Source organism: Malus domestica, chromosome 11 (genome assembly GCF_042453785.1).
Source record: "Malus domestica chromosome 11, GDT2T_hap1".
In the NCBI taxonomy this organism is placed as follows: Eukaryota; Viridiplantae; Streptophyta; class Magnoliopsida; order Rosales; family Rosaceae; genus Malus; species Malus domestica.
Window position 1 is genome coordinate 11,403,319 of NC_091671.1, and position 72,089 is coordinate 11,475,407.

A 72,089-nucleotide genomic window follows, 5' to 3' on the forward strand; every position below is an offset into this window, starting at 1 on the left:
AATTTACTAAATGTTTTATGGTACAATAACTTTTGGTTTATATTGATGAATGTACTATATATATGTACACAATATGTTTTACAATATGTGTGTACATACTTTTTATGGCAAAACATGATTTTCTACATCGGCAGCATTGTCTCATCATCCTATCTTGAGACGTTTGGTTCTTTTTACTTTTAGTTTCTTGTCAAGTTTTTGGACAATGTTAAAAAAGATTTGCATGGCCACGTTGTGAATGTAACGTAATCCCTACAAATATTAACTGTTCCAGTTTATGTGATCCTGCAGATACAGCTCCACAAGCATGGCCGAAAAAAATTAAACTAAAATAAAAAATAAATCGTCGCCTGAGAGGTTCGAACTCTCGCGGGGGATCCCCATGCACTTAGCAAGCACACGCCTTAACCACTCGGCCAAAGCGACTGTTGATGACGTAGGAGGCTACTCATCATTTTTAATTAACTATTTACTTACTATTTCATTTCAACTTCATATACCCATTAGTTAATTTGTTAATTGGACCGTTAAGCGATGATGTGTCAACTATGGATCCCACCTTTTTGCTGATATGACAGTCAAATTTTTCCGCATTGATTAAAAAATAAATTATAAATAAAAAATTGGGCCACCCCTTAAATCTTAGTCGGTAGCTATTCCAGAATGCAGCTGATTCTCGCAAGAAAACATTGACCACGGCTGTTGCCATTACCACGACGTCGAGTCCAGTCGATTTTCTATTTTTTAATCTCTTAAAAATACCCATTTGTATAATTTTTCAATTATACCAATTGTTGTATGTAAAATGTACCAATTTCTTTTAATGTAAAAGATACCCTTTTTTTTTATGTAAAATCAGTTCACTTTTTTTTAATCTATTTTTTAAAACTTATATGGGTACATTTTTCTCGTTGATTTGAAAATGTATTCACGTCAAGTTATTCGAAGAAATTTATTAATGTTATTAAACCTAGTATTCATTATTATTATTTTTCATGGATTTGAAGAATGTACCCATGTTTTCGGTTTGAAGAATTTACCAAATGTTTTATGGTACAATAACTTTTGGTTTATATTGATGAATGTACTATATATATGTACACAATATGTTTTACAATATGTGTGTACATACTTTTTATGGCAAAACATGATTTTCAACACCTGGCAGAAATGACTTATTTCATCTATAATATTATATTCAAAATTAGGCCTTGTAAAATTCTGTAAATAGAAGGCAATTTCATTCATTTAGGGGAACCAAAAACCACATATTCAAAATCCTTGAAGCTTTGAAACTCTAAAGCTCTCAAGCAAATCCCGAAGAATCAAGAAAGCCCTCTTCGTTCTTCGTCAAATCCTCATCCAAGATCAAGCCCCGACGGCCCTTGGATCAACAATCCACCAATTCAAGATCAAGCCCCGACGACCCTTGAAGAAATTGTTCATCGTTCGTCATTCATTCATCCTAAGATCAAGCCCCAACGGCCCTTTGGATCAACAAATGTCGACAAAGCCATACATCCAACCGTTCTTCAAGATCAAGCCCAAAAGCTCTTGAAGATCCGTTCATCACCGTTCTTCAAGATCAAGCCTCAACGGCCCTTGAAGAAACACTCATCCTCAAGATCAAGCCTCAACGACCCTTGAAGAAACAATCATCCTCAAGATCAAGCCCCAACCGCTCTTTGAAGATCCGCTCAAATCCACTTTCAAAGATCAAGCCCACGGCCCTTGAAGAAACTTTCAACCGTTCATCCAAGATCAAGCCTCAACGGCCCTTGGATCAATCGCACATCCACATTCAACACCTTACGGAGATCGAATCAGAGGATCCTAAAATTCACAAATACATTTCTCTACTCCCAAAATGGAAGAGAATACTCCCCACATATCCAAAATCCTTGAAGCTTTGAAACTCTAAAGCTTTCAAGCAAATCCCGAAGAATCAAGAAAGCCCTCTTCGTTCTTCGTCAAATCCTCATCCAAGATCAAGCCCCGACGGTCCTTGAAGAAATTGTTCATCATTCATCATTCATTCATCCTAAGATTAAGCCCCAACGGCCCTTTGGATCAACAAACGTCGACAAAGCCATACATCCAACCGTTCTTCAAGATCAAGCCCAAAAGCCCTTGAAGATCCATTCATCACCGTTCTTCAAGATCAAGCCTCAACGACCCTTGAAGAAACACTCATCCTCAAGATCAAGCCCTAACGGCTCCTTGAAGATCCGCTCAAATCCACCTTCAAAGATCAAGCCCATGGCCTTTGAAGAAACTTTCAACCGTTCATCCAAGATCAAGCCTCAATGGCCCTTGGATCAATTGCACATCCACATTCAACACCTTACGGAGATCGAATCAGAGGATCAAATTTGAGAGAGATTGTAAACCCAAAATCATCAAATACAAATATTATTTTGTGCACGTGTTCTTGTTTCTTTCATTTAAGGAAAAATTCGTGTTCACAAATTTGGCACGCACGGTGGGACTATCTCTACCTCTCATCTCTTTCTCCGTTCAAGAAATTCAAGCACACTTCCAAAATCAATGGCATCAAGCAAAGGATAAGCCGTTATCATAAAGGGAAGAAGCCTGATCACTTCCGCCATGAACGGAGCATCCATTGACGCCACAATCGCTCCTCAACATGCCACTTCAAAGTTGGTGCCACTAAAGGATCAAGGGGAGCATCAAAGACGCAAGTCCGTTATCAACCTGACCTCGTTGGGGGCACCGAAGCATGATGCTGAGGCACATAAGATGACATCCCAAAGCAGCCAACGACGTTCTTCGTCAGCATCCTGGATGTCTAAAGGAAAGTCACATCTATTGGTTGCACAAGTCATGACTATCGGCATTACCTCAATCGAAGAACAACTGGCTCAAATGAATGAAGCGATTGCAAGGCTAACACAGATTGTGGAAGAAAAAGACTTGCAAATCGATGCACTCGTCAACCGACTGGAGCCACAGGACGGCGAGAACCCTAACCCAGAAGATGATCCACTAAAAAAAGGAGCTGGCGAAGAAGATGAGCCTTTGGTGGAGAGAATCGATGTGAAGCCGAAGCCAGACCAAGCAGCGGCACTCATGGGATCTCTTTCTATCCAGCAGCTGCAGGAGATGATCACTAACACCATCAAGGCACAGTACGAAGGGAGCTCAAATACCTCCGGGTTGTACTCGAAGCCTTATTCAAAGAAGATTGACGCCTTAAGGATGCCGAAGGGTTATCAACTGCCAAAGTTCATGCAATTTGATGGAAAGGAAACCCGAAACAGCACGTTGCCCACTTTGTTGAAACTTGCAACAACGCAGGGACCGAAGGGGACTACCTCGCCAAGCAGTTTATGCGTTCGCTGAAAGGAAACGCCTTTGAGTGGTACACAGACCTAGAGCCTGAGTCCATCAACAGCTGGGAGCAAATGGAGCAAGAATTCCTCAACCGCTTCTACAGCACCCGCCGCACTGTGAGCATGCTAGAGCTAACGAGCACAAAGCAGTGGAAAGACGAGCTAGTCATTGACTACATCAACAGATGGCGCACTCTAAGCCTCGATTGTAAAAATAGGCTCTCGGAAACCTCTTCAATCAAGATGTGCATCCAAGGCATGCAATGGGGTTTGCAATACATCCTTCAAGGCATTAAACCACGGACCTTTGAGGAATTGGCCACTCGCACCCATGACATGGAGTTAAGCATCGCTCATCATGGGAAGAAAGAACCAATCGCCGACTACAAGAATGACAAAGTTGTTGGGCCAAAGGTGGAGAAGACTGCATAGAAACCCACCAAGGAAGCAATGACGATCAACACAGCTCCCGTCAAAATCCCTACACGAGGCAAGGCGATTCAAGCCGAAGCTTTTCCTGATCAAGAGATGCGTAGACGCACTTTAAAGGAGCTTGATGAGAAGACTTATCCATTCCCTGACTCTGATGTGGTTGCCATGCTGGATGACCTATTGGACAAGAAAGTGATCGGTAAATTCCACCGCTTCATCAGTCATCCGACAGAAAAGTGCTTCGTGCTGAAAGATCTCATCATGAAGCTGGCTCAGAAAGGAATCATTAAGCTAGATCTTGACGATGTGGTGAAGTCAAACTATACCACCATCACTTCTGGCTCTTTCGACTCAAAGTTTTTACCTCAACTGTCGGGGGCATTCTCCAAGACAAGCAAAGTTGAAGGATGGACTCAAGTCACTCCTAAGAAATTGCACAAGAAGCATACGTCTCCTCCACAAGTCCGCCAATCAGAAAGGGGGCAAAGCAGCTCTTGTCAACCTTCAAAGCAACGTGAACGTGTTGAAGATGATGAAATTTTGACACACAGATCGTCCATCCCCATCACGATGCACGATTTCTTTCCTGAAGACTTCTTCAATCACTCGGTCAAGACTCCTTATTATGAAAATTGCAAGGAATGCCTCTCCAGGATCGTTTAACAAGTTCACAAAGCTCCTTGTCCACAAGAACCTAAACTGCAGAACACCAACGCTCCTGGTCTGCACGAGCATAAAAGGCAACACCAACGCTCCTGGTCTGCACGAGCATAAAAGGCAACACCAACGCTCTTAGTCCGCACGAGCCTAAAAGGCGACAAAACAAACGCTCCTTGCTTGCACGAGCCTAAACTGCATGGCACAACACTCCTGGTCTGCACGAGCATAAAAGGCAACACCAACGCTCCTGGTCTCCATGAGCATAAAAGGCAACATCGATGCTCCTGGTCTGTACGAGCATAAAAGGCGACACCAATAGCTCATTGCTTGCACGAGTTGAAATTGCAAAACGGAACCAAAAGAAAATACCAAATATATATATATATATATGTATTTGAACTACGTTACGACTTGATCTCTTCTTTTGAGGGGTACGTAGGCAGCTCGAATATTCAAAATTTGAGTTAAGTCAAACCAAAATAAGGAATAAAGATTTTATTAAAAGTTTGATGCTATTACAATTTCTTTGTACAAAAAAAAAAAAGAAGAAGAAAAAAAAAAAAAAAAAAGATACATGTTTTATGTATTTACAAAAAAAGAAAAAAAAAGAAAAAATACATATGTTTTATGTATTAATATATATATATATATATATATATATATATATATATATATATATTTATATAAGTGGCCACAAGAAGCAACCCCTTTAGCCAAAATTCTACAAGCGGCTCCTAGAGCCCAATCTGTCAGCAAGTCAAAGACTACTTCTCCAAGGTTCAGGACACGGCCCACACTAGTTTTGGCCCAATCAAAGGTCAGAGTGAGGTGGGCATCTTAAATCCTCCAGAATCCAAGGGTGCAGAGCAATAAGAGAAAGAGGCCCTTGTTTGCCCTCTCGATGTTCCTCCAAAAATCCTTGTAAGTGCAGTAACAGATCTCGCTTCATTTTCTGCACCTCCGTCGCGGCAATAAGAAAGATCCTTCACATCCAGGAAGACTAATGCGGCAATCAGATCAGCTCCAAGTTCTGAGAGGTCATCTGTGACGAGCCCAACGTTGACCCCACTGGAAGGTACCGCGGAGACATCGACTCCGATCTCCAGCTCGAGAGGAATACCATGATTGATCAGGTCTCAACGCTCGAGCTCATCAGATACCACATTTTCGGCGAGTTCTCACCAGTGAAGAGCTGCGCCACAAGGTCCAGTTCATCAGTATCATCCGCATGAGGAAGCATAATCTCGACGCCAGCCTTGAGCCTCGCTCCTAGCCGTGCGTTCTTGCGGTTTCAAAACCTCGTCCCCATCAACGCCGTCACTTCTGAAGATTCTGACGGTGATGGTGCCACCAAAGGCTCTGTCTCTTTCACTGCAGCTGCAACTTCACTTGACGATGAAGAAGATGCAACTTTGGGAGTTAGATACTGCGTAAAGCTCCCATCCTCGCCCAGCGTTGCTCCTCGTCTTCCGCTGCAACTCCTTCACTCCAAGCTCATCTGCATGGCGCATCACGATCTCGTCCGTCTTTTCCTCTGCAAGGCAGCAAAAAATGCAGTGGTTGTGCAATGGCGACGGTGCAAGGCAACAAGAATGCAGTGGCAATGTAATGGTTGTACAGTGGCGGTGCAAGGCAGCAAAAAATGCAGTGGCTATGTAATGGTGGCGGTGCAAGGCAGCAAAAAATGCAGTGGCAAGCAGCAACGACAATGCATTCTGGCCACCATGATCAAAATCGACAAAGAACTTCAAATAACCGCCGTCAAACGACTAGCCGATCATGAAGCTCGACGTCTTACATTTTGCCTTAAGCTCTAGCAACTCCGCCATCTCTGCAGCTCTCCCCTTCTGCCCATCAACTCCAAGCAGCAACGGCAAGCGACAAGGTCAATGTGCATGGCAAAGGCACCACCGAGGGAAAACTGTGATCAAAGGTACTACACAGCAAATCCCCACTGCAGTCTTTATCACAGCACCACACGGTAAAGGCACCACCGAGAGAAAACTGTGATCAAAAGCACTACACAGCATCGCTGCAGTCTTTTGCACAACCCCATACGGTAAAAGTGACGCACTATGACAAGCTCTAAGCACCAAGACTCACAGCAACGTCACCACCAAGGAAAGTTGTGACCAAAAGGCACTACACAACATAAACTCGCTGCAGTCTTTTGCACAACCCCACAAGGTAAAAGTGACGCACTGTAACAAGCTCCAAGCGGTAACAGACAGTGCAGCGACTGCAATGCAGCAAGGATGGCAACGGACAGTGCAGCAAAGATGGCAGATAGTGCAGCGACGGTAGTGCAGCAAGGACAGCAGAACCTGAGCAACCTGGTTCAATGCATCTTCTTCTTCCTCTCTACTGTCGGTTTGGTTAAAAGTTATGGCTCCGCTGCAATGCGATGAAATAGGAGAAGGCAGTAAACCTTTTATAAAGCCACAAAAGGCAAGCATTCATGCTCCTGAGTTCGCAGGAATAAAAAAAAGAATAAAAAAAGAATAAAAAAAATTATAAAAGTATAATAGTGCACGGCACCATAGAAAAAAAATATGTATGAGGTCTTTGGTGCATAGCACCATCTTAAAATAATAATAATAAAAAAAAAGTGAAAGGTCTTTTGGTGCTTCACGCACCATAAGGATAAAAAATAATAATAAAAAAATATATAAGGGCAAATAGAATGGTGCATCAGGCACCATATATATATATATATATATATATATATATATATATATATATATATATATATATATAAGGCCAATTGGAATGGTGCATCAGGCACCACTCGGCGGAGCTCCAGGAAGAAGAGGCGCCGGAGGTTGACTATTTGAAGCCACACCACTCGGCGGAACTCCAGGAAGAAGAGGAGCCGGAGGTTGATCATGTGGAGCTTCATTACGCGATACAGCCTCAGAAGACGAAGGCAAATGCTGTTGGAACATACCCACAAACCTCTGATGATCAAGTAAAATCTGACCATCAGATTCCTGCATCTGGTCAATCTTCCTCTTCATGTTTGTAGCATAGTTATGTGCGAGCTTGTGCAACTGTTTATTCTCATGCTTGAGCCCTCTAATCTCTTGTTTGAGACTCATCACTTCAGCCGCCAATGATTCAACTTGACGGGTTCGAGCAAATAGGCGTTGGGCCATATTAGACACAGAACCTGCACACTGCACACTAAGAGCCAGAGAATCCTTAACAGCCAACTCATCAGACCGTTTGGAAAGTAGTCTGTTATCTCTGGGAGTGACAAGGTTCCAGGCCACCACCGCAACGGTCATATCATTCTTCATCATCGAATCCCCAACGGTAAGAGGACCAGTAGGGGATATGAAAAATAGACGCCATATGTTGTTTGGAGAAGGCATGGCTGCCTCTTCACCAAGGTTCAAGTCAAAATGACGGTCGGAGGGGCCAAACATTTTCAGATATGTTAAAGAAAGAAGAGGTCGGACAAGTCAAGATCGTAGAAATGCAAGAAGGGAGTTTCTACAAGCAGAAATTCAAGTGTGCTTTGAACGTACTGCGTGCCTCTATAAAAATCAGCACTCGACGGGATTTCAGAGATCGAAGAGGTGATCTCAGAATTCGAAAAGGCCAATTAAAAAATTGAAGAGGCAAGCTCAGAAATCAGAAAGGCATCTTGCTTTTCCAGACGCGTCAGCACCCGTCACACGCAAACTCAGCTTTGCGAAAATCACGGGCAATTTGTCGAAGCGCCGATCCCAGATATCGAAGAGGCGCCAGTCTTTTTCAGCCTCGTCAACACCTGTCAGATGCACATTCAGCTTGGCGGAAATTACGGACAATTTGTCGAAGATTTCTGATGAAGAAGAAAACACGTGAAGCCATACTGATCAACCACTCAATGGTTGCCGACACGAGTGAAAGAATAGTACCTCTACAGGTATTAAAGAACTTCCTATAACTGTCCACCTTCACCCTCCATAGCAAGGTAGACATACGGAACCTTTCTTCATCTCCGAGAATGCCTTCCCAACGAAGCCTTTCTAGTCATTCAGTGTTCCTTATTCCTTGGGGTACCTCTGCAAACAAATGACACCAAAGCAAAAGTATCTCATATCACCAGGGTAGAAAGCAAGAGTATCTCATATCATGCGTTCTCCCTGTCCTTTCCTTTGTCATTGTTCTTACCTGCAAACACAAGGATAAAGAAAGCAATATGCCGGAACCTCCACTCAAACTCGGGTAAGGAACCGACTGCTTGAAACCCTTCCCTGATTGCCTACCTAACACTGCTCTCGAGTACTCGTCTTCCACTGTTGCTGTACTTCCAAAGAAGCTGCCATATCTTCCTGGAGAACAGATAAAGCAAGTGGAAATGATACATTGCAGCATGTGGAGACAACATGCAAAAGAAACAAGCAGAGAAGAATGCAGCCTGCACAGCCAACTCAGCAGAAGGAGTCCGAGCTGAGGAACTCAAGAAGTTGCCACATCTGCCTGGAGAACAAATAAGGAAATGCGGCATGCATAATAAACTCAGCAGAAGGAGTCCGAGTTGAAGAATTAGTAAGAAGAAGGGGTCTGAGTTGAATCCAAGAGCTCGAGAAGCTTCAACAACATATCGACGGCACCATCACCGAAGAGCAAAGCCTCGATATGCAACGCTGTCAAATCGCCACCACTTATTCGAAAGTAAGAGTATTTCATATCATGCTTTCTCCCTGTCATTTTCTTTGTCCTTGTTCTTACCTGCGGGACAAGGAGGAAAAAAGCAATCAGCCAGCACTTGGTGTCAAACTCCCAGTCAGGAACCGACTGCTTAGAACCCTTCCCTGATTGCTTACCTAGCACTACTCTCGAAGTACCCATTATCTCAACATCTTATGTTTCCAGAGAAGATACCACATCTGCTTGAAAAAACAAGCAGAGAAGAATGCAGCCTGCACAGTCAATTCAGCAGAAGGAGTCTGAGCTGAGGAACTCGAAAAGATGCCACATTCTGCCAGAAGAATAGATAAGGCAAAGGAAAATGATACATTGAAGCATGTGGAGACAAGCACAACAAAGCATGTGCTGATTCACCCGCAACTTCTTCAAAAGCAAAAGTACCTCATATCATCAGAGTCGAAAGCAAAGATATCTCATGGCATGCTTTTCCTTTACCCTTGCTCTTGCCTGCAGGACAAGTAGAAAGAAAGCAATCGGTCGGCACTCGGAAAGATTGAAGAAAGAAACAGACCAACACCTTCACCTCGTGCCTGCTTACCATGTGTTCGAGTCAACCTTCAAGAATCAAGCCTCAACGGCCCTTGAAGAAGCTTCCAGCCAAATTCAAGATCAAGCCTCGAAGGCCCTTGAGGAAATCACAAGTCCGATTCAAGATCAAGTGTCCACCACCATTGAATCAAACCTAGTTCAAGATCAAAGCTGTGGTAAGTCAACAAGCGCAAAAACAAATACGTGCCAATTCATCCACTACCAAAGCCAAAGATCGTCTACCACATGAAGCTCCTTGTGGTCCAATTTCAACCTTCAAGATCAAGCCTCAACGGCCCTTGAAGAAATCTCAAGCCCAATTCAAGATCAAGCCTCGACGACCCTTGAAGAAATTTTCAGCCCAATTCAAGATCAAGCCTCAACGGCCCTTGAAGAAATCTCAAGCCCAATTCAAGATAAAGCCTCAACGGCCCTTGAAGAAATCTCCAGCCCAATTCAAGATCAAGCCTCGACGGCCCTTGGATCGACATCTACATTAAGGGACTTCAAAACGCATCTCCTACACGCGACAAGCACATGTATATGACGTGCCTTGAAGTGGGGGCATTTGTAGACATCGAAATTTCGGTAAATAAATGTTGATCGATAAATCAAAGTTTCAACGTTCATGTATTACATAAATTTTACACGTAGCGTGTGTCTAAACAAAAATTTGAAATAAGTTGGAAAAGTCATCAAACAGGACACGTGTCAACACCTGGCAGAAATGACTTATTTCATCTGGAATATTATATTCAAAATTAGGCCTTGGAAAATTCTATAAATAGAAGCCAATTTCATTCATTTAGGGGAACCAAAAACCACATATCCAAAATCCTTGAAGCTTTGAAACTCTAAAGCTCTCAAGCAAATCCCGAAGAATCAAGAAAGCCCTCTTCGTTCTTCGTCAAATCCTCATCCAAGATCAAGCCCCGACGGCCCTTGGATCAACAATCCACCAATTCAAGATCAAGCCCCGACGGCCCTTGAAGAAATTGTTCATCGTTCATCATTCATTCATCCTAAGATCAAGCCCCAACGGCCCTTTGGATCAACAAACGTCGACAAAGCCATACATCCAACCGTTCTTCAAGATCAAGCCCAAAAACCCTTGAAGATCCGTTCATCACCGTTCTTTAAGATCAAGCCTCAACGACCCTTGAAGAAACATTCATCCTCAAGATCAAGCCTCAACGGCCCTCGAAGAAACACTCATCCTCAAGATCAAGCCCCAACAGCTCCTTGAAGATCCGCTCAAATCCACCTTCAAAGATCAAGCCCACGACCCTTGAAGAAACTTTCAACCGTTCATCCAAGATCAAGCCTCAACAGCCCTTGGATCAATCGCACATCCACATTCAACACCTTACGGAGATCGAATAAGAGGATCCTAAAATTCACAAATACATTTCTCTACTCCCAAAATGGAAGAGAATACTCCCCACATATCCAAAATCCTTGAAGCTTTGAAACTCTAAAGCTCTCAAGCAAATCCCGAAGAATCAAGAAAGCCCTCTTCGTTCTTCGTCAAATCCTCATCCAAGATCAAGCCCCGACGGTCCTTGGATCAACAATCCACCAATTCAAGATCAAGCCCCGACGGCCCTTGAAGAAATTATTCATCGTTCATCATTCATTCATCCTAAGATCAAGCCCCAACGGCGCTTTGGATCAACAAACGTCGACAAAGCCATACATACAACCGTTCTTCAAGATCAAGCCTCAACGGCCCTTGAAGAAACACTCATCCTCAAGATCAAGCCCTAACGGCTCCTTGAAGATCCGCTCAAATCCACCTTAAAAGATCAAGCCCACGGCCCTTGAAGAAACTTTCAACCGTTCATCCAAGATCAAGCCTCAACGGCCTTTGGATCAATCACACATCCACATTCAACACCTTACGGAGATCGAATCAGTGGATCAAATTTGAGAGAGATTGTAAACCCAAAATCATCAAATACAAATATAATTTTGTGCATGTGTTCTTGTCTCTTTCGTTTAAGGAAAAATTCGTGTTCACAATATGATAGTCAAATTTTTCCGCATTGATTAAAAAGTAAATTATAAATAAAAAATTGGGCCAACCCTTAAATCTTAGTCCGCAGCTATTCCAAAATCCAGCTGATTCTCGCCAGAAAACACTGACCATGGCTATTGCCATTACCACGACGTCGAGTCCAGTCGATTTTCCATTTTTTAATCTCTTAAAAATACCCATTTGTATAATTTTTCAATTTTTAAAATATACCAATTGCTATATGTAAAATGTACCAATTTCTTTTAATGTAAAACATACCTTTTTTTTTATATAAAATCAGTTCACCTTTTTTTTAATCTATTTTTTAAAACTTATATGGTCACATTTTTCTCGTTCATTTGAAAATGTATTCACGTCAAGTTATTCGAAGAAATTTATTAATGTTATTAAACCTAGTATTCATTATTGTTATTTTTCATGGATTTGAAGAATGTACCTATGTTTTCGATTTGAAGAATTTACCAAATGTTTTATGGTACCATAACTTTTGGTTAATATTGATGAATGTGCTATATATATGTACACAATATGTTTTACAATATGCGTGTACATACTTTTTATGGCAAAACATGATTTTCTACATCGGCAGCATTGTCTCATCATCCTATCATGAGACGTTTGGTTCTTTTCACTTTTAGTTTCTTGTCAAGTTTTTGGACAATGTTAAAAAAGCTTTGCATGGCCACGTTGTGAATGTAACGTAATCCCTACAAATATTGACTGTTCCAGTTTATGTGATCCTGCAGATGCAACTCCACAAGCATGGCCGAAAAAAAAATAAAAAAAAAAATAAATAAATCGTCGCCTGAGAGGTTCGAACTCTCGCGGGGGATCCCCATGCACTTAGCAAGCACACGCCTTAACCACTCGGCCAAAGCGACTGTTGATGACGTAGGTGGGTACTCATCATTTTTAATTAACTATTTAATTACACAAAAATTAAAAATAAATCGGTGCCTAACATATGAGGTTGACGTTTTATGGGTTTCTCTTGTTAATTTTTCGAGTAAATTACATTTTATTCCCTCAGTTTTGTGGTCAATTGCAACCGCACACAATATTTTTGAAACATTTTAATCAGATACTTTTACTTACTATTTCATTTCAACTTCATATATCCATTAGTTAATTTGTTAATTTGACCGTTAGGCGATGATGTGTCAACTATGGATCCCACCTTTCTGCTAATATGACAGTCAAAATTTTCTGCATTGATTAAAAAATATTTTATAAATAAAAAATTGGGCCAACCCTTAAATCTTAGTCCGCAGCTATTCCAAAATCCAGCTGATTCTCGCCAGAAAACACTGACCATGGCTATTGCCATTACCACGACGTCGAGTCCAGTCGATTTTCTATTTTTTAATCTCTTAAAAATACCCATTTGTATAATTTTTCAATTTTTTAAATATACCAATTGCTATATGTAAAATGTACTTATTTCTTTTAATGTAAAACATACCTTTTTTTTTATATAAAATCAGTTCACCTTTTTTTTAATCTATTTTTTAAAACTTATATGGTTACATTTTTCTCATTCATTTGAAAATGTATTCACGTCAAGTTATTCGAAGAAATTTATTAATGTTATTAAACCTAGTATTCATTATTGTTATTTTTCATGGATTTGAAGAATGTACCTATGTTTTCGGTTTGAAGAATTTATCAAATGTTTTATGGTACCATAACTTTTGGTTAATATTGATGAATGTGCTATATATATGTACACAATATGTTTTACAATATGTGTGTACATACATTTTATGGCAAAACATGATTTTCTACATCGGCAGCATTGTCTCATCATCCTATCATGAGACGTTTGGTTCTTTTCACTTTTAGTTTCTTGTCAAGTTTTTGGACAATGTTAAAAAAGCTTTGCATGGCCACGTTGTGAATGTAACGTAATCCATACAAATATTGACTGTTCCAGTTTATGTGATCCTGCAGATGCAGCTCCACAAGCATGGCCGAAAAAAAATTAAAAAAAAAAAAAAAAAAATCGTCGCCTGAGAGGTTCGAACTCTCGCGGGGGATCCCCATGCACTTAGCAAGCACACGCCTTAACCACTCGGCCAAAGCGACTATTGATGACGTAGGTGGGTACTCATCATTTTTAATTAACTATTTAATTACACAAAAATTAAAAATAAATCGGTGCCTAACATATGAGGTTGACGTTTTATGGGTTTCTCTTGTTAATTTTTCGAGTAAATTACATTTTATTCCCTCAGTTTTGTGGTCAATTGCAACCGCACACAATATTTTTGAAACATTTTAATCAGATACTTTTACTTACTATTTCACTTCAACTTTATATATCCATTAGTTACTTTGTTAATTTGACCGTTAGGCGATGATGTGTCAACTATGGATCCCACCTTTTTGCTGATATGACAGTCAAAATTTTCTGCATTGATTAAAAAATAAATTATAAATAAAAAATTGGGCCACCCCTTAAATCTTAGTCCGCAGCTATTCCAGAAGCCAGTTGATTCTCACCAGAAAACACTGACCATGGCTGTTGCCATTACCACGACGTCGAGTCCAGTCGATTTTCTATTTTTCAATCCCTTAAAAATATCCATCTGTATAATTTTTCAATTTTTTAAATATACCAATTGTTATATGTAAAAATGTACCAATTTCTTTTAATGTAAAACATACCTTTTTTTTTTTAATGTAAAATCAGTTCACCATTTTTTTAATCTATTTTTTAAAACTTATATGGGTAAATTTTTCTCGTTGATTTGAAAATGTATTCACGTCAAGTTATTCGAAGAAATTTATTAATGTCATCAAACCTAGTATTCATTATTATTATTTTTCAGTGATTTGAAGAATGTACCCATGTTTTCGGTGTGAAGAATTTACCAAATGTTTTATGGTACCATAACTTTTGGTTAATAATGATGAATGTGCTATATATATGTACACAATATGTTTTACAATATGTGTGTACATACTTTTTATGGCAAAACATGATTTTCTACATCGGCGGCATTGTGTCATCATCCACTTTTGGTTAATATTGATGAATGTGCTATATATATGTACACAATATGTTTTACAATATGTGTTTACATACTTTTTATGGAAAAACATGATTTTCTACATCGGCAGCATTGTATCATCATTCTATCATGAGTCGTTTGGTTCTTTTTACATTTAGTTTCTTGTTAAGTTTTTGGACAATGTTAAAAAAGCTTTGCATCGTCACGTTGTGAATGTAACGTAATCCATACAAATATTGACTGTTCTAGTTTACGTGATACTGCAGATAGAGCACCACAAGCATGGCCGAAAAAAAATAAAAATAAAAAATAAATATATCATGTCCTGAGAGGTTCGAACTCTCGCGGGGGATCCCCATGCACGTAGTAAGCACACGCTTTAACCACTCGGCCAAAGCGACTGTTGATGACGTAGGTGGCTACTCATCGTTTTTAATTAACTATTTAATTAAACAAAAATTGAAAAATAAATCGATGCCTAAGATATGAGGTTGACGTTTTATGGGTTTCTCTTGTTAATTTTTCGAGTAAATTACATTTTATTCCCTCAGTTTTGTGGTCAATTGCAACCGCATACAATATTTTTGAAACATTTTAATCATATACCTTTACTTACTATTTCATTTCAACTTCATATACCCATGAGTTAATTTGTTAATTTGACCGTTAAGCGATGATGTGTCAATTATGGATCCCACCTTTTTGCTGATATGACAGTCAAATTTTTCCGCATTGATTAAAAAATAAATTATAAATAAAAAATTGGTCCACCCTTAAATATTAGTCCGCAGCTATTCCAGAATCCAGCTGATTCTCACCGGAAAACACTGACCATGGCTGTTGCCATTACCACGACGTCGAGTTCAGTCGATTTTCTATTTTTTAATCTCTTAAAAATACCCATTTGTATAATTTTTCAATTTTTTCAATATACCAATTGTTATATCTAAAATGTACCATTTTCTTTTAATGTACAACATACCTTTTTTTTTTTATGTAAAATCAGTTGACCTTTTTTTTAATCTATTTTTTAAAACTTATATGGGTACATTTTTCTCGTTCATTTGAAAATGTATTCACGTCAAGTTATTCGAAGAAATTTATTAATGTTATTAAACCTAGTATTCATTATTATTATTTTTCATGGATTTGAAGAATGTACCCATGTTTTCGGTTTGAAGAATTTACGAAATGTTTTATGGTACCATAACTTTTGGTTAATATTGATGAATGTGCTATATATATGTACACAATATGTGTGTACGTACTTTTTATGGAAAAACATGATTTTCTACATCAGCAGCATTGTGTCATCATCCTATCATTAGACGTTTGGTTCTTTTTACTTTTAGTTTCTTGTTAATTTTTTGGACAATGTTAAAAAAGCTTTGCATGGCCACGTTGTGAATGTAACGTAATCCCTACAAATATTGACTATTCCAGTTTACGTGATCCTGCAGATAGAGCACCACAAGCATGGCCGAAAAAAACTAAAAAAAAATAAAAAATAAATCGTCGCCTGAGAGGTTCGAACTCTCACAGGGGATCCTCATGCACTTAGCAAGCACACGCCTTAACCACTCGGCCAAAGCGACTGTTGATGACGTAGGAGGCTACTCGTCGTTTTTTAATAACTATTTAATTAAACAAAAATTAAAAATAAATCGCCGCCTGAGATATGAGGTTGACGTTTTATGGGTTTTTCTTATTAATTTTTCGAGGAAATTACATTTTATTCCCTCAGTTTGTGGTCAATTTCAACCACATACAATATTTTTGAAACATTTTAATCAGATACCTTTACTTACTATTTCATTTCAACTTCATATATCCATTAGTTAATTTGTTAATTTGACCGTTAAGCGATGATGTGTCAACTATGGATCCCACCTTTTTGCTGATATGACAGTCAAATTTTTCCGCATTGATTAAAAAATAAATTATGAATTAAAAATTGGGCCACCCCTTAAATCTTAGTCAGCAGCTATTCCAGAATCCAGCTGATTCTCGCCATAAAACATTGACCATGGTTGTTGCCATTACCACGACGTCGAGTCCCGTCGATTTTCTATTTTTTAATCTCTTAAAAATACCCATTTGTGTAATTTTTTAATTTTTTCAATATTCCAATTGTTATATGTAAAATGTACCAATTTCTTTTAATGTAAAACATACAAATTTTTTTATTTTATGTAAAATCAGTTCACTTTTTTTTAATCTATTTTTTAAAACTTATATGGGTACATTTTTCTCGTTCATTTGAAAATGTATTCACGTCAAGTTATTCGAAGAAATTTATTAATGTTATTAAACCTAGTATTCATTATTATTATTTTTCATGGATTTGAAGAATGTACCCATGTTTTCGGTTTGAAGAATTTACGAAATGTTTTATGGTACCAAAACTTTTGGTTAATATTGATGAATGTGCTATATATATGTACACAATATGTTTTACAATATGTGTGTACATACTTTTTATGGCAAAACATGATTTTCGACATCGGCAGCATTGTGTCATCATCCTATCATGAGACGTTTGGTTCTTTTTACTTTTAGTTTCTTGTTAATTTTTTGGACAATGTTAAAAAAGCTTTGCATGGCCACGTTGTGAATGTAACGTAATCCCTACAAATATTGACTGTTCCAGTTTACGTGATTTTGCAGATAGAGCACCACAAGCATGGCCGAAAAAAATTAAAAAAAAATAAAAAATAAACCGTCGCCTGAGAGGTTCGAACTCTCACAGGGGATCCTCATGCACTTAGCAAGCACACGCCTTAACCACTCGGCCAAAGCGACTGTTGATGACGTAGGAGGCTACTCGTCGTTTTTAAATAACTATTTAATTAAACAAAAATTAAAAATAAATCGCCGCCTGAGATATGAGGTTGACGTTTTATGGGTTTTTCTTATTAATTTTTCGAGTAAATTACATTTTATTCCCTCAGGTTTGTGGTCAATTTCAACCGCATACAATATTTTTGAAACATTTTAATCAGATACCTTTACTTACTATTTCATTTCAACTTCATATATCCATTAGTTAATTTGTTAATTTGACCGTTAAGCGATGATGTGTCAACTATGGATCCCACCTTTTTGCTGATATGACAGTCAAATTTTTCCGCATTGATTAAAAAATAAATTATGAATTAAAAATTGGGCCACGCCTTAAATCTTAGTCAGCAGCTATTCCAGAATCCAGCTGATTCTCGCCATAAAACATTGACCATGGTTGTTGCCATTACCACGACGTCGAGTCCAGTCGATTTTCTATTTTTTAATCTCTTAAAAATACCCATTTGTGTAATTTTTTAATTGTTTAAATATACAAATTGTTATATGTAAAATGTACCAATTTCTTTTAATGTAAAACATACCCATTTTTTTATTTTATGTAAAATCAGTTCACTTTTTTTTTAATCTATTTTTTAAAACTTATATGGGTACATTTTTCTCGTTCATTTGAAAATGTATTCACGTCAAGTTATTCGAAGAAATTTATTAATGTTATTAAACCTAGTATTCATTATTATTATTTTTCATGGATTTGAAGAATGTACCCATGTTTTCGGTTTGAAGAATTTACGAAATGTTTTATGGTACCATAACTTCTGGTTAATATTGATGAATGTGCTATATATATGTACACAATATGTTTTACAATATGTGTGTACATACTTTTTATGGCAAAACATGATTTTCTACATCGGCAGCATTGTGTCATCATCCTATCATGAGACGTTTGGTTCTTTTTACTTTTAGTTTCTTGTTAATTTTTTGGACAATGTTAAAAAGCTTTGCATGGCCACGTTGTGAATGTAACGTAATCCCTACAAATATTGACTGTTCCAGTTTTCGTGATCCTGCAGATAGAGCACCACAAGCATGGCCGAAAAAAATTAAAAAAAAATAAAATATAAACCGTCGCCTGAGAGGTTCGAACTCTCGTGGGGGATCCCCATGCACTTAGCAAGCACACGCCTTAACCACTCGGCCAAAGCGACTGTTGATGACGTAAGAGGCTACTCATCGTTTTTAAATAACTATTTAATTAAACAAAAATTAAAAATAAATCGCCGCCTGAGATATGAGGTTGACGTTTTATGGGTTTTTCTTATTAATTTTTCTAGTAAATTACATTTTATTCCCTCAGGTTTGTGGTCAATTTCAACCGCATACAATATTTTTGAAACATTTTAATCAGATACCTTTACTTACTATTTCATTTCAACTTCATATATCCATTAGTTAATTTGTTAATTTGACCGTTAAGCGATGATGTGTCAACTATGGATCCCACCTTTTTGCTGATATGACAGTCAAATTTTTCCGCATTGATTAAAAAATAAATTATGAATTAAAAATTGGGCCACCCCTTAAATCTTAGTCAGCAGCTATTTCAGAATCCAGCTGATTCTCGCCATAAAACATTGACCATGGTTGTTGCCATTACCACGACGTCGAGTCTAGTCGATTTTCTATTTTATAATCTCTTAAAAATACCCATTTGTGTAATTTTTTAATTTTTTAAATATACCAATTGTTATATGTAAAATGTACCAATTTCTTTTAATGTAAAACATACCCATTTTTTTATTTTATGTAAAATCAGTTCACTTTTTTTTAATCTATTTTTTAAAACTTATATGGGTACATTTTTCTCGTTCATTTGAAAATGTATTCACGTCAAGTTATTCGAAGAAATTTATCAATGTTATTAAACCTAGTATTCATTATTATTATTTTTCATGGATTTGAAGAATGTACCCATGTTTTCGGTTTGAAGAATTTACGAAATGTTTTATGGTACCACAACTTCTGGTTAATATTGATGAATGTGCTATATATATGTACACAATATGTTTTACAATATGTGTGTACATACTTTTTATGGCAAAACATGATTTTCTACATCGGCAGCATTGTGTCATCATCCTATCATGAGACGTTTGGTTCTTTTTACTTTTAGTTTCTTGTTAATTTTTTGGACAATGTTAAAAAAGCTTTGCATGGCCACGTTGTGAATGTAACGTAATCCCTACAAATATTGACTGTTCCAGTTTACATGATCCTGCAGATAGAGCACCATAAGCATGGCCGAAAAAAATTAAAAATAAATAAAAAATAAATCGTCGCCTGAGAGGTTCGAACTCTCGCGGGGGATCCCAATGCACTTAGCAAGCACACGCCTTAACCACTCGGCCAAAGCGACTGTTGATGACGTAGGAAGCTACTAATCGTTTTTAATTAATTATTTAATTAATCAAAGTCTTTGTTTGTAAATGAGGATCCTCTCCAGATCCTCAGGATCTTGGAAATCCTCCAATCACATCTGTTTATCGTACACCGTGTGACTATTTTTCTTCAGGTATAGTTTATATTCAACTTTAAATATAAAAAAAATACAATGATTTATGATCGGATAATGTACGATGAACGGACGTGATTGGAAGGGCCGGGGATCATTACAAAGAGGATTCAGAGAGGATCCTCGTTCCCTAATTTCCTTTCGTGAACTTACTCATGCAAGCTCATGAGTAGCACCAGTAGTAGTACTAGAAGCAAACAATAGAAATTGGTGGCGGTGACGAATAATGGAGGAGGAGCAGACGACACAGCTGCCCGAGATCTTCCGATCGTTTGACAGTAACAAGGACGGCAGCTTGACCGAGCCGAGCCGGAGTTGTAAAATAATTGACCAAAAGATCAATGTAAAATAATTGCAATAAGGTGATTTAGCAAATTAATGGAGTTTTCTCTCGCGTTAGGGTGAGAGTTTCTCTCAACACTAGAAGAAAAATGCTCATCCATTACGGTAAATACCTGTGATAGATTGCAATCCACTACAAACATTGTGCTCGTTAGTAATTTGGATGTGGTAAAAAGTCTCAATTTCTACCACAAGCTATGCCCATTGTCAAATGTAATGTAACCACAAACAGTGCCCGTTGTAGATTAGAATTTACCACAGGTTATTTACCACGAGTAATGCCCCTTATAAAAAAATTATAATATATAACCCACAAAATTGGAAATTTACTATGAATACAATTTTTTTTTAAAATAATCACATATTAAAAAAGAATTACAAATTGTACAAAGCTAACAACACCACCATTGATTTATACTAGGAAATATCAAACTACACATGAAGCATCAACTAGGCCTCAAATAACAAGGAAATTGTCAGTTGAAAGACTTCACTTTTTCTTGAACACCTCCAAACGCCTTTGAAAGTTAATACTATGAACTGTTGTTAACCTATGAACAACTGAAATTATAAACAATGTAAATCACAAACATTCAGTAGTATTGAAAATCAATAAGCATCGACAACAACAAACAGACTCAAAACTAACGAAGGCATTACTTGAATTCTCCCATCGGTCAATACATATGCAATAATTGTACTAAATAAACAATTACTTGAAGTTGGGAATTACCATTTCAACCAAGTTTCTTGAAGTTATTTAGTGAGCCACTGAAGAGAAGGATCTTGGAGTCCTTGACCTCGAGGTAGAATTACAACTTGAAGTAGAAGCTTGAACAAGGGAAATTTCCATTACTGCAGAAAAGATTCAAATAAAGCAATAAAGCATAGTGTGCGAAAAGACTCGAGTGCACATCAAAATACATATAAAGGAAGAAAACAAAAAATATATATAATGAATAGGCAAAGAACATGGATAAGGCAAATACATTTTCTGAGAAGCCATGAACACGAGTCGCCCCATTTGTAGCCGCCATCTGCGTCTCCAATCATTAAACACCCACAACCAAAATGTATAAGAAAACAACTTGAAATTAGGATTGCCATTTATTTACATCAAAGTAATTGGATGCACTTATATATAGAGTGGGCGAGATTCAGAGAGACCTTCGTATAAACTGTTCTTTATTACACTGGAGCTTTTCCCTTAACATCTCAATCAGAACAAGACATACTCATGCACGTACCTAAGAAGCAAAGTGGATCATCCCACTGATTTTTTATTATTTTATTTTTTTCACAATGGACATGTTTCAAATATATGGGTTACCAAGATTTATTCAAGCTTAAGTTATTTAATGAAATATTGAGGGAAACATCTTCAATTTACTAACCATATGATGGCCCCTGAACTAGTTAAGTAGAGGAAATGGAAGCTGCGATCAAACCAACAAAACAACTACAACAGTATTAGAACAAATACAATACAAAATTAAAATACAAGAGCAAAGTTCCGAAATTTGAGTGAGAATATAGAGAATCAAATTCAAAACCATAACCTTAAAATCCGTCCAAATATTTGCATACCAATTTCTAAGCCATAAAGTGAGAAAGGCTGGCAAATGCAAACTGCCCTACAACCCAATCGTCATCCACCATCATTCATAAGAGAGAATAAGCACATGGGTAGTTTTTGAACAAGAAAAACATTACTGCGACAAATTATTATCAAAGACTCATTAATAAAGGAATATAAAAAAAAAATGATACAAATGAAAATCAAACTTACCCAACCAAAAAAAAAAAAAAGGAATATTCATCCAAATGTAAACTCTTCCTATTGGCTGGCAAAGCGATGAGATTCAACGAAGTGACGGACGAATCGATGGAGTGACAGCGGAGCAATGGACAGACGGATCAGTGGAGTGAGCGGTGGAGGTGAGAAAGAGGGCGAAACCAAGGCCGAATTTATAAGGTTTTCAATGAAATTGGGGAAAATTGCTTCAGAAACAAAGCTTTTGATGGCAGTTTTGAAGAGATTCTGGTGCGTAGAGTCCCATCTCCACTGAGTTGGCTCGGAGGAGGAAGAAGGGTTCTTCTTGCATCAGTAAAGGGACGAATCGGGATATGCGAAGAAGGTTTGAGAGGAAGTATGAACAGGGGTGCTTGTGGAGACATAGGATTGGAGTAGATATGGAAGCCACTATGAGAGAGAGAAAAGGAGAGTAAAAAAATTAACGAACTAAAAATAGAAGATAAAATGGAAGAGATGGGGGCATGAGGAAGGCAGAGAGAGCGCAAAGTGAACTTATCAAATTTCAAATATGTTTAAAATTTTCCAAAATTTGGTGTCCCACCTTTTCTATTTTTTTTAATTATGAATAACTGTACCACACGTTATGCTTGTGATAGATAATAAAATGGTGCTGTGAATATATATATATATATATATATATATATATATATATATATATATATATATATATATATATATATATATATATTTTTTTTTTTTTTTTTTTTTTTTAAGGAAAGACGATATCATTAACTTGAAAAGTTGCATTGTTTATTGGATAAGAAGATCTAGAATAAAACTCAGAGGCTCCTCAATCCAAACTAAATGTGTCCCACTTGACACTACTACCTTTGCCAAACAATGGGCAATACCATTATTATTCCTAGAAATAGAAATAAACTTCGAGGCAATAAACGAAGCTACACTATGTAAATCATCCCCCACTAACAAATCCACAACTGAAGCACGATCCACACAAGTATTGATAATGGAAATTGCTTGGGAGGAGTCACTTTCGACTTGAACCTTTTGATAGCCAAGTTGTTGAGCCAACTCCACTCCATGCTTAATTGCTAGCAACTCAGCTTGGAGAGCCGAGGAAACAAAGGGAAGAAAGCATGTCGTTGTTGCCACAAAAGCTCCATGTGCGTCACGGTTTACCACACCAGCCCCACCCCCCTTAACCTGCAATTTAGTAGCTCCGTCCACATTCACTCTCACCCAATCCTCCCGCACCACCCTAGGCATCAAACCACTTCCTCCCTCTACTGAGTATGAGGCGTCTGTTATTGAGCAGTAAGTACAAGATTTGCTGCAGCCTAGAATTCCTGTAGCCATGCCACAACGCGTTGCACCACAACCCTTGGGGCCTCTTGCTTCCACTCCAAATTCAATCATTCCTCACCTGCCAAAGATGCCAAACCACCATACAAATGAAATCGAAAGCAGAATGATTAGTTTGTAACAACAATAAAAACCACTCATTGACTAATCCGTAAAGGACGGAATCAACCAGAAAGCTGCATAGGGCCGCAAACCATGTAGCTATAGCAAAATGACACTCCTTGAGAACATGCACCACCATCTCCAGTGCTCCATATCTGAAAATGCATGTCAAATCCAATGTACTCCTTTCTTAGACAAATTCTCTTTTGTCAGGAGAATATTATGACAAGTCCTCTACACCATATTCTGCACTTTTGGTGGGACTTTGGCATTCCATATTGCTTTCCATAAAGGAGTAAACGGATTACCTCCAGAAGCTGAAGAAGACACACTTAGTGACGATGGTTTAATAGAATCCCATGCAACCCAATAAGCACTATTGACTGTGAAAATACCCCGGTCATTATAATGCCAAATTAATTTATTAGACGGAAGCCGATAACTAATGGGCAAAGCACGAATATGCTCCATGTCTTCTTCCTAAAAAAACTCAGTCAACTTAGCGTCATACCACACTTTCCTTTCCACATCAATAAGCTCATGAACCCTCATTTCCTCCCGAGATGGAAGCGGCATCGTTATGGGATGAAAGGTCAAGGGTCATGGCACCCACCTATCCCTCCATACCCGCATTGAAGCCCCATCCCCAATCAGCCATCTTGAGCCATTCTCCAACATCATTCTAGCTTTGAGTATGCTAGACCAACAATATGAAGAAGATGAGGGAACAAAGGGTGTCCCAAAAGGAAGTATTGGGGAAATACCTGGCCTTAAATAGCCTTGTTGTTAAGGACTTTGGGTTTTCGACAATTCACCAACCTTGTTTTGCCAATACCTCCAAGTTAAAAGCATAAAGATTATGGAACCCCATACCACCTTCCGGTTTAGCAATGCACAACTTATCCCATGATTTCCAATGAATCTTCCTCGAGTCCGGATAACTGCCCCACCAAAACCAAGCCATTAACTGATGTAACTCATCACAAAAAGTCTTTGGAAGCATAAAACAATTCATAGCATATGTAGGCAGTGCCTAAGCCACCACTTTCACGAGCAATTCACGTCCCACTTCACTTAAGTATTTCCCTTTCCACCCATTTAACCTCTTGTGGACTTGTTCTTTGATATAAGCATAAGTTTGGCGTTTATTCTTACCCACGAACGTAGGGTGGCCCAAATAATGCACATGTCATTCCACCAATTGGACCCCCAAAAAATTGGCAAGCCCTTGCTACTCTCGGCCATGCACGTTAGCACTGAACATAATATTACTCTTCCCTAAGTTTATTTCCTGCCCTGACACTTGGGAGAAAACATCAAAAATATGTTGGACCTCAGCGCATTCATCCAGATTGGCTTTACCAAACAAGAAACTGTCGTCAACAAACAATAAGTGATGGATACTAGGCGCATCATCACAAATCCGAATCCCGATAAGAACTCCCATTTACTCAATATGCGCAATAAGTGCCGACAAACCCTCAATGCAAAGGAGGAATAAATAGGGAGATAACGGACCACCCTGACATAGACCATGAGAAGGCTCCACATACCCATATGTTTCCCCATTGACCAAAAAGGAGTACGACACAGATTTCACACACATCATCACCACCGACACCCATAGACTATTAAACCTCAACTTCAACGTCACAGCTTCCAAAAAGTTCGACTCCACCCTATCATAGGCCTTACTAAGATCCACTTTAATAGCAAAATAACCTTCATAACCTGACCGTTTATTATGAAGATAATGACCTACTTCCAACGCTACCAAAGTATTATCAGAAATCAACCTCCTTGGGACAAAAGCACTCTAATACGGAGAAATTATTATATTAAAAAATTTTGTCAAACGATTTGCAGTCACCTTTTCCCCGATCTTATATATGACATTACATAACTAATCGGTCGCAACTGTGACATCTCCTACGACTGATTCACCTTAGGAATCAAGACTACATAAGTGAAACAAACCTCCCGTAGCAATCTTCCAAATGTGAGAAAAGAGCGAACAACATTCACCACATCATGCTTTACAACATGCCAGAACTTCTAAAAAAAATAGGGGTGACATACCGTCCGGTCCCGGAGCTTTAGACGGGTGCATTTAGAAGAGTGCAAACTGGATCTTCTCCTTCGAGTAAAGTCTCAACATCTCCTTATTCATTTCAGAAGTAACAAGTCGTGAACATGCCCCTATAACCTCTTACACCGCACGGTCTAGGACGCCCCGAGAATGAAAAATATTCTGAAAATACCCCACTACCGTGCCTTTAATGCCAACCCTCGAATCCTACCATACCCCATTCACATCCCTCAACCCTTTTATATTATTTTTTCGTTTACGGTTTAACGCCTGCAAATGAAACAACTTTATATTCCTGTCCCCCTCCTGTAACCACTGGACACGCGACCGTTGTCTCCAATACGTCTCCTCCCTTCCTAAAAGTGAGTTAAGTTAACCCATCAATTCACCCCTTGCTTCATAGACTTCGGCCGAAGGTGGGTGTTCAAACAACACCCCTAACTTATCCTGAACCTTTGCAATCTCAACCTTCATGGATCCAAAAACCTTCTTCTGCCATGTGAGCAAAGCACAACGGGTAAACTGTATCTTTTCACACACTTGGAAAAGAGGAAGTCCCACCACCAGTTTACTCCATGCCGAGATAATAATCCCTTCACAACTATCCTCTCGAAGCCACATCTCCTCAAAGTGAAACCTTTTACTCTTCCTCCTACTAGATTACTCAACCGAACTCCGAATCTCTACCAGAATAGGGAGAAGATCCGACTTGGAAGGGTTGAGGTGGCAAACCCTTGTCACAGGAAACAAGTTAAGCCACGGTTGAGAAGCGAAAGCCCGGTCAAGTCTATATCTAACCTTATCCTCCCTATTATCCGTCCATGTATACGAGCTCCCCATAAACCCCAAGTCAATCAACTAACAAGCATGAACCACCTCCCTAAACCTATCCATTTGACTTTCCCGATGTTGATTGCCACCCAACTACTCCTCAGCACTATGAAATTCATTGAAATCCCTCATACAAATCCACGACAAAGCATTTCGTTGACCCAAATTAGCAAGTAAGGACCATGATAAATGCATTATTCGTCATGACCGGATTTCCATAGAAACCCGTTAACCTCCACCTCTACTTCGACCCTTCTAACCTACATTCCATATCAATATGGTTCACTGAAGAAGATAAAATCCCAATCTCAACCTCGTCCAACCATAACACCGCCAACCCCCCAACCTCCCATTACTTGATACTGCAAAGGATTTGTCAAAACCTTAACTACGCTGCTTCTGTATAATCACAGTCTCACTACATTTTGTCTCACATAAGAAGACAACCAGGGGACGATGATGTTGTATGAGCCTCAACAGGGCCTGAATTGCACGAGAATCTCCCAATCTTTGGCATTTCCAACATTGTGAACGACGGGTGTGCTTACTAGCACACTCCACGGTGGGTGTGCTCGCTGTGGATATTAATCATATTAACCACGAGTATCACACGTGGTGACTTAGTATATTTACAACATGCAACTTTGCATGTGTTTATTAATTACTATTTTACCACGGACTAAAATTTGCATGTGATAAAAAATTGTTATTCACCACGTGCTCACTATGCCCGTGGTAAATTTGTATTTTTTACAATGGACTCTTAATGCCCGTGATCAAATTTTCGTGGTAGATGAGATGTTGTCTTGTAATGCCGGTGTGTGAGAGTTCAACCTTCTAATTTCAGTTCATTCAAGATGGTTTCTTCAGTTTTTCCACACCCTAGCTGCCGCCGATCCTAGTTGTGGCTGCCATCTTCCACCGCAACATCTTCGATGGGATTGGTTTCCTCAGCATTTGAATTTTGATCTGGAAGCTCCTCGGGTTAATCGATATAGTTTATGAATTTATCGAGCTTAAGATGTCCATCTATAATCGACTTAACTCATTTGTGCTTATTAGTCTATTTTAATGTTGGATCAAATGGGACAATTTATAATAAAAAATGCTAGAGGAATCAATGTATAAATTATTTTTGTAAACCACATACGGTTGATAATTATGCACTTTTTTTTAATAGAAAAAATTGTAGTAACGCTCTTTCAATTTTAACTCAATTGGAACAATAGTTCATCAACTAAAAATCAAGGTTCTAAAAAACGTTAGGTGCTAGTCGGGCGGCAGGCTGGCGCCTAGGCGGGGTCTAGGCGGCCTAAGCGGATTTTAGGTAAATTTCTTGTATATCTTGTAAATAAGTGCATATTGACACTTACAAAAAATTATACTTGTATGAAATCCATGGATAAGATAATAAAAGAATGATAAAATGCAAAAAGAGTATCCAACAAGTCCAAAATTTAAAAACACATTAAGCATATATGCTATATAACCATAGTGAGGAGTATTGTAGGATGACACATGTACAAAAAGTTCACAATTTAAAACCACATAAAATGCAAAATGGGAGGAAAATAAGGAAATATAGTAATGTAAGATACTTATCTTTAGCATCCCGGAATTTAAGTTGATACACCTATTCTATAAAATTAACAAAATTTCAAGGTATAAACATAGATTCATGTAGTACCAACTGTGAATGAAAATGTCTGGACCTGAGGGTGATGGAGCGGTAAGAGCTTTCAAAGCCTCATTCCTTGTGTTGTCATCTTTAGCAACCCCCAACATATTCACGAGCTCTTGAGCACCACCCATCTCCACAATTTTCATTCTCCTTTCATCTGTAAATCAAGAGAAGACATAAAAATTTACAACCTGATTTCACAGCTGGAGATCAGAGAAATGAAACAAGCACTTATATGTTACGCAGCTCAAACACAAGAAAGTTTCTGAAGTGAATTGATTTACCAACAAGGCAACCAGCACCCATACATGTATGTAAAACAGGTAAAAAATGTACAAAAGAAATATTTCTTTCAACAAATAAAGTAATTCATAATCCTATAGTATACTTGAAAACAAGGCAGTGCTTGCAACCACTGAAATGTGATTTCCAATCTTATCTGGGTATCCCATATACTTTGTTAATGTTTTAAGTTAAATAATATTTATGTGCAAGAAAGAAAACGGCAAAGCCCATGTATGCACATCAACAAATAACAATCGAAAAGTCTAAGTTCCATTACTCTGCTTTTTCAATAGATTTCATAATCTTAAAAGAAGAGTATCATAAAAGTTGCTCTATCATTTGATAGATTCAATTAATAACACATATGATACATCACTAGCCAATGCACGAATGAATGGCTACCTAAACTACACTCAGCAGCAGAACAACTCCCTCCACTATAGCATTCAAGAGAAGGAAGCACCGAAAATTGTCAAAACTGAAAAGATGCAAAACAATTTCATCACGGTCTTTCTATAAATGCCAACAAAGCGGGATCTACTTTATCTTTAGACAATAAGTTAACGACCAACTCCGTAGTTGATGCATTTGCAGAAAAACCTATCTCCACCATTTCTTGAATAAGCCTCACAGCCGTTGATGTCTCGTTGTTATTGATAAACCCTCGGATAATTGTGTTGTACGTGTAGCCATCCGGACAACAACCTTTCTCTTCCATTTCTCTAAGCAAGTTTTCAGCTTCACATATTAGCCCTCCATTACAAAACCACTAATCATTGTATTATACGTCCTGACATTAGGTTGAATTCCTTTTGATGGTAAGTATCGAAAGAGATCCCATGCATATTCAACTTTTTCAGCTTTGCACAATCCTTCAATAAGAATATTGTAAGTTACAATATGAAAATCCAACTTCATTCCCTCCATCTCTTCCAAAAGTTCAACTGCCATAGGAAGTTGCTGGTTTTTACAAAGGCCATCCAACAAAATATTACAAGTTCGAATATTTGGAAGTTGGCCACAATCTTGCATTTGAGAGAACAAGTTATGTGCATCTCGTATTTTTCCCATCTTGCAAAACCCATCCATAAGAGTATTATAAGTAATAGTATTTGGAACAACTCCTTTATGAGACATTTCCAGAAAAAGCATCCGGGCATCATTTATCTGTGTACACTTACAATGGCCATTTATCATTATGTTATAACCACGAGCATCAACCATGAAGGCCTTGCTAAGCATTACTTCAAAAACCTCTTTTGCCTCGTCCATTTCTCCTCGCAAAAAAAAATCCATCCTTAAGCAAATTGTACGTGATTGTACTAAGTTTGATATCTCTTTGAATCATCATCTCAACCACGCTCCTTGCTTCCCGGACCATCCCCCTTTGTAGAATGTATCAACCAAGACATTGAAGGTGTGCGCATTTGGAAAGATATGTTTCTCCACCATTTCATTCAACAATCTTATAGCTTCTTTCCACTTCCCTACTTTGCAAACTCTATGAATTAAAGAGGTATAGGTAATGACGTTGGGATCAATGCCCTTACCCGTCATTTCTTAAAAGAGGTTCAATGCATAAAAAACTAGAGTATCCTTGCAAAGACTGTCGATGATTGTGCTATAAACAACAACGTCAGGCTTGCAACCTCTTTCTTCCATCTTTCTAAGCAATTGGATTGTTGCACTATTGTTACCTTTCATGCAAAGACCCTTAACTAATGTGCCGAAAGAAACTACATTCGGCTTGCAATTACCACTCTACAACATTTTATTGAAAAGTGTTGTAGCCTCAACCTTTCTATTCTTAAGAAGAAAGTCATTAATTAGAGTGGTGTAGGCCGTGACATCTAGCTCAAAACCTAATTTGAAGAAGTTACCCAAGACTGACAAACTAAAGTCCACTTGGTTGAGATGACAAAAGCAATTAATGATAATGGCTAGGGTATAAACATCTGGACGAATTCCGGACACAACCATTTGGTTATCCATGGAGATGACTACCAAATAATGTTTCAACTTGGCAAGTTAAGTCAAGATTTGGTTGAAAGGGACAACAGAAGGCAGATGACGCCTTTGAAGCATTTCGTCGAACACATTGAGAGCATCCTCAATATTACTGATTTTCACAAGTTGGGGTTGTTGAGTGTTTCTAGATTTGGTTGATTTAGAAGCTCGAGAGTGAAACAAAGCCAAGTAATTGTTGAAGAAAACAACAACAGGAGAAGATTGAATAAGGCAAGGCAGCATACCTCTGGTGTTGCTGCTTCCATAACTAACCTTCAAAGAAGAAGAAAAAGCAGCAATCGTTGCCCGCATCATCTTCATCATCTCTAAGTCAGCGAGTTAAGAGTTGAGAGTTGCTCATTGTAAGATTGTTTGTGAGAGTTCAAGAGCATGAATTTCATGTTTTTTTTCTAATTGTTGGGGTTTCTTGTTTTTAGGTATGAAGTCGTGCATAATAATCTTTGGGCGAAAAAAACGAACCCAATCCAAGCCAAATCTTTAGGCTAAAAGCCAATGTCAAACCAAGGCCACATACCCCCCAAGAACTAGCCTAGAAACATGTGGACTCGCCCTTTCCCAGCCCATTCTTGGCCTGATCGCATGCCCAACTCACCCCAAGTGAGTTGAGGCTTTCAGCGCTCAACAGGGTGGGACCTACTGTCAGGGTCGCTGTCGGCAACCATCATGTGCCCAACGACTCTTTTTATCATCCGACGGTTGAGATTTTTGGACTGTTGGTTGATCCAACAATCCAGATTCAAATTTTGTTTTTTTTTTTAAAAAAAAAGATGTAATTTTAAAATATATTGAATCCAACGACTAAGATTAAATATAATCAAATCTAACGGAAAAAAAAAAGATTTAACTGCCCAAATTTAAATCCAACGGCTAAAATAATTAAAAAAATTTATTTACCTCAAAATTCACCCAAAAACTATATAAATACCTATGTATTTGTTCAAATATCTACACAAAACTCACTTTTCTCCTACAATTCTTCCAATTTTCTTTCTACCATTTCCAAATTGTTCAACATAGCAAGAGAGCATATTAGAGGTCATAATTGGACCTGTGAGGATGATGTTGCTTTATGCTTGGCATGAGTTTCTGTTAGCAAAAATGGTGCAGTTGGCACGAATCAAAATAAAAAGGTTTTATGGGATAAAATCATTGAAAAGTTCCATGAAAACTGCAAAGGCAGGAAGGAAGGTGGTGGTGTTTACGATCAATGGAAGACTATTAACAAAGCATGCACTTTATGGAAGGGAAGCTTGGAGAGAGCTGTGGTTGGCATGGCTAATGGAAAGAGCACTGCAGAAATTGTGAGTTTTTTTTTGTTGATATTTTATTTGTCATGTACATAATATTATTTTGCAACTAATTGTTTTTATGTATTTTTTGCATAGGGTGACAAAGCAATGGAAATTTACAAGACAAGAGTAATACCAAAAAATCAACCTTTTAAGTTGCAGCATGCTTAGGACGTCTTTAAGGATTGTTCGAGGTGGGCAATTGATGCGGACCAACAATGGGGAAGATTATTTCAATGTGAAGCAGCACAGAAAAATGATAAAGATGAAGGTGTCAATGAAATGACCCTAACTCCTTCTTTTGTAAGGGCAGCAAAGAGAAAAAGGAAGTCCCAAGATCCAATGAGTGGACACATTGATACCGGATTTGTAAGATTAAACGAAACCCATAGCGCCCGCCAAGAAGAAGCGGCACGAATATTTTTGTGAATGAAGGAAGAAGGGGATAGGAAGCAAGATAGGTTCGAAATTAATTTCATGATGGAGGACCTCAACAAATACACTCCAGTGAGGAAGAAGTTCTTACGTGGTAAGAAAAAGAAAATTTTGCAAAAGTATGCCACAAGGAGTATATTTCAAGATGATGAATCATCTCAACCCTATATCCCAAGTCCACCACCAAGTCAACATGGTGGATATCATTATTAAGTTCATGTAGTTTATGAATTATCGATTGTGTTAAGTTTATGTGGTTTATGTGTTTTATGAATTGTTGTTTGTATTAAGTTTATGTACTTTATTAATTGTCGTGTGTATTAAATTTATGGCTTATTAATTATTGTTTCTATTAATCTAGATGCCTTCAATAATTATTGTACTTATGCACATTTTGATGTACAATAGATGCCTTCAATAATTGAAACGACATTCAATAATTTTGATAACGTACTAGACAAAAGACTTTGCACAAGAAGACACTTCAATTTATTACAAGAAAATACCAACATAGTACACTTACAATTATTACATAAAATAACAACATAGCACACTTAAATTTAACACAAGAGCACATTAATACACCAACATCATCAACGTTCACATTTTTGGCGCAATACTTGCTTAACCAAATCCTTGCAGAGTGTGTCATGACCTTGAGGAGCTTGAATTCTATTTAAATGTCTCATATAATCACTAACCATATCCTGTCAAGTCTCATATGTGGTTGCAGCGAGATATTCAACATCTCTTGCCATAGCTCTCGCATGTGTTAGTTGGTCATCATCCACATCTTCATTTGAATGTTCTTCAATTTCGATGTACTCATCTTTCACAATCATGTTATGCAAAATTATGCACGTTATCATGATTGAATGGAGGTCTTTGGTATGCCAAAGTAATGTAGCCCTCTAACAATTGCCCATTGAGCTTGTAAGATCCTGAATGCTCTTTCCACATCCTTCCTATAAGACTCTTGCCTCTTCGAAAATAATTCCTTCTTTGCATTATCGGGATGAGAAAAACTTTTGACAAAGGTAGACCAACTAAGATAAATACCATCAGTTATGTAGTAACCTAGCTCATACCTATTACCATTTACCTTGTACCGAAATTCTGGTGCCCATCCATTGACAACATCATAAAACAGAGCAGAAGACCAAAGAACGTTGATATCGTTGTTTGTTCCAGGAGTGTCGAAGAATGCATGCCAAATCCATGTGTCGTAAGATGCCACAACCTCAAGCACGATGGTTGGCTTGTTATGACGGCCCTTGAATTGGCCAGCCCAAGTAGTAGGACAATTCTTCCACTCCCAATGCATACAATCGAGACTTCTTATCATGATAGGGAAGCCTTTGTTGTCTGCCTTGCGTAGAAGCCTTTTCAAGTCTTCACAATTTGGCTTTACAGAGTTAAGGGCCCCATATATAGCTTCAATTGCCTTATAGAAGCACTTCAGGTTCTCAATAGCAGTAGTCTCCACAAGTCAACAATACTCGTCAGTTGAGTCTGTAGAACACCCATTAGCTAGCATCCGAAATGCAGATGTGAGCTTCTTATGAGGTAGTGGTCATGATTGACAACTACATTCAACATGCTTTCAAAAAGCTCTCTCCTCATCCCAAACCGCCTCTGAAAATCATAAGCAGGAAATCTTGGACGCTCGATGAAATAATATTTCATCATTCGGTCATGACACTCTTCTCTATCACGTTGCATAAATGAATGCCCTGTGACAGAACCACGATAGCTAGATTCGGCATAGTGCTCATATTGCATAAGCGAGTTTGCAAATTCAACTTCTGCGTTGATCATTTTTGTATCCTCAATGTCAAGGCTTGCTTGGTATTATGCCATTTGCATTGCCCTGCTACGCCTTCTTCTATCACCCATTGATGAGATATTGAGGATTTTTAGGAAACAAAAACACTTTGAAAGTTGAAAGATTGGTGAATATAGAGGATGATTGTGATCAACTGATATTCAACCTATGTTTATATAGAAGATGATTGAAGGTTTCAGTTTCATGTGTGTAAGTTTATGTTTCATGCGTTTCATGTGTTTTGTATGTATTTTGTATGTGTTTCATGTGTGTCATGTGTTTTACATGTGTTCTTTGTGTGATTCATCTCTATCATATGTTTTGAATGTAGTTTGTATGTGTTTTGTGTATGTCATGTGTTTCACATGTGTTTTGTGTGTGCTTCATCTCTATCATGTGTTTTGTATGTCCTACACATGTGTTTTGTATGTGTTTTATGTATTTTGTTTTTATACATCTCTATCATGATTTTCATATTCTTCCGTAGTGTTTCATGAGTTTCATGTATCGATTTAGTGATTTTTCAATATTTATCGGAATTTAAATATTTTTAGATTAAAATGTTCATAAAATTAATTTACGATAGTCTACATAATTTTTTTTTAAAAGTAAATTTAAGAAAATAAATTAGTCTTAAAGCAACATTTTTCAGGCTAAAAAAATTGGCTTTTAGCCCAACGGTTGGAAATGGTCTTAAGGGACAAGTTTATTTGTTTTGGACTTAGTCATGCACCACGATTCTAGGGTTGTAAAGTCATGGGGGTTGTTATTTTCCTTCTTGTTCTAATATAAGGCTATTTAATAGCCATATTTGTTCTTTAATTCTGTTGATGCAGAAAACTAGAGGTCTTGGAACAACGTAAATCCGACCGTGAATCTGCATGAAATGTAAATAACACAAGATGTATCGTGGTTCACCCCAAGGTTTGGGCTACGTCCACACTGATTATGTATTTATCTGAGAAGTGTGGGAGAAAGATTCAAAGCCTTTGAGGGAGAGAGTGAGGTCTCTGATGGCCTAGGAAATGGCCTCTGAATATGATAGGGGATGTGAGAGGGGTGAGAAGGCTTAAGCAATGGCCTCATCTATTATGAGGGTGAGGAGTCCTTTTATAGAATAAAGGCTCCTTACTTATTACATATTTGCCCCTTCCTTTATTACATAATTACATTTGAGTCCCCCGAGTATTTATACGAGATCTAAATACGGAGGCCCTAAGTATGGTATAAACAGTAGTCCCCCAAGTCTTCAGTCAAGAGAGTCTTTTGGCTAGAGACTTGAAATTCAGTCCATGTGTGGGCCGAAGTAACTAGATGTCGTCTTGAACTGGTACTTGATATGATGCGGTGCTCAAAGTGAAATGATGCTTAATTATAAGTAGCACATGTTGCGAGGCTGCTCGGCTTATGGCTTATGTTGCCGTGGTTGGTTCGGCTTGTAGCGCTTGAAGGTGAAGGGGTCCCTTTTATAGAATAAGGGCTCGCTCCTTAATACATAAATGATGGGCTAGAGTTGATGCTCGCGGTGAGGCGGTTGCTCAGTAGGCGGCGATGCTCTCTAATGGTGGTGAGGGAGTCCCTTTTATAGAATAAGGGCTCGCTCCTCAATACATAAGTGATGGGTTAGGAGTGATGCTCGCGGCGAAGCGATTGCTCAGCTGGCGGCGTTGCTCTCTAATGAAGGTGAGGGAGTCCCTTTTATAAAATAAGGGCTCGCTCCTCAGTACATGAATAATGGGTGTTCTCTAATGAAAGTGAGGGAGTCCCTTTTATAGAATAAGGGCTCGCTCCTCAACACATAAGTAATGGGCTAAGTACCCCAAGTATTTTGCATAAGGCCCAGTTGAGGCCCAATATATGGTACATAATGTAGTCCTCCAAGTCTTCGATCAATAGAGTCTGTTGGCTGGAGACTTCAAATTGAATCCATGTATGGGCCGAAGTGACGGTTGTTCGGAGGCGGTATTTGTATACCCTACACTGAAGTTTTGTAGGTGAAACTTTGTAAGTGAAACTTTGAAGCTAGAGCTCTGTAAATGAAGCTTTCGAAGCTGGAGCTTTTGTAAATGAAGCTTTTAAAGCTGATTGACATGAGTGATGCTCATGAATGTTTATGTTGATTGACATGAGTGATGCTCATGGATGTTGTCATGAGTGATGCTCATGAATGTTAACATGAGTGATGCTCATGAATGTTGATATGAATGATGGTCATGATTGTTTATGTATGATTGTCATGAGTAATGCTCATGAATGTTTATGTATGAATGACATGAGTAATGCTCACATATAATTTGAAGTACTGGGTGTACTTTTGATCACCTGGTTGGTGGCATGAAGGAGAGTACGGGTTGTACATGTCATCACCTGGTTGGTGGCATGAATGGCTAGTTGCCAAATGATATTAAAGTACAGGTTGTACATTTCATCACCTGGTTGGTGGTAATAGCGGCAGGTTGCCGAATAATTTTGGAGTACTGGGCATACTTTTGATCACTTGGTTGGTGGTAATAGCAGCAGGTTACCGAATAATTTTGGAGTACTGGGCGTACTTTTGATCACCTGGTTGGTGGTAATAGCGGCAGGTTGACGAATAACTGTGGAGTACTAGGCGTACTTTTGATCACCTGGTTGGTGGTAATAGCGACAGGTTGCCGAATAATTTTGGAGTACTAGGTGTACTTTTGATCACCTAGTTGGTGGTAATTGTGGCAGGTTGCCAAATAACTGTGGAGTACTGGGCGTACTTTTGATCACCTGGTTTGTGCGATTTTGGGCTTATGGGCCTTCGCCCTCAACACAACATTCCAGCCCATTTATTTTAGGCTTTGCCGTTTTTTTTTAATTACCCTCTGATGGGGTTTATACAGATGTCTCCGAAAGATAGGAAAAATAAATTACATCATACATCTACCAAGAAAAGTAAATCACATCATTCTGGTGAGGTGTTTATTCCTTGCTTTTGCAGATTTGCATGCCTGCTATCCATAGCTTTTCTGTGGGTGGTCGACAAAATGAAGAAAGCACCAACTTGCTTCAGCTTTTAACTAAAGAAAGCATAATTCTTTCTTTTCTCTTTTCTTTTTTGCTTTCCTTTTACTTTGGTTTCTTTTCCCACTGCGCCTCTCTCTGTCTCTGCAGACTTGCTTTTCCTTTTCCTTTCCATTGCGTTTGATTTTTGCTTTTGCTTTCTCCAAACATCCGTTGCTTTTTCTTTTCATTTTAGTTGTTGATGGTGAAGGCTAACAATGTATGGCAGCACCAGCATGCACTGTCCCCATGGCTATTCATTACTTAGGCTGCCTATGAAGAATTGAGAAACAGCAGGATGTTCTTGAAGCTTCTGGAAGCTGTTTTGAAGACTGGAAACCGAATGAATGTTGGGACAAATCATGGTGATGCCCAAGCCTTCAAACTGGACACACTCCTTAAGCTGGTTGAGGTCAAGGGGGCAGATGGGAAAACCACACTCTTGCATTTTATCGTACAAGAAATCATAAGGACGGAAGGTGCTCGTCTCAATGGTGGCAATCAAACTTCAAACCCAACTTTGAGTGATGATGTCAAGTGCAGGAGGCTTGGCCTGCAAGTTGTTTCAGCTCTCAGTTCAGACCTTAGTAACGTGAAGAAAGCTGCTGTCATGGATTCTAATGTGCTTAGTAGTGATGTTTCCAAGCTTTCTAAAGGAATTAGCAACATCGCGGAGGTTGTGCAATTAAATGAGACGACGGTGTCAGATGACAGCAGCCAGAAATTCTCAGAGTCGATGAACATGTTCATGAAATTGGCTGAAAATGAGATTATAAGACTTCAAGCTCAAGAAAGTGTTGCATTGCTTTTTCTCTGCACTTTTGTTGCTTTTGTTTGTTTCCCATGTGCTCTCTTCTTTGATATTTCTGTCGGAGGGTCCCCTTCACCACCTTGGGTCCCGTCTCCATCTGCTCTAAATTCTAAGAGTGACAAAGTGTCAAGAAGTTGCACGTTATGCTGTCATTTTTTTTTCTTTTTCTTTCCACTGCATTTGGACACTAGCTGGTGTACTCCAACTGTAAAATCTGTGAGATATGGAGAGAACTGTATGGAGAAATGCCATAACTGAGAGATCTTAATCTGAATGCGGGGCCTCTATAAACAGAAGGACCAAGACCAGCTGATGGTTGAAGAATATGGGCCTGCAGCAGGATCGCATAGGCGTGCAGCAAAGCGACCTGTCTCTCTCAAAACCCATCAGCAATCGAATGGGCGTGTAGCAACATCGCATATATCTCATCCTTAAACCCTGAAACGACCGACACGGTGAAATCGTAGGTATACTTGTCGGGTTTAAGATTAGTATTCTTCCGCAAGTGGGTGTAGAGAGAAATCGCAGAGGAAGGCGCAGCATTGGCGGTAGAGCCTCGGATGACGACGTTGAAGAGGAAAAGGTCGGGTCTTTGGATGGAGAGAAAGAGGTCACGTGCGTTGCGCATGACCTTCAGGTCAGAGAACTTGTGGGTGAGCTTAGTGACGGTCGCCACTCTTGAACAACATTGGGCTCACCGCCCCAACCCTCGTCCTGTACGGCTTCACATCCACCATTGACCCATACCCACATGCTACGCCGTCACTGCCGTCGCCTTTGGGGCTGCCGTACCAGGTGGCGATGGCTAGGAGCCAGCGGGTGTTGGCCCCAGGTTGCTGAACTCTCAATTCATTTAAAAGTGATTCTGCTTTCTTCTGCAGCTCGGCCTTCAGTTTCGAAATGTCCTCTTAGGCTAAGCGAAGCTCATATTCACTAATTGTAGGCCCATTTTCTTCTACTGCTTCTTTCTCCTCTAGCAAACATTGAGGGTCTGTAACTCGGAAAGCCATGAAAATGTGTACTGGTCTGCTGAGTTTGCCTGGTAGAAATAAAGGTAACGATGGGTAGAGTGGTGGGGTTTCGAATTGAGAGGGTCTTAATGGCTTCTTTTGTTTGCCTGCCGTAGTAGAGAGAGAAAAAGCGTAGTAGAGAGAGAAAAAGAGAGAGAGCTCTGTGTTTGTGTCTCTGTGTGGATTTTACAGATTCACGGTGGAGTGTGGTGAGGTCTCACGGTGGTGAGATGAAAAAATGGAAGAGAACCGAGTATTTATAGAATAAATGCTCCTCACTTATTACATATTTGATATGGTGTGACTTGTTTGAAGAGGTATTCTCGGAAAGAAAGAAAACTGAGTATTTCGAGATGCTTTGTTGAAGATGCATTCTCGGAGATGAGAAAGAGTTAGGTATTCTTGCAGGTCTGCCTTGTAATGGAGCACATAGGTCGACATATATAGGGATTTCCCAATATCAGGTATTGGTTATATGCATTTACTCTTGTCAGCAATTGTGGTGTAATTAGAACAGTAAGATTTACGTGTTTTCAACTTTATCAGAGATATTTTGATAAAGTTGCACAAGATATCTGAAAAAGCTGAGATTGCGTCTGAAAAATGCCAACGAACTTTATTCAGGAAAATCTGACTTTTGAAATTCGAGAGCCATGCTGCTTTAATCTCTGAACAAGTGGCTCTGTTGCCTCTTCTTTTATAGAGACATCAATTATGTTCAAGAGTATGCTCATAAAGTTGATGCCTGTAGAAATTTTCACCTTCTTGCACTTTTGAAATTTTATTTGACCTCTTTTTTTTTCATCATTTCTAAAAATGGCTTAGCCATCTAACATTTGCTTAGATTTTAGTGTTATGAGTGATACAGACGAGTAGCGTCAGGATAACATATGACGCTCATCCTTCTTATCTTCTAATGGTCTTCTTACGGTTGGGGACTTTGTGATGAAGAATAACATAATCGCTACTGTGGTAGCTAGGAATCTTTTCACTCCAAAGGATAACAAAATCCTTTCAAAACGGTCTGACGAGTTGGCCGTTCAAGACTCCTTGGCTCTCAGTGTTCAGTGTGCAAGTTCTGTATCCAATATGGGCCAACGCCTACTTACTCAAACTCACCAAGTTGAATCATTAATGGCTGAGGTGGCAAGTCTTAAACACGAGATCAAAAGGCTTAAGCACGAGAATAAAATGTTACACGTGCTTGCAAATAATTACTCTACAAGCATGAAAAGAAAGCTCGACCAGCTGCAAGAATCTGAAAGTCAGATTCAAAGTGATCACTAGAAGTTCGTTGCTATATTTCGAAAGAAACTGATACCTTCCCCTTCTGGTGTTTTGCCAAGTACTGGGGTGCCACATGATCAATCTCCAGTGCCTCCCCCTTCTAGGGTACTTCCGAGTACTGAGGCTTCACATGAGCAACCTTTGTGAAGGCTCCATCCTGTTTGTTTGTTTTAACTCATGTGTATGTACATATTTGTATAGAGATATTAATAGATAAGCTTTATTTCATTTAGTGTATTATGCTAAATACAATAAAACATATACTTCACTAAGATGTGGTACTTCTGGACCAAATATCAATTTATCTTTACCCTCACGAAGATAAATGATCTTTCTTAGTGTCTACATCATTTGAGTATTCAACTCTTAATCTTCAATCCATATGGTTCTTTAATATCATAAACATCATGGATAAGATTCGTGTTGGTAGATTGTTCGATCTGCAGCTCGAGACAATATTTCTCTCAACACTTTATAATCTTTCTTGACTCGTCAGGAGTCTCAATTTAATATCATCAACTCTTCAGGAGTTGTAATTTAATGTCATTGACTCTTGCAAAAGATTTTAGTATGTTGCAACAATATCATAATGATAGTACTCACTAAGGCAATTTATAACATCCATTGGTATTGAGTACATATTTTATGCTTTACCCTTCTAGGGCTTACTTTAAGCAATTTGAATCCTTCAAGGATTTTCTACACTTCATGACACATTTTCCTTTGGAATTTATATAGAGCAACTTGCTCCCATGTATAATTGAGGGATTTACTTATGGAGATATGATGTGGGCGACTCACAACCCTTCTTATATAATTCTGCATTCATATGAACTTGTTTACAACCTTGTGTCATATCATGTGAGTGTATTTCACTATATTACAAATGCCCAATGTAACCTCCTTGGTTCAACATCTTTTTGGCTATTTGTATCATATTCAAATATATAGGTCCATTTTTCCATGTTCTTACAAAATTGTAATGGAATTGCCTTTCTCCATTTTGGCCAATAATTTTGTTGACAAAAAAGAACGGGACTCAATATCAACACAACTCATTGATGAATTTAGTAGCTATTTATAAAAACCAAAATTACCATTGGTTATCATCAATTCGTGATCCCATATTTTCATGTGCATGCGCATGCATAAAAGCTTTTCATTTCTTTAGATATCCATTGCCTCTTCAAGGGCATTACACTATCTCTTCCATGACAATCATAGTTTAGAGAATGTGGATTATAACCTCTTCTTGAGCATTATAGAGCTTGGATTTTAATCTCCACTTCAAGGAGTTGAGTCATTTAGAACCTATACGTCTATCATGCTTCATGCATGAGACATCAACATTCCCATGTCCGCAGATTGTCCTTTCTAGGGCTTGTATCCATGCAGCGACTGTCATGCTTCTGGCATGCAATAGTTATGCTTCAGGAATGCAATAGTTCAGTAGTGCCATATTCTTTTTCTTTCGAATAACTGAACCTTTTGAGTTTGAAGGTTTGCCACGCTTCAGGTGTGCAACAAATAAATCATTTCTTGTAGGCACATTTGCAGCAAGTACATGTGATTTTATCACTTTCGTTGCATCATTAAATGCATCTGGCATTTGATTGACACATCATTGCATCATTCAATTATTCGTACTTCATTTTCATGTTAATTGCTTCATGAATCAAAATAAGACAAATTCTCTTCGTTCCTCTGGAACAGTCTTTTCTCATCATTCTTCTGGAATGATATTTTCTCATCATTCTTCTGGAACGATGTTATTTTCTCCCCCTAACAGCGGGAAAATTGTCTTATCAAAATGACAGTCCGCAAACCACGTGGTAAACATATCCCCAGTCAAGGGTTCTAAATATTGAATGATAGATGGTGTTCAACATCAATGCCCAATCCGTGATGATGCCTCATTTCAGTACGTTGTAGCAGTGCAATAGGCACAATGATAACACAACCAAAAACTCGTAAATGTATAATGTTTGGATGGTTCATAAACACGAGTTGTACTGAGAAGTATTGATGGTTGGTAACATGTCTCAACCAAATTAATAATGCATCATGCAAAATAGCATGTACCCATGTAAAAACTGGCAATTTTGTTTTCATGAGCAAAGCGCGGGTAATCAATTTCATTTGCTTAATAAAGGCTTATGCTAAACCACTTTGAGTATGGACATAAGGAACTTCTGGTCCTTATTTAATAGTTTGTAGACTGAGACTCTTATGGCCTTAACTACAATTAAGTTGAGACACTACAACACTTCAAACTTACGGTACTCATCAAGGAATTTCATGTCCTGATCTTCAGGAGCAAAGGACTTCATGTCTAATCTTTTTGTATGATGGAACTTCGGGTCCAATCATTTTATATGATGAGGATCAAGAAACTGCAGATTCTTATCTGATCAAGGAAATTCGGGTCTTTGTTATACTCATCGTAACAAAAGATAAGTACAATAAATAAATTAAAGCAATAAGTGGTAATTCCAGCCATAGTGAATAAATTGCATTTAAGTAAATAAACTTTGTGACAAGGGCTTTAATTCAGCACCATTCATAAATCAAAACTTAAAGCAGTAGGCGGTAAAACCGTCCATGATAAATAAATTGCTTTAAAGTATATAGAACTTGTGAAATGATTTTAAGCCAACATCATTCACATAAATAAATATATATTTTTCCTTCTTTCTTTTCAGCTGGTGTAACACCAAGGTTCTAAAAATCACTAGGCGCTAGTCGGGCAGCGGGGCCTAGCGCCTAGGTGGCTAGGCGAGGCCTAGGAGGATTTGTATTTTTTTAAAATAAATTTATTAAATAACATATTAACATATAAATATACATATATTCACACTTAGAAAAACCATACTTGTATAGAGAAATTAGAAGAAAAAAATGTAAATTAAAAAAATACATAAAAAAATATTTATTATATAGAATAATGGGCTTAGTTTTAAATAGACCTAACTTGAAAGAAAAGCCCCTTTTTCAATTGAACCACCTCAATTCCTTCTCCACAGCTTTCTACAAGGCCAGTCCCGACTCCCAAGTTCCCAACCATCATTTGGTTAATGGAAAAGTGATACTTTCCCAAGGCCAAGGCCAAACCTTTATTCTCCATCAACTTTCTCCAAGGCCAATGCTAGTTTAAAATAAAGAATAGTGGGCGTCCTTAGCATTTATGCCTTTTTTCATCCATTTCTTTCGACTCTCTCTCTCTCTCTCTCTCTCTCTCTTCTCTTCTCTGCATATCCCTTTTCTCTGCAGCAAAACCCATCATCTTCTCAATCTACTTAAGGTGTCGTGAATTCTAGTTTCATTCTTTATTTTTTATTTTTTAATTTCAGTGGGTTTATCGATTGATGTTGGGTGTAGGAGTGCTGGTTTGAAGATTTGGGTTGTCGGTGGTGGATCGTGCAGATGTGAGGCAAGATTTGCAGCGAGATTAGGAGTTGCTTTGACTGCCGCCTAAGCCACCGCCTAGCGCCGCCTAGACCTCCTTGAGCGCCTAGGCAGCCGCCTAAATTCTCCCCACCTCACTGGAACGCCTTAGCCTAAATCGGGTCGGGACTCCACTGCCGAGCGCCTAGGCCTAGGCCGATTTTTAGAATATTGTGTAACACCATCCAAAAGCCTTTACCCCTTTTTTTATTTATTTTTTCTTATTCATTCACATGGTGCAACAATCCAAAAATCCTTTGCCCTTTTTTTATTTGTTTTCTTTCTTGGTTTCCACATGGTGTCTGATGCACCACCCTTTTTCTTTTTCTTTTTCTTTTTTTATTTTGTCTTATGCTTTTTCAAAAGGTGCTGATGCATCATTCCATTGCTTTTACCCTTTTTTCTGCAAAAACCCATAGACTGTTACTTCTTCCATGGGAGAGGCCAGATATGGAATACCATTTCGCATCCCCTCATTTTCTTCATTTTTCCTTGCATAGCCCAAAGAACATGGCATTGCAAAGTAAGAACCTCCATACAGGAACATAGATGACAGCGGGGTTGATGGAGGTACAAGTGAAGGAGGCCTATGTTGAGTCGGTCCTGCCATTACCATCTCAGACAACCACGTATTCATAGGAGTTCTCGAGATCCTTCGAAAACGACGCGATCTAGGTTTCCAAGTCTGATGAGATTCTTCTAATACTCTGGAAACCAGTTGCCAGATATGAGTTTTATCATCCTATGACGACTACAGGTTATAAATTTCAATTCTCACCGGTTTTTGTTGGGGCGCTTCTGGCGTAGTGGAAGAGATAGAAAATGGACATACCTTTTATTCTGTGAGATTTTGGCTGGTAGAAGTGTGAGGTAGGTAATGCTTCATTGGATTTATGACGTTGTGCTTTACACTGACATGAGAGCTTTTCGTACTAATAACTTGTTGTAAAATTGACAATGTGTGCAGTGGAATAAAAGAAACAAGACACAAAATTTACGAGGTTCCTCTACAGTCAGTGTGACTGGAGTACGTCATCGGGGCAGCAGTGGTGCTTTCATTATAATTTGGAATAATAGGAGTACAAAAATAACTCTCTCTATTATCTCCTCTCCTCTTCCTCTCTTTTCTCTTTTCCTCTTCCGTCTCTATATTCCTTCTTCACCTCTCATTCATTTTATAAGCAAAGAGAACACTATTCACTTTACAAATTTTCCACAAATGAATAGTGAAAATACTGTGCATAAATAGTAACAGACTATTCATTTGGGCCATCCACATATTATTCACAACAGATTCTTTTTTGTCATGATTTTAGGTTTGGTCATAATTAAATTTCTTTGAGTCTATATATAAAATGAACCAAGTGAATAAGATATTTTATAAAGTGAATAAACGGTTCGGTCTGGTTTTGAGGTTCTACCAAGATGAAAACCGAAATGGATATGAACGGATCGGTCCGGTTCTTGAACATTAGTTGATTTTTTTTTTTTTGTCAACATAGTTTTTTTCGGTTTATTATGTCGTTGTTTGATTCGGTTCCATGATTTTTATGTCCTCCTTTACAATTATATATAGAAATAAGGGCACGTATTTCATGACACTTCTTAGAGGTCAGGAGAGGTTGAAATGTAGGGCTGGTTCGGGATGGGATCTCGTACCGAAACCCAAAGCCCGATTCCCAACCCAATAATTTTCGGGACGGTATTTTACAACCCAAAACCGAACCGAAATTTGGGATTCCCAACCCAATAATTTTCGGGACGGTATTTTACAACCCAAAACCGAACCGAAATTTCGGGATTCCCAAATTTCGAAATACTCAAAATTTTTTCGGGATTTCAGGACGTGTTCGGGATTTGTATAAACCTAGAAAATTCATACCAATTGCAGAAAATTTATACCAATTGCAGAAAATTCAAAATTGGTATAAACCCAGAAAAGCAGATGAGCAAAGAAAGCAGACTCCACCTATCTCCTTCCTCTTTTACCCCAAAAGCATCAGATGAATTATGGCCAAATTTAGTGGGCCATTGGCTGTTTTTGGTTCCCATCCGTCTCATGCTTTCAGTTCCCATTCAAAAAGCTAAGGAAAAAAAATGAAAGGGTGCATAACAAAAAGAAAAGCAAACTGAAAAAAAAAGTAAGGTAGATACCTCCTCGGAGTTCCGCCGACGCTAAACTCGTCGTTCACTTCGTATACACCATTGCAGAAGCCCCAATTCAAAGCCCCATTTCGAAACCCTAACCCTAACCCGAAACCCTACACACAAAAACATAATTCGAAACCCCATTGCAAAAGCTCCAATTCGAACCCCCAAATCGAAATCCTAATCCTAACTCGAAACCTCACATATAGAGAGAGAATCAGTGATAGTCTCAGAGAGAAAATCACAACAGAGAATCGTGAGAGAGAGGGTTGGTTGTGTGACTATGTGTGGTGGAGGGAGGGTGGAGGGTCAGAGACTGTGTGGTCGTGAGGCGTGGTGGTGGCCGAAGTAGAGAGAGTTTGTCAAAAGAATTCGAGTGAGATTGTGGGAGGGTGTGTTGGTCTAATTCGAGAAGGAGAGACTTAGAGAGAGTTTGAGCGAAGAGGGGAGGGCTATCGAAATGAAATGAGACAGAGAGTGGGTAGGGCTGGAGACCCCTAACAAAGAATGGACGACCCAAATTGTTTTGAAACAATCCAATGGTTGCAAACTTGCAATTATTTTAAATATAATTATATATATATAATATTTTCGGGATTTTTGGGATTCCCAAACTTAGAATGAGCAATCCCGAATCCCATACCAAATGATTTGGGATCAGTTCGGGATTTTTGGAATCGGTTCGGGAATTTTCGGTTTGGGATCGGGATTTTTTCGGTTTGGTTTGGGATTTTTGAGATTTTTTTCCAGCCCTACTGAAATGTCTCTGTTAGTCTTTCTAACCTTTGAAATGATGGAATGTTGTGACAAAGCTACCAGTTGGTTAGTTTTTTTTTTTTTTCTTAACAAACGATATTATCTACACCAAGAGAGGGGCACAACGTGGGCAAAACCTCACAATGGGTTAGTCATATTAATGTGGTTCAAATTTAAGACATTATTATTTACAAATGAAGAGGAATGTCACTAAGCTGTAGTATTAAGTGGCAATTGAAAACGTTATTAGATGCAAAAGTAAGAAGTACTGAGCGTGAAAGTTTTGCATGCTTAAAGCCGTGAAACAAGTCAACAATGACGAGCACCTGTATTCAACAATTGTCCATGTTTGAATTGTGTAAGTTACAAACTCCACCTTCGTTATTCACTTAAAATATATGTAGCACTAAGTCAGATGTCAAATTTACAAACTAATTAGGTAATTGTGCACCAAAAATCTGAAGGCAAACTGAAAATTACAACAAACGATAAAATAATAAGGCGTCAAATTAAGCAAGATAGTACAAAACACGAACAATTAAGATCACCATTGAGAAAAATCGAACCTGTATGACTAAGATAGTGGTTGAAAAAACTCAGATAGCTCCTTCAAACATGCATAGAAGCGTCTTTAGCCTTTCAAAATACATCACAATAGCATATTATTGCTCAAATTTCTAACCCTAATGAAAAGTAAAATTTATAAACAAAGGAAATTACATCTTCCGAGAAAAAAAAAACGCGAATGTGCAATGGTTGAGGAAAGAAATGCAAAACCTGAACGGGCAAACAGAAACATTTGGTATTTCACTCTCTTTTTTTTTTCTCTTTCTTCTTTCTCTTCAAGCAAACTTTCTTAACCATTTCTTAAAGTCTTACAATTGTAGGGTTTTGCACAAATGAATTGGACCCCATCCGGATCCTCTTTGAGGGGATTATTGGAATCCCCATATTTTAGATATTCATCTTATATCGTGCAGTAAAAAATCATATGATTTTTTTATTTAAAATTAAACACCAATAGTATTTGACGAAAACTGGCTGCACGATGTACGATGAACGGCTCGGATGTGAGGATCCCTAGGATCCCTACAAAGTGGATCCGAAGAGGATCCTTTTCCTTGCACAAAAAGAAAGAGGAGATGCTGACGTTTGGTGATATATGTTAGAATCATGTGGGTGAAACTTCAAAAACAATATTGTTATTTTACCACATATTTGTACTATCTCTCTAATAGAGTTATGACTCACATGCGATGACAGCCCATCGCTATTAGAGAGATGATTCAAATGTGCAAATAGGTGGTAAGTGTAGCATTACCTTTAAAAAAAACAGCTAAAGTTGATTTGTGTGAAATTACATTGCGGCCCATACCTTTTATTTCTGTTCAGTTTTGATTAGTAGGTTAGAATGTTAATTTTATAAAATTTTAGTTCACGATCAAAGTTCTATTGATATGCAGTTTAACTAATTGGACATAAAAGCCTTCAAACAAAAAATTAAACTCTTGAAATTGAAAAACGTTGTATAGCCACTTAGTACTACGATTTAGTAGTATTTCCCTTCACTTGTAAATGAGAAGTCTTAGATTCAAGATTTGAAACACATTATTGCTAGTTCATTGTGAGGCTTAGCTCACTCCCCACCCGTTAAGTGCACATAATATCGTTTATTCAAAAAAAAAAAAAAAAAGGAAAGAAGAAGAGGTTAAACAAGCAGTTATCACGTTTAAACATGACTAGTTATTCAAGCTGTGCAAGGTTGGAATTCGGAACTAGTCCTGGACTCTTATCTCCGACCCGGATTGTCACTTAATATGCATATTTGTAGGATTCGTAAAGCAAGCAAAGGCAATCTCATGGATTGGTATTCGAGTCATAAATATGTCTACAAATTTCATACTAGTCCAGATACTCTGCTTCAGCAACAGATTTCATAATCTTAATTGACTACCTGAACTGGACTTGACAGTGGAACAAATCCCTCCTCCAAAGTAGCATTCAAGGGAAGGATGCACCGAAACTTGTCAAAACTAAAAAGATGCAAATCAATTTCATCATGGTCTTTCTATAAATGCCAACAAAGTGGTATCTACTCTATCTTTAGACAATAAATTAATGATCAACTCCGTAGTTGATGCATCTGCAGAAAAACCCCTATCCACCATTTCTTGAATAAGCCTCACTCATCTTGATGTCTCGTTGTTATTGATAAACCGTCAGATAATTGTGTTGTACGTCCAACCATTTGGAGAACAGCTTTTCTCTTCCATTTCTCTAAGCAAGTTTTCCGCTTCACATATTAGCCTTCCATTACAAAATCCACTAATAATTGTATTATACGTCCTGGCATTAGGTCGAATTTCTTTTGATGGTAAGTGACGAAAGAGATCCCACGCATATTCAACTTTTTCAGCTCTACACAAACCATCAATAAGAATATTATAAGTTACAATATCAAAATCCGACTTCTTTCCCTCCATTATCTCTTCCAACAATTCAACTGCCTTGGGAAATTGTTGGTTTTTACAAAGGCCATCCAGTAAAATATTATAAGTTTGAATGTCTGGAAGTTGGCCCCAAGCTTGCAGTTGAGAGAACAAGTTCCATGCATCTTGTGTTCTCCCCATCTTGCAAAACCCATCAATAAGAGTGCTATAACTGTATTTGGAACAACTCTCTTACGAGACATTCCCAGAAAAAGCATATGGGCATCATCTATCCTTTTATGCTTACAATAGCCATTTATCAATATGTTATAACTACGAGCATTAACCACGCAACCTTTGCTAAGCATCACTTCAAAAACCATTTTCGCCTCATCTATTTCTCCTTTCAAACAGTAACCATCTATGAGCGAATTGTATGTAATTGTATCGGGTGCTATATCCCATTGCGTCATCATTTTGACCACTCTCCTTGCTTCCTGGACCATCCCCTCTTTGCATAATGTATCAACCAAGACATTGAAGGTGTGCACATTTGGAAAGATATGTTTACTCACCATTTCATTCAACAATCTTGTAGCTTCTTTCCAATTTCCTAATTTGCAAACTCCATGAATCAAAGAGGTATATGTAATGACATTTGGGGCAATACCCTTACTCGTCATTTCTGAGAAGAGCTTCAATGCATCAACAACTAGAATATCCTTGCAAAGATTGTCGATGATCGTGTTGTAGACAATTACGTTAGGCATGCAAGTATTTTCTTCCATCTTCTTAAGCAATTGGATTACTGCACTATTGTTACCTTTCATGCAAAGACCCTTAACTAATGTGCAGAAACCACATTCGACTTGCAATTACCACTCTCCAACATTTTATCAAAAAGTGTTGCAACCTCGACCTCTCTATTCTTAAGAAGAAAGTCGTTGATTAGAGTGGTGTAGGTCGTGACATCTGGCTCAAAACCTAATTTGAAGAAGTTACCCAAGACTGACAAACTAAACTCCACTTCGTTGAGATGACAAAAGCAATTAATGATAATGGCTAGAGTATAAGCAATTGGACGAATTCCTGACACAACAATTTGGTTATTAATGGAGATGATAGTCGAATAATGTTTCAACTTGGCAAGTTGAGTCAAGATTTGATTGAAAGGGATAACGGAAGGCAGATGACGCATTTGAAGCATCTCGTCGAACACATTGAGAGCATCCTCAACATTACTGATTTTCACAAGCTGGTGTTGTTGAGTGTTTCTAGATTCGGTTGATTTAGAAGCTCGAGAGTGAAACAAAGCCAAGTAATTGTTGAAGAAAACAATGACAGGAGAAGATTGAAGAATGTTAGTACCTTGGCTGAGTGGACAGCTATTAGTCCCTCTTTTGTGTTATTTTGTTATTTCCTTGAAAATATTGGTTGCATCCAATGGTAAAACAAGTAGTGATGTGTTTCCATCGTGAGCGTTCCCCCTTCTAGGGTTGTATATAAGCTCCCTTTCACCATTTGGGAAATGAGGAATGAAAAATCAAGATGTTTTAGTTATTTCCTTTCATGTTTTCTTTACATTCTGCATTGTTGTTTTCCTTGTCCTTATCATCTGGTATCAACAACGGGTTGCTGTCATCCATGTGCAAAACCAAGGCCTCTATGGTGGTGGCCGACGTCACGGACGCCGAGCTTGAGTTGGAGTACCAGCAACACCAGATCTTGGAGCTACTCAATGGGTTCCATGACTCGGTCTCTCTGCTTGCTACTCTTCATGAGTCCTTCCAGAAAAATCTCACGGACATTCAAGCCTCATTGGCTAATATTAGCCTTGTCCAGACCCATTTGATGGAATAGATTCGCACTTCCAAGCAACAACAACCATCTACAAATCCAATTCCCCAGATCCCGATTGGGTCCTAGCAGATTCCCTTGGGTTCCTCTTTTACCCCTCTTCCCTAACCCTCTAATCTCACCTCTTTTGTGGTTCCTCCTCCAACGTAGGGTACCCATTTCAACCATTTCCCCTCTATCCCATACTTCCTACCCCCCAGCCGCTTACCCACATTTGCTCTCTTTCCCTTCCATTACTGCCACCACCCTTCGTCTCGACCTCCCACCTACTTCCTTTCCCCTGCACCAACTCCCTCCCTTCACCCCGGATCACTGCCTGCCACACCCGCTCATAAACACATGAAGATCGAGCTTTCACGGTTCTCCAGTGACGATCCATATAGCTGGTTAGCCCTCACCGAGGAGTACATAGACTATCACTGCATCGAAACCGCTCATCGGGTCACCATTGCAGGGCTCTATTTCACAGGCGATGCTGCTCTTTGGTTCAAATGGTACAAACTTCACATTGGATTTAGAATTTTGGCCACTTTTACCGAGTCTCTTTTCCAACGATTTTGGTCGAGGGACCAATTGGACTTCAACGTGTCTTTTTCCTATGTTTTACAAAAGGGTTCGCTGGAGAACTACATCAATGACTTCATCCGTCTATCATGTCGGGCCTAAGGCTGGACCAATCAACAACTTTTAAGGGTTCTCATTGGTGGGCTCAAAATGGAACTTCAAGACGACATCGTAGCCCAATGGCCTCGCTCTTTGTCTCGAGCCATAGAACTTGCCCGCATCTATGACAATAAACATAATCGACGCCGTGGTCCTTTTCGTCCATTTTTTGCTTGCCCCTCTTTTACATAACTGAGTTCCTCGTCCTCTTCCCCTCTTCCACCACCCAAACCTGCTTCACCCTTTTCAGCGATGCTTCCCTTACGCCTCTCCCCAGCGGAAGTCCATGAACGCCGCTCAAGCGGCCAGTTCCTTTACTGCCCAGAAAAGTACTACCCCGGCCATTCATGTGCAACGCCACATCTACTCTTACTTGACGCTACTGCAATCTTTGAAGCTGCATCCTAGACACCGGCCGATGAACCACCACCAGCTCCAGACCAGTGCCCTTTGGAAGACCCTACCCCATCATCCTCAATGCTTTGACGTCCCCTAAACGGACCCGTAGGCGTGCTATACGCCTCATTGGCCATATTAGGAATCTATCAATTCAGGTGTTCGTCGACTCCGGGGCTGACCTCAACTTCCTCAACCCTTCAGTTGCCACTCGTCTTAGCCTTTGCATTGACCACTCTTTTATCGAGCCCAGCACAGTGTTGAACAGCTGCCTCTGTTATACCAAAAGCCTTGCTCTCAATGTCATAGTCAACTTACAAGATTACTTATTTTCCTCGAACATACGCCTCTTATCCATGATAAGGTGTGACCTCGTTCTTGGGGCCGAATGGTTAGAGACCTTAGGCTACATTGGCTGGCATTTCAAGAATAAAATTATGGAATTCCAAGTCCATGGCCATAACCATCGCTTAGTGGGGCTGTGTTCCCAAGACCCTGCACCTTCTCCAGTCTCTTCACGGGTCGATCTCAGCACCCTGGTTGCATCGCTGATGCAGGCTCCTTCACACTCTGAGGGTGCTTCTCCAACACCCCTACCACTTGAGCCAATTCTTAGCTCCTACTTGGATCTCTTCGAGCTCCCAACGGGTCTCCCTCCTCCACGACCCACTGACCATTGGATTACTTTGTTGCCCGGAACCCAACCGGTTAATGTTCGGCCATATCGCTATACCATGCTCAAAAAGCCGAAATAGAACGTCAAGTGGTAGAGATGCTCAAGGCCGACCTCATCTACCCTAGTACGAGTCCTTTCTTTTCTCCTGCTCTTTTGGTCCACAAAGCCGATGGTTGTTGGCAGTTTTGTGTTGATTACTGGGCCCTTAATTTGGTCACGATCAAGTTCCCCTTTCCTATCCCAATCATCGACGAACTATTAGATGAACTCAATCTTCTCAAAACTGGACCTCCGTTTCGGTTTTCACCAGATCAGGATGCATGTGCCGAACATTCCCAAAACCGCATTCCGCATGCATGAATGCCACTTTGAATTTTTTTGAGATGCTCTTTGGGCTGTGCAATGCCCCATCTTCCTTTCAGGCCTTAATAAACTCTGTATTCAAGCCTTTTTTACGAAAGTTTGTCTTGGTTTTCTTTGACGATATTTTCGTCTTCAGTCCAAACATGCAGACCCATCTCTCACACTTGGTTTCTGTCTTCGAGGTTCTCTATGCTCATGCCTTGAAGGTTAAAGCCTCTAAGTGTTCTTTCGGCCAACAAACAATGGCTTACCTTGGGCATATCATATCAGTTGCTGGCGTGGCAGTGGACTCTTAAAAGGTGCAATGCATTTTGGATTGGCCACAGCCTCGCACCATCAAAGGCTTACAGGGCTTTCTGGGATTAGCGGGTTACTACCATAAATTTGTCCGTGATTTCGGCTTACTTGTTCTCCCCTTGACAGAGCTCCTCAAAAAATAAGTTCCATTAGTCTCCAACGGCAGACACGGCCTTTACAACCCTCAAGAATGCCCTTACCTCTACCCGGGTCTTAGCTCTTCCGGACTTCAACCAACCATTCATTATCGAATGCGATGCGTCCAAGACAGGCATCGGGGCTGTTCTCTCCCAAAACAATCACCCAATTGCCTTCCTAAGCAAATCTTTGGCAAACAAACACAAAACTTTATCAATTTATGATAAAGAGATTATGGCCATTGTGATTGCCGTACAAAAGTGGCGCATTTACTTGCTCGAGCACCCCTTCCAAATTCTTACAGACCATCAAACCTTGAAGTACTTAATTAGCGGATCATAACATTAACTCAACAAAAATGGCTTCTCAAGTTACTGAGCTACAACTATACACTTGACTACCGGCCAGGTTCTTCAAACACAGCTATAGATGCTCTGTCCCGAAACACTAGTGCTTGGCCCTTATGGGTCTTTCCCAACCTATATTTGATAGTATCTCAGAGATCCAGGCAGAATATGCTACTGATCTGGAAGCCTCCACTATTATCCAACAATTCCACAACCACCAGCCCACACGCCCTCACTTTTCCCTTCGGGGTGACCTTTTCTACTATTGCGACGGTATTTTTGTGGTGGCTACTTCTCCATGGCGCAACCGAATTTTACAAGAATTTCACTCCTCCCTCATGGCAGGATACTCTGGCTTCCTACGAACCTATAAACGGGTTCGTCGAAACTTTAATTGGCCAAGTTTAAAAAAGGCAGTCAAGTCCTTCGTCTCCACTTACGATACTTGCCAACGCACAAATTATGAAGCCATCAAACCACCGGGCCAACTCCAGCCTTTGCCCATTCCTTCACAAATCTGGACGGACATCGTGATGGATTTCATTGACAGCATCCCGCATTCTCACGGCCGTAATGCCATATTTGTCGTTGTCGATCGTCTCTCCAAATATGCACACTTTATTTCCATCAAACACCCCTACTATACAGCTAAGGTGGCCGACATATTCCTCCAGGAAGTGTTTCGCTTACACGACATGCTTGCCACAATTGTTAACAACCGAGATCTCGTTTTCATCAGTAACTTATGGGAGTCATTCTTCAAGCTTAACAGCTCTCAACTCTGCCGTAGCTCCGCTTACCACCCCCAATCCGATGGCCAAATTGAGGTATTAAACCGCATTCTAGAACACTACTTGCACAGCTTTATGGGGGACACACCCACCTCCTGGGTCAACTGGCTACTGTGGGCAAAATGGTGGTATAACACCACATATCACTTGGCTACCCAACTCACCCCCTTTGAAGCTGTCTACGGGTAACCTTCGCCAAGGGTCTCCTCTTATTTGCCCGGCTCCTCCTCTGTCCACCTTGTGGATACCAAACTACGGGACTGAGATGCTTTACTTCGTCTCCTTCGAGAAAACTTACAGCTTGCTCAAGATCGTATGCGCCACCATGCCAACAAAAAACGTTCTGAGCGCGAGTTTCAGGTAGGTGATTGGGTTTTCCTTCGACTCCAACCATACCGACAGTCATCTGTCCACCACAACAACTGCCCCAAATTGGCTCCCCGATTCTATGGCCCCTACAGGATTATTGCTCGTGTCGGTAAAGTCACCTACACTTTGGACTTACCACCGAACTCCCGCATTCACCCCACCTTCCATGTCTCTCTCTTTAAACCAAAGCTCGGGTCTACTGTGGTTGCTTCATCTATGCTCCCACCTATCTCGGATACCGATCTGGTGGCTTGGACGCCAGAAACAATACTGCAGCGTGGCATCTTCAAATGTTGCAACCATGCTATCACACGATGGCTTATCCAATGGGCGGGCCTACCAGAACATGATGCTACGTGGGAGGACGCAGACACCATCCTCGACCGCTTCCCCGACTTCCCCGCTTGAGGACAAGCTTGTTCTTAAGGGGCAAGACTTGTTAGGACCCTGGCTAAGTGGACAATTGTTAGTCACTCTTTTGTGTTCTTTTGTCATTTCCTTGAAAATGTTGGATGCATCCAACAGTAGAACAAGTAGTGATGTGTTTCCATCGTGAGCGTTCCCCCTTCTAGGGTTGTATATACGCTCCCTTTCACCATTTGGGAAAGGAGGAATGAAAACTCAAGATGTTTTAGTTATTTCATTTCATGTTTTCTTTACATTATGCACTGTTGCATTCCTTGTTCCTATCAAAGAAGGCAAGGCAGCATACCTCTAGTGCTGCTACTTCCATAACCAACCTTCAAAGAAGAAGAAGAAGCAGCAATCGTTGCCCGCATCATCTTCAGCATCTATAAGCCAGCGAGTTGAGAGTTGCTCACAAATCAAAGAATTGTTGTAGCACTGTTTGTGAGAGTTCAAGAGCATGAATTTCATGTTTTTTTTCTAGTTTTAGGTCATCTTCAACATTTGCGTTAAAACTTAAAATCTAGGTTTTGAACCCCCTCTTTTAGATCATCGACGATAAGAAATGACATTATTATGATTTTAACAAATGAGCAAAGCAGGTGAAAGCATTATCATGATTTTAGGCTTGGACTAAATTAAATTTCTTTGAGTCTATATATAAAATGAGCCAAGTGAATAAGATATTTAAAAAAATAAATAAACGATTCGGTCTGGTTATGAGGTTCTACCAAGATGAAAACCGAAATGGATATGAACGGTTCGGTCAGGCGTAAGTTGATTTTTTTTTTTTGGTCAACATTGTTTTTTCCGGTTTATTATGTCGTTGTCAATTCGGTTCCATGATTTTTATGTCCACTCCTACAATTATATATAGAAATAAGAGCCTGTATTTTATATGACACGTTTTGGATTCAATTCTTGGCACTAGTGAATCATATGATAATGGTCAGGAGAGATTGAAATGTCTCTGTAAGTCTTTTCAGCCTCCGAAATGATGGATTGTCGTGACAAAGCCATCAACTAGTTAGGTTTTTTTTTTTTTTTTTAACATACTACATTAAAATTGAACAACTCTTTTTTATAACAAACGATATTATCTACACCAAGAGGGGTGAGTGGTCAAAGTCTCACAATAGGTTAGTCATATTAATGTGTTTCAAATCTAAGACATCTCATTTATAAGAAAAAATGAATATCACTAGGCCGTGGATTAAATGGCAATTGAAGACGTTATTAGATGCAAAAGTGAGAAGTACTGAGCATGAAAGTTTTGCATGCTTAAAGTCGTGAAACAAGTCAGCAATGAAGAGCACCTGTATTCAACAACTTTCCATGTCTAAATTGTGTGAGTTACAAACTTCACCTTCGTTCTTCACTTAAAATACATATAGCACCAAGTCAGGTGTCAAATTTACAAACTAATTAGGTAATTGTGCACCAAAAATCTGAAGGCAAACTGAAAATTACAATAAAACGATAATATAATAAGGCGTCAAGTTAAGCAAAATAGTACAAAACATGAACAATTAAGATTACCAATGAGAAAAACCGAACCTGTATGACTAAGATAGTGGTTGATAAACTCAAATTTTCCCTTCAAACATGCATAGAAGCGTCTTTAGCCTTTCAAAATACATCACAATAGCATATTATTGCTCAAATTTCTAACCCTAATGAAAAGTAAAATTAATAAACAAAGGAAATTGCAGCTTACAAGAAAAAAATAAACGCGAATGTGCAATGGTTGAGGAAAGAAATGCAAAACCTGAACGGGCAAATGGAAACATTTGGTATTTCACAAACTCTCTCTCATTTTTTCTCTTCTTCCTCTTCCAGCGAACTTTCTTATAATTGTATGTAACCATTTCTTAAAGTCTTACAATTGTAGGGTTTTGCACAAAAAGAAAGAGGAGATGCTGACGTTTGGTGGGTTGCTCTTATTAATTTTTTTTAGGTAAATTACATTTTACCCCATCATGTTTGTGGTTAATTGTAACCTTATACAACATTTTTAAAACATTTCAATCACATACATTTGCTTATTATTTCATTTCAATTTCATACATCTGCTAGTCAATCTGCTAAATTTGACCGTTAAATGATAATGTATCAACTGTGGATCCCACATTTTTCTAATCTATTTTTTAAACCTATATGGGTACATCTTTTTCATTGATTTGAAAATGTATCCATGCTAAGTTATTCGAAGAAATCTATTTTCCTAGGGTCGGGTGATGCACGAATCGAGTGACATTGTTGAGTATTTTCAATGCTTGGAATGGGGAAAGAATCTGTTGAGAATTTTACAAGCATAGAGAAAGTTGGTCTCAAACCGAATCGAGTGACATTGTTAAGTATTTTCAATGCTTGCGGCCATGGAGGATTAATTGATGAGGGCCTGAACTTTGGGAAGATGATCGATGAGTATGAAATTGCACTGGACATCAAGCACTACCGGTGTTTAATAGATATGCTACGGAGGGCAGGGAGTATAGAAGAAGCAGAAAAGATGGCCTTGGAGATTCCTTGCAATATTGTTTATGTTGTGATTTGGAGGACGCTCTTGGATGCTTGTAGCTTTCATGGTAATGTGGAGATGGGTGAGAGGGTGACGAAGAAGATACTGGAGATGGAGCGAGGATACAGAGGGGACTACGTGCTTATGTCCAACATCTTTGCTGGTGTTGGAAGGTATAGTGATGCAGAGAGAATAAAAAGCTTGCTTCATGAGAGGAACGCCTTCAAATTTGCAGGCCATGGTTTGTTCCGACTGTTGTTCAAGATGGGCAACTATGGTCCTGCGTAAATCCTCTTTTCGAAAAACGTTTGCTGAGGATGATTTGTGTACCATTCACAAATTTATATTACCAACAGGACTTGTGAACCTGCATTTCAACAACTCAAGGCATTTGTTTCAATGGTGAACTTGCCGGCGAGCACTGTTTAGAGCGTACACAGAGAATTCCACTTTGAGAGAGTCTCATTAGCGTTTCACTTGATTCCTATCTGGCTAATAAATACATTTTTTAAATTAGCTTTGATGGTTTTGTTCATGCTAATGGTATTATGGTAAATGCTGCTGCAGGGTTAGTAATTCGAGATCATAATAGTAATCCAATAAAAAGAAAACTTACATTTTCAAGCCTATACCACCAATGGATATGTCAACTTATGCTTCGAGCTTCAAACCAGCAGGTCTCTTGGATCACTCCGAGAGGTAGAACAACCACACTTTCTAGGGTTCACTAGAGTTAAAATGGTTGCAAACTCAAATCAGTCTTCATTCATGGTAGTAATCTGTAAAGATATTCAGAATCTTACCACATCTTATGCTGGTGCTCGTTTTAGGAAAGAAAGGCTTCCTGAGAAGTAAATAGCCGTTGTATCAGGTGTCCCTTCTGCTTTGCACCCAGGAGCTTGTAGTACTCACAGTTGGAAGGAAAAGTCCGCCAGTTTTTGCCTTGTATTGGGATATGAAATTGTAACTTTCTCTTCAGGTTGGTAATTACTAGCATATGCTCGCTTAATTAAACACCATCAGTTGGGAGAAGGCATAACTGTAATGATTATCGCCACATTTATGCCAAATTGAGCTCTTCCAAATTGCTGGTCTTTTACTAGTCATCCAGTCTGTTTATCGTGCCAGCACTATTGAAATTTACTCACCACCTGCAGCTGTTAATATGAGGGGATTGTTCGGGGCATGCATCTTAATTCTTCAGCCCTGAGCATCCTCCCTGTTCTGGATTCAGAAACGGAAGACTGACGGAGCCAAACATTTAGTTGCAATTGCCTTCTTATTGCACATACATTACCAACAGGACTCGTGAACCTCCATATCAACAACTCAAGGCATTTGTTTCAATGGTGAACTTGCAATATTTTAGTGCAGATAGAAAAATGATTAAGAAAAGATGGAATTCGTATATTCTTTGTTTAATCACATCTGACATCGTTTGATCGGATACAGATTGTACCTTTCATGATGGAATTCGGATGCATCATTTGATCAGATGTGTATTGTATCTGGTGTTGGAGCAACTGCACAAGTTTAAGAAAACGATTGGGTCCTCGTCCTGTAGCTATCATTTCCTCCATTGCTTCTTTCATCAGACCCATATCCTTTAAAATTAATTATTGCCAAAAAATAAAAGAGAAGTTAAACCAAGCCATAAATATGTCTACGAATTTCATATCAGTCCCATTACTCTGCTTTTTCAACAGATTTCATAATCTTAAAAGAAGAGTATCACAAAAGTTGCTCCATCACTTGATAGCTTCAATTAATAACACAGATCATACATCACTAGCCAATGCACGAATGAATGGCTCCCAGAACTGCACTCAGCAGCAGAACAACTCCCTCCACTGTACCATTCAAGAGAAGGAAGCACCAAAACTGAAAAGATGCAAAATAATTTCTTCATGTTCTTTCTATAAATGCCAACAAAGCGGGATCTACTTTATCTTTAGATAATAAATTAACGACCAACTCCGTAGTTGATGCATCTGCAGAAAAACCTCTCTCCACCATTTCCTGAATAAGCCTCACCGCCGTTGATGTCTCATTGTTATTGATAAACCCTCGGATAATTGCGTTGTACGTGCAACCATCTGGACAACAACCTTTCTCTTCCATTTCTCTAAGCAAGTTTTCTGCTTCGCCTGCTATTCCCCGGTTACAAAATCCACTAATCATTATGGTATATGTCAAGACATTAGGTTGAATTCCTTTTGATGATAAACTACGAAAAAGATCCCATGCATATTCAACTTTTTCAGCTTTGCACAATCCTTCAATAAGAATATTGTAAGTTACAATATCAAAATCCAACTTCTTTCCCTCCATCTCTTCCAAAAGTTCAACTGCCATAGAAAGTTGCTGGTTTTTACAAAGGCCATCCAGCAAAATATTATAAGTTCGAATATTTGGAAGTTGGCCACAAGTTTGCATTTGAGAGAACAAGTTCTGTGCATCTCGTATTCTTCCCATCTTGCAAAACCCATCCATAAGAGTGTTATAAGTAATAGTATTTGGAACAACTCCCTTATGAGACATTTCCAGAAAAAGCATCTGGGCATCATCTATCCGTTTACACTTACAATAGCCGTTTATCATTACGTTATAACCACGAGCATCAACCATGAAAGCCTTGCTAAGCATTACTTCAAAAACCTCTTTTGCCTCGACCATTTCTCCTCGCAAACAATACCCATCCATAAGCGAATTGTACGTGATTGTACTAGGTTTGATATCTCTTTGAATCATCATCTCAACCACACTCCTTGCTTCCTGGACCATCCCCTCTTTGCAGAATGCATCAACCAAGACATTGAAGGTGTGCGCATTTGGAAAGATATGTTTCACCACCATTTCATTCAACAATCTTGTAGCTTCTTTCCACTTCCCTACTTTGCAAGCTCCGTGAATCAAAGAGGTATAGGTAATGACGTCGGGAGCAATGGCCTTACTCGTCATTTCTAAAAAGAGGTTCAGTGCATCAACAACTAGAGCATCCTTGCAAAGACTGTCGATGATCGTGTTGTAGACAATTACGTTAGGCATGCAAGCATTTTCTTCCATCTTCTTAAGCAATTGGATTGCTGCACTATTGTTACCCTTCATGCAAAGACCCTTAACTAATGTGCCGAAAGAAACCACATTCGGCTTGCAATTACCACTCTCCAACATTTTATTGAAAAGTGCTGCAGCCTCGGCCTCTCTATTCTTAAGAAGAAAGCCGTTGATAAGAGTGGTGTAGGTCGTGACATCTGGCTCTAAACCTAATTTGAAGAAGTTACCCAAGACTGACAAACTAAACTCCACTTGGTTGAGATGACAGAAGCAATTAATGATAATGGCTAGAGTATAAACATCTGGACGAATTCCGGACACAACCATTTGGTTATTCATGGAGATGACTGCCGAATAATGTTTCATCTTGGCAAGTTGAGTCAAGATTTGGTTGAAAGGGACAACGGAAGGCAGAGGACGCCTTTGAAGCATTTCGTCGAACACATTGAGAGCATCCTCAACATTACTGATTTTCAAAAGATGGTGTTGTTGAGTATTTCTAGATTCGGTCGATTTAGAAGCTCGAGAGTGAAACAAAGCCAAGTAATTGTTGAAGAAAACAACAACAGGAGAAGATTGAAGAGGGCAAGGCAGCATACCTCTGGTGCTGCTGCTTCCATAACCAACCTTCAAGGAAGAAGAAGAAGTAGCAATCGTTGCCCACATCATCTTCAGCATCTCTAAGTCAGCGAGTTGAGAGTTGCTCACAAATCAAAGAGTTGTTGGAAGACTGTTTGTGAGAGTTCAAGAGCACGAGTTTCATGTTTTTTTCTAGTTCTAGATTAACTCAAATTAAAAATAAATACACAAATCAACGAAAATAAATTATTCTTTTTTGTTAGGAGAAGAGAAGCTTGAAGAAGAACAAGTCTAACTCTCGAATAATTCAAATTACTACATTTAAACCTCTTTCAGACCATCTTCAACATTTGTGTTAGAATTTAAAATTTAGGTTTTAAACCCCCTCTTTTAGACCATCGATGATAAGAAAAGACATTATTATGATTTTAACAAATGAGCAGAGCAGATGAAAGCGTTATCATGATTTTAGGCTTGGACTTAATTAAATTTTTTTGGGAAATAAATCATATCCAAATCTCTTCCATCTAAACTCGGGGATCAAGTGATTCGGGTTCTTGAAATTTGATCCAACGGCTAAAAATAAGGAGCCCTTTTAAAAATTATAATAACATTAGCAATTAAATCAAATTTCAAGAACCTGGATCACTTGATCCGCGGGCTTGGGTGGAAGAGATCCGAAGATGATCTCTTTTCATTTCTTTGAGTCTATATATAATATAAGCTAAGTGAATAAGATATTTAAAAAAATAAATAAACGGCTCGGTTTGGTTTTGAGGTTCTACCAAGATTAAAACCAAAATGGATATGAATGGTTTGGTTCAGTTCTTGAACGTAAGTTGATTTTTTTTTTTTTCGATTTGTTATGTTGTTGTTCTATTCGGTTCCATGATTTTTATGTCCACTCCTACAATTATATATAGAAATAAGAGCTCGTATTTCATATGACACATCTTGGATTCAATTCTTAAGGCTGGTGAATCATATGATGGTGATCAAGAGAAACTGAAATGTCTCTGTAAGTTTTTCCGGCCTCCGACAGGATGCACTGTCATGACAAAGCCACCAATTGGTCAGTTTTTTTTTTTTTTTTTAAAGCATACAATACTACATTAAAATTGAACACCTTTTTTTTTTTTTAACAAACAATATTATCTACACCAAGAGGGAGAAGTGGTCAAAGTCTCACAATGAGTTAGTCATATTAATGTGGTTCAAATCTAAGACATTTTACTTATAAGTAATAATGAATATCACTAGGCCGTTGGATTAAGTGGCGATTGAAGACATTATTAGATGCAAAAGTAAGAAGTACTGGGCAAGAAAGTTTTGCATGCTTAAAGCCGTGAAACAAGTCAGCAATGAAGAGCACCTATATTCAACAATTGTCCATGTCTGAATTGTGTGAGTTGCAAACTTCACCGTCGTTCTTCACTTAAAATACATATAGCACCAACTCAGGTGTCAAACTTACAAACTAATTAGGTAATTGCACCAAAAATCTGAAGGCAAACTGAAAATTACAACAAAACGATAATATAATAAGGCGCCAAGTTAAGCAAAATAGTACAAAACATGAACAATTAAGATTACCATTGAGAAAAACCAAACCTGTATGACTAAGATAGTAGTTGATAAACTCAAATTTTTCCTTCAAACATGCATATATAGAAGCGTTAGCCTTTCAAAATACATCACAATAACATATTATTGCTCAAATTTCTAACCCTAATGAAAAGTAAAATTAATAAACAAAGGAACTTACAGCTTACGAGAAAAAAATAAATGCAAACGTGCAACGGTTGAGGAAAGAAATGCAAAATCTGAATGGACAAACAGAAACATTTGATATTTCACACTCTCTCATTTTTTTCTCTTTCTTCTTCCTCTTCCAGCAAACTTTCTTATAATTGTATGTAACCATTTCTTAAAGTCTTAGTACTTATTTGGATGTGCTTTGAAAATGACAGAAAACGCTTTTGGTGAAAATGTTTTTAGAACCAATCCTTAGTAAAAATACAAGTAAATTCTGGAAAGACACTTAAAGTGCTTCTTGGAAGAAGCACATAACTGGTGCTTCTTACAGAAAGCACATAAGTGCTTTTGGAACCAAAAAAATATTTTCTCTAAAAGTTCTTTAGCCATTTTAAAAGTATATCCAAACAAGTCCGTACAATTGTAGGATTTTGCACAAAAAGAAAGGAGATGTTGACGTTTGGTGGGTTGCTTTTATTAATTTTTTTTTGGTAAATTACATTTTACCCCCTCATGTTTGTGGTTAATTGTAACCTCATACAACATTTTTAAAACATTTCAATCACATACATTTACTTATTATTTCATTTCAATTTCATACATTTGTTAGTCAATCTGCTAAATTTGACCGTTAAATGATATGTATCAACTGTGGATCCCACGTTTTTCTAATCTATTTTTTAAACTTATATGGGTACATCTTTTTCGTTGATTTGAATATGTATCCATGCCAAATTATTCGAAAAAAATTATTAATATTATTAGGCCTAATATTTATTATTATTATTATTATTATTATTATTATTATTATTTCGTGGTTCTGAAGAATGTACCCATGTTTTGGGTTTGAAGAATTTACCAAACGTTTTATGGTACAATAACTTTTGGTTAATATTGATGAATGTACTATATATATGTACACAATATGTTCTCTAATATGTGTGTACATACCTTTTATGGCAAAATATGATTTTTCTACATTGGCAACATTGTCTCATCATCCTATCATGAGACGTTTGGTTCTTTTTACATTTAGTTTCTTAAGTTTTAGGACAATGATAAAAAAAATAAAAAATAAAAAAAATAAAAAAGAAGCTTTGTATGGCCACGTTGCAAACGTAACGTATACTCCCTACAAATATTGGCCATTCCAATTTACATGATCATGCAAATAGAGCACCACAAGCATGGCCGACAAAAACTAAACAAAAACACGTTGCGAACGTAACGTATACTCCTTACAAATATTGGCTGTTCCAATTTACATGATCCTACAAATAGAGCACCACAAGCATGGCCGAAAAAAAAATTAAACAAAAATTAAAAATAAATCGTCACTTGAGAGGTTCAAACTCTTCCGGGGGAACCTCATGCACTTAGCAAGCACACGCCTTAACCACTTGGCTAAAGCGACTGTTGATGACATAAGAGGCTACTCATCTTTTTTTAATTAACTATTTAAATAAAAAAAATTAAAAATAAATCGCCACTGAGATGTGAGGTTGACGTTTGATGGGTTTCTCTTATTAATTTTTCGAGTAAACTACATTTTATTCCCTCAAGTTTGTGGTCAATTGCAACTGCATACAATATTTTTGAAACATTTTAATCACATACCTTTACTTACTATTTCATTTCAACGTTGTATAGCCACTTAGTACTACGGTTTAGTGGTATTTCTCTTCACTTGTAAGTGAGAAATCTTAGGTTATTTCTCGTCAATTGCTTATTTGAAACACATTATTGCTAGTGTATTATGAAGCTTAGCTCACTCCCCACCCCGTTAAGTGAACATAATATCGTTTTATTTGGGAAAAAAAAGGTTTTATAATGCAAGAGCTGTAAAATAGTAAAATTTAAAATAAAATAAAAAGAAGGTTAAACAACCAGTTATCACATTCAAACACGACTAGTTATTCAGGCCGCACAAGGTTGGAATTGGGAACTAGTCTTGGACTCTTATCTCCAACCTGGATTATCACTTAATATACATATTTGTAGGATTCGTAAAGCAAGCAGAGGCAATCTCATGGATTGGTATTCGAGTCATAAATATGTTTACAAATTTCATACTAGTCCAGATACTCTGCTTCACCAACAGATTTCATAATCTTAATTGATAAATTCAATTAATAATGTTGTATAAGTGGCCAAGTGGCCAAAAACCTTTCGGTGCATATAATAAAAAATGAAGGACATAATGATGTGGGAACATCATTATGAGGAGACAAATGATTATGTTTCCTTTTGTTTTGTTGAATTTTCAAAGGCAGAAAATTTGGTGTTTTTACTCCCACCTTTTGCCTTTGGAGAAGAAGTGAAAGCATCATTTGGTTTTTGGAGAAGCCCAACTTTGCTCAGAGAGCAGAGCAGCAGAGCATCCGAGCAGAGAAGAATGAGTGCTACATTCCTCATTGGAAGAGAGCACCTCTCTTCGGTTAGTAATCTTTCATCAAAGTTGTATTTGTTGTATTAGCTTTGAGCTTCATATAAAGAGGAAATTATTCATTATATTTCTCTCTATTTGTTTTCTTTGGTATGTGAGAGCTATTGGTTGTATTGGGGTTTTGGGGTTGTGAGCTTGCCAACACGTTGTAAACTTCCATTTGGTTGATAGTGGATTATTGGGTGAGTTCCTACTGCTCCGAGAACGTACTCCAGTTACACTGACTGTTAAGGAACCTCGTTAAAATATTGGTGTCTTTAATATTTTGTTCTTGCATTCCATTTGATATATTTCCTATGGGTTAGCTTGAGTTGGTTCCATAACGCTTGGTGCTATTCCTAGCATAACAATTGGTATCAGAGCACTGGTTGCTCTTGGGTGTTGTCTAGTTGCCAAAGATGTTGGACGGGCAAGATGAGAATCTTTTTGGAAGCAGCTCCGGGTTTGCAAGAACTACGGTGCAAAATGCAAGATTCCAAGTGGAAAAATTTGATGGCACAAACAACTTCGGGATGTGGCAATGTGAGTTCAAAGATGTGTTGGCTCAACAAGATCTACTTGCCGCTTTGGGAGAGAAGCCAGAAGCTATGTCGAAGCCGAAATGGGAGAAATTAAATTTGTGGGCTCGCTCTTCAATTCGGTTATGCCTTACAAAAACTCAAAAGTATTTTGAGATGCAGGAGACATTAGCAAGTGTGTTGTGGCAAAAATTGGAAGACAAGTATATGACGAAGAGTGCAGAGAACCAGCTACATTTGAAAAAGCTCTACCGCTTCCAATACAAAGAAGGTACAAAAATGATTAGACACTTTGATGCTTTTAATAAGTTGATTGCCGACTTGTTAAATTTAGATGAGGATATTAAGAATGAAGATAAGGCCTTAATATTGTTAAATTCCTTACTAGACTCTTATGAGCATTTTGTTACCACTATTATGCATAGTAAAGAAACTGTGAAATTTGAAGATGCGTCAAATGCCTTGATGAATTATGAAATGAGGCATAGAGATAAAAATCATGATAGTACCTCTGAAACTTTATTTGTTAGAGGTAGATCATCGAAGAGGAGGTTCTCTTCTAGTAGGAAAAAATCACACTCTTGACCTAGAGGAAACTCTAAAGGTAGAAAAACCTTGGAAAGGGATGAATGTGCCTTTTGTCATAATAAGGGTCATTGGAAGAAAGATTGTCCTAGGTTGAAGACGAAAGGAAAAGAAAGTTCTAAAGCTAATGTTGTTGATGTTGAAACATATTTTTTTTTTATTTTGCTTTAACCACTTCCTCATCATTTGATTGTGCTACTAAATGGGTGTTGGATACGGGTTGTACTCATCATATGACTCCTCACAAGGATTGGTTTTCAAGCTTGAAAGAGTTTAATGGTGGTGTTGTGTTCATGGGAGATGACAATCCTTGTACAACAAAAAGGATTAGTACAGATCGTTTAAAGTTGCATGATGGCATGGTTAAAGAGTTGATAGGTGTTCGGTATGTACCGAATTTGAAGAAAAATCTTATTTCTTTGGGCACTTTAGAATCTAAGGCCTTCAGTTTTCATTCAGATGGGCAGACAATGAAAGTTACTTATGGTGCACTTGTTGTGATGAAAGCTCCTCGATATGGTCATTTGTATCTATTACAAGGAAGCACTATGACAGGTGAAGCGTCTTGAGTCTCAGAAAATATGGGCACATCCGATTCAGATACTACTAGACTGTGGCATATGAGATTAGGCCATGCCGGTGAGAAAGCTCTACAAGGGCTTGTGAAAAAAGGTCTTCTAAAAGGTGCCACGACTTGTAAGATTGATTTCTGCGAGCATTGTGTCTTGGGAAAGTAAACTAGAGTGAAGTTTGGTACTGCAGTACATCAGACGAAGAGCATTCTTGATTATGTGCATTCGGATGTTTGGGGTCCTACAAAAACTCCCTCTTTGAGTGGTAGACATTGGTTCGTGGCCTTTGTTGATGATTATTCAAGAAGGTCTTGGGTCTACACTATGAAGCACAAGAGTGAGGTGTTGAACATTTTCTTGGGTTGGAAGAAAAAGGTTGAGAACCAGACTGGGAGAAAGATTAAAATTTTGCGATCGGATAATGGTGGAGAATACACATCCGACCCTTTCTTTAAAGTTTGCAAAGAGGAAGGGATTGTGAGACATTTTAGTGTCCGGGGAACTCCACAACAAAATGGAGTTGCAGAAAGATTGAATTGAACCTTGCTTGAGAAGGTTAGATGCATGTTGCCTCAGTCGGTTTGAGCAAGTCTTTTTGGGCAGAGGCAGTTACTTATGTATGTCACATTATCAATCGGTTACCCTCAGCTGCTGTTCAGGGTAAGACACCAATGGAGGTATGGACTAGGAAACCTTTTACTGATTATGATTATATTCATATTTTTGGTTCGCCTGCTTATTTTCATGTAATTGAAAATAAACTTGATCCTAGAGCCAAAAAGGCTATCTTTCTTGGTTTTAGTAGTGGTGTCAAATGTTATTGGTTGTGGTGCCCAGAGATGAAGAAACTTGTAATCAGCAGAGATGTGAAATTTGATGAAGAAAATATGTACAAAGACTCTGAGAATAATGTGAAATATGTCCAACAAGTGGAGCTTGAGAAAGTTGCCTCTGGTACTTCAAATCTTATTTCTGCTTATGTCAAAGCCACTACAAGTGAAGAAGTTGGACACTCTGAGGATGTTGAAGAAGTTGAACTTGAAGATTCTATTCAAGTTGAAGAGCAAGTTTCACCTCAAGAGTCTATTGCCAATAACAGATGAAAGAGAAATATTACCAAGCCAACTCGGTATAGTGATTATGTTTCTTTTGCTCTTCCTATTATCACTGATGATATTCCATCCAATTTCGAGGAAGCCGTCGAGAGTGAGGAGAAGGAGATGTGGTGCAATGCCATGGGTGATGAGATGAATTCTCTCTTGAAGAACAAGACTTGGGAGTTAGCTAAATTGACTAAGGGCAAGAAAGCTATCGGTTGCAAATGGGTGTATACCAAGAAGAAAGGTGCTGATGAAAGAAACAATGTGAGATTCAAAACAAGATTAGTTGCTAAAAGGTATGCACAAAAGGAGGGCATTAACTATAACGAAATCTTTTCTCCGGTTGTGAAGCAATCCTCAATCTGTATTATGTTAGCTCTTGTTGCACAGTATGATCTTGAGCTTGTGCAACTTGATGTGAAGACGGCTTTCCTACATGGTGATTTGAATGAAGAGATCTATATGTGTCAACCGGATGGGTATATAGTGAAAGAGAAGGAGAATTTGTTTTGCAAATTGAAGAAATCACTTTATGGCTTGAAGCAATCTCCAAGGCAATGGTATTTGAGGTTTGATAAATTTATGAGAGGCCAAAATTATTCTAGAAGTCAATATGATCATTGTGTGTACTTCAAGAAGTTGCAAGATGGGTCTTTCATTTATTTGTTGATATATGTTGATGATATGTTGATTGCCTCAAAGAATGTCAAAAAGATTGAGAAATTGAAGAAGCAAATGAAAAATGAGTTTGAGATGAAGGATCTTGGTGAAGCGAAAAAGATCATTGGCATGGAGATCACTAGAGATAGAAAGAAGGGTTTGGTCAGTTTGAATCAAAGACAATACCTTGAGAAGTTTATTCGAAAGTTTGGAGTTCATGATTCAACCAAAGCGGTTAGTACCCCTTTGGCTCCTTATTTTAAATTGAGTTCTCTACAATGTCCTAAAACTAATAAAAAGAAGCTGCAAATGAAAAATATATCATATGCAAATTTGGTTGGTAGTTTGATGTATGCAATGGTATGCTCTAGACCGGATATTGCTCATGCAGTTGGCATGGTGAGTTGATATATGCATAATCCAGGTAAAGAGCATTGGCAAGCAGCTAAGTGGATATTGAGGTATCTCTATGGTACTCGAGATGTTGGTTTATGCTTTGAGAGAGATGACTCTGGTATTGGTCATTTTGCAGTTGGTTATGTTGATTCAAATTATGCACGTGTTCTGGATGGAAGGAAGTCTACTACAGGCTATGTGTTTACTATGGCTAAAGGGCCAATTTGTTAGAGGTCCATTTTGTAGTCGTCTGTTGCCTTGTCTACTACAGAGGCTGAATATATGGCAGTTGCTGAAGCTATAAAGGAAGCCATTTAGATACATGGGCTGATTAAAGATTTGGGGGTTGATCAGAAGCAAGTAGAGGTACATTGTGATAGTCAGAGTGCTATTTATTTGGCTAAGTATCAAGTTCATCTTGTGATGACCAAACACATAGATGTGCGATATCACTTTGTGCGTGAAGTCGTTGGTGAATGAGAGATCATTCTCCAGAAGATTCCAACTAAAGACAATCCCGCTGATATGTTGACTAAGGTTGTTGGTGTAGCCAAGTTTGTTCATTGCTTAAACTTGGCTCACATTTTTCCTATATAAAGAATGCGTTGAGCAGTAGGAGTTTCGGAGCATTTGGCTCGGCATGAGTTGTTCTCTTGCTAGTGTTTGGGAGTAATTTTTGTGTTGACTGTGTTAGTTGGCTTATCATGGCATTCTCGGAACTTGGCCAAGGTGGAGATCGTTGTATTAGTGGCCAAGTGACCAAAAACCTTTCGGTGCATATAATAAAAAATGAAGGACATAATGATGTGGGAACATCATTATGAAGAGTCAAATGATTATGTTTCCTTTTGTTTTGTTGAAATTTCAAAGGCAGAAAATTTGGTTTTTTACTCCCCCATTTGCCTTTGGAGAAGAAGTGGGAGCATCATTTAGTTTTTGGAAAAGCCCAACTTTGCTCAGAGAGCAGAGTAGCAGAGCATCCGAGCAGAGAAGAATGAGTGCTGCATTCCTCATTGCAAGAGAGCACCTCTCTTCGGTTAGTAATCATTCATCAAAGTTGTATTTGTTGTATTAGCTTTGAGCTTCGTATAGGGAGGAAATTATTCATTATATTTCTCTCTATTTGTTTTCTTTGGTGTGTGAGAGCTATTAGTTGTATTGGGGTTTTTGGGTTGTGAGCTAGCCAACACTTTGTAAACTCTCATTTGGTTGATAGTGGATTATTGGGTGAGTTCCTACTGCTCCGAGGACGTACTCCAGTTACACTGACTGTTGAGGAACCTCGTTGAAATCTTGGTGTCTTTATTATTTTGTTCTTGCATTCCATTTGATATATTTCCTGTGGGTTAGTTTGAGTTGGTTCCATAAGGCTTGGTGCTATTCCTAGCACAACAAATAACACATAACATACGTCACTAGGCAATGCATGAACGAATGGCTACCTAAACTGGATTCGACAGTGGAACAACTCCCTCCTCCAATGTAGCATTCAAGGGAAGGATGCATCGAAACTTGTCAAAACGAAAAAATGCAAACCAATTTCATCTTGGTCTTTCTATAAATGCCAACAAAGTGGCATCTACTCTATCTTTTGACAATAAATTAACGATAAACTCTGTAGTTGATGCATCTCAAAAAAACCCCTATCCACCATTTCTTGAATAAGCCTCACTCCCGTTAATGTCTCATTCTTATTGATAAACCCTCGGATAATTGTGTTGTACCTCCAACCACCTGGAGAACAACCTTTCTCTTCCATTTCTCTAAGCAAGTTTTCCGCTTCACATATTAGCCCTCCATTACAAAATCCACTAATCATTGTATTATACGTGATGGTATTAGGTTGAATTCCCTTTGATGGTAAGCGACGAAAGAGATCCCACGCATATTCAACTTTTTCAGCTCTGCACAAACCATCAATAAGAATATTATAAGATACAATATCAAAATCCAACTTCTTTCCCTCCATCTCTTCCAACAATTCAACACCCATGGGAAATTGTTGGTTTTTACAAAGGCCATCCAGTAAAATATTATACGTTTAAATGTCTGGAAGTTGGCCACAAGCTTGCATTTGAGAGATCAAGTTATTTGCATCTTGTGTTCTCCCCATCTTGCAAAACCCATCCATAAGAGTGCTATAAGTAATCGTATATGGAATAACTCCCTTATGAGACATTTCCACAAAAAACATTCGGGCATCATCTATCCTTTTAATTTTAGAGTAGTCGTTTATCATTATGTTATAACTACAAGTATCAACCATGCAGCCTTTGCTAAGCATTACTTCAAAAACCTCTTTCGCCTCGCCCATTTCTCCTCGCAAATAGTAACCATCCATAAGTGAATTGTATGTAACTGTATTAGGTTTGATATCTCTTTGAATCATCATTTCGACCAAGCTCCTTGCTTCCTAGACCATCCCCTCTTTGTAGAATGTATCAACCAAGACATTGAAGGTGTGCGCATTTGGAAAGATATGTTTCTCCACCATTTCATTCAACAATCTTGTAGCTTCTTTCCACTTCCCTACTTTG

At 38.5% G+C, this 72,089-nt stretch overlaps 2 protein-coding genes, 1 long non-coding RNA gene, 7 other non-coding genes and 1 pseudogene across 10 annotated transcripts; all 11 read right to left on the bottom strand.

The window, feature by feature from the left end:
• Positions 1 to 344: 344 nt before the first annotated feature.
• Positions 345 to 426, bottom strand: TRNAS-GCU (transfer RNA serine (anticodon GCU)). Its single transcript has one exon. It is a non-coding gene; the product is annotated as a tRNA-Ser (tRNA).
• A 12,085-nt stretch (positions 427 to 12,511) lies between these two features.
• Positions 12,512 to 12,593, bottom strand: TRNAS-GCU (transfer RNA serine (anticodon GCU)). The gene has a single exon. It is a non-coding gene; the product is annotated as a tRNA-Ser (tRNA).
• A 1,122-nt stretch (positions 12,594 to 13,715) lies between these two features.
• On the bottom strand, positions 13,716 to 13,797 carry TRNAS-GCU (transfer RNA serine (anticodon GCU)). Its single transcript has one exon. It is a non-coding gene; the product is annotated as a tRNA-Ser (tRNA).
• Positions 13,798 to 16,239: 2,442 nt separating this feature from the next.
• Positions 16,240 to 16,321, bottom strand: TRNAS-GCU (transfer RNA serine (anticodon GCU)). The gene has a single exon. It is a non-coding gene; the product is annotated as a tRNA-Ser (tRNA).
• Positions 16,322 to 17,446: 1,125 nt separating this feature from the next.
• Positions 17,447 to 17,528, bottom strand: TRNAS-GCU (transfer RNA serine (anticodon GCU)). The gene has a single exon. It is a non-coding gene; the product is annotated as a tRNA-Ser (tRNA).
• A 1,126-nt stretch (positions 17,529 to 18,654) lies between these two features.
• On the bottom strand, positions 18,655 to 18,736 carry TRNAS-GCU (transfer RNA serine (anticodon GCU)). Its single transcript has one exon. It is a non-coding gene; the product is annotated as a tRNA-Ser (tRNA).
• Positions 18,737 to 19,862: 1,126 nt separating this feature from the next.
• Positions 19,863 to 19,944, bottom strand: TRNAS-GCU (transfer RNA serine (anticodon GCU)). The gene has a single exon. It is a non-coding gene; the product is annotated as a tRNA-Ser (tRNA).
• Positions 19,945 to 28,059: 8,115 nt separating this feature from the next.
• Positions 28,060 to 31,158, bottom strand: LOC114819524 (uncharacterized). Its single transcript, XR_003766761.2, has 2 exons — positions 30,822 to 31,158; positions 28,060 to 28,441 (listed from the first exon to the last, which is right to left on the bottom strand). It is a non-coding gene; the product is annotated as an uncharacterized lncRNA (long non-coding RNA).
• Positions 31,159 to 33,031: 1,873 nt separating this feature from the next.
• On the bottom strand, positions 33,032 to 34,139 carry LOC114819737 (uncharacterized). The gene is made up of 3 exons (XM_029089345.2): positions 33,912 to 34,139; positions 33,381 to 33,801; positions 33,032 to 33,150 (listed from the first exon to the last, which is right to left on the bottom strand). The coding sequence occupies exons 1-3, from the start codon at positions 34,137 to 34,139 to the stop codon at positions 33,032 to 33,034; spliced, it is 768 nt and encodes a 255-aa protein (XP_028945178.2).
• A 24,291-nt stretch (positions 34,140 to 58,430) lies between these two features.
• Positions 58,431 to 61,915, bottom strand: LOC103422848 (putative pentatricopeptide repeat-containing protein At1g12700, mitochondrial). Its single transcript, XM_070808649.1, has one exon. It carries the CDS (start codon positions 61,617 to 61,619, stop codon positions 59,790 to 59,792), a length of 1,830 nt encoding a protein of 609 aa, XP_070664750.1. The 5' UTR covers positions 61,620 to 61,915; the 3' UTR covers positions 58,431 to 59,789.
• A 9,095-nt stretch (positions 61,916 to 71,010) lies between these two features.
• LOC103422872 (pentatricopeptide repeat-containing protein At3g22470, mitochondrial-like) overlaps positions 71,011 to 72,089 on the bottom strand; it is a 1,998-nt pseudogene continuing 919 nt past the window's right edge.

Excerpts from the sequence above, each read along its gene's own strand:
- LOC103422848 (XM_070808649.1), bottom strand. The coding sequence starts at position 61,619 with ATGCTGAAGATGATGTGGGCAACGATTGCTACTTCTTCTTCTTCCTTG.
- LOC114819737 (XM_029089345.2), bottom strand. The coding sequence starts at position 34,139 with ATGATCAACGCAGAAGTTGAATTTGCAAACTCGCTTATGCAATATGAG. Across the intron at positions 33,802-33,911 it reads TTTTTGAAAGCATGTTGAAT|ACTACTGCTATTGAGAACCT; the intron begins GTAGTTGTCAAT and ends TGACTTGTGGAG. Across the intron at positions 33,151-33,380 it reads AGGTTACTACATAACTGATG|ATGAGTACATCGAAATTGAA; the intron begins GTATTTATCTTA and ends TGATTGTGAAAG.